At 42.4% G+C, this 60116-nt stretch overlaps 1 protein-coding gene across 1 annotated transcript; it reads left to right on the forward strand.

Annotated features, from left to right (window-relative positions):
* The first annotated feature begins 43420 nt into the window (after window positions 1-43420).
* On the forward strand, window positions 43421-54319 carry LOC131918068 (patched domain-containing protein 3). The gene is made up of 4 exons (XM_059272350.1): window positions 43421-44422; window positions 45963-46084; window positions 50149-50294; window positions 52385-54319. Exons 1-4 carry the CDS (start codon window positions 43511-43513, stop codon window positions 53878-53880), a joined length of 2676 nt encoding a protein of 891 aa, XP_059128333.1. The 5' UTR covers window positions 43421-43510; the 3' UTR covers window positions 53881-54319.
* Window positions 54320-60116: the final 5797 nt, after the last annotated feature.

A 60116-nucleotide genomic window follows, 5' to 3' on the forward strand; every position in this document is an offset into this window, starting at 1 on the left:
AGCTTAGGATTTTAAACCTATAGGTATGAGTCTGCTGCTGCTTTTGAGATGTCCCATCCCTGCTCCAGTTCAGGAGTCTTTCTCACATGTCTGTTCCTGAGGATGGCATTTTTCTCTCCTGATTTCCAATTACCAAAACTATAGGCCTGAAGGCTCCAAATAAATTCATAAAATTTGACTTTCCTCTAGTCTATATTTTAGCAAGCTGGCAGAAACATTGAAGCAGCAGTTGTGGACCACAACCAAACATAATTGTTCCCTGACCCTACAGCCAGGTCAGACAACCACATGCTTCTGACAAATGCCCCATTGCCCAGCCTTTGACTAAGCCTTTCAGCCTTTTGGGGGACCCTGACAACAGCACCCCAATGCCAGCTTGAAGCAGTTCCAGAAGAGAATACATTGTCCCATGTTCCTTGTCCAGTATAGGCTGAAATGCTGGGTCAAAAGGACACCCCCTGGCATAGAGAACTGATTGGCTATCTAATGCCCATTGATATTTATTAATTAAAATGGTTATGCAATAAGACAAGACACTTGACCTTCTTTATGCAGAACCAGGGAGATATTATATGACCTTGAGAAATTATTATTTCTATATAAATCATTCAGGATGGAGTTTCTGATCCACCAAGAGGGTCCTTTTCTCAGAGTTGGGCTGCACCCTGACTTTCATAAGCCCTTTTTCTCTTGTTCTCATTCGGCCTTGGGATCTTTTCCTGTCACTCTTCTTTGCCTTCTTAGGAGACAGCTTAAGAAATAATTATTTCTATATAAGTCACTCAGGATTATAATCTGGCTATACTCGAAGATCAGCCCCCCATCCTTGTTAACTTCATTAAGCTGTAACTAACTGGGAAACCTGTATCTTCAAATTTAAGTCATATATATATATATATATATATATATATATATATATATATATATTCTCCAAGTTATAAATATATCTAACAGATTTTGTTCCCCCAGTCCTCAAACACCTGTAGAGATATGAGAATATGACATTTAATAGAAAAGCTTTTTATGATGAGGAGACATGTCAGCTCCTGGCAGCATCCTGTATCTTTTCCAAGAAGACAGATGGCTGCAGAAGAATTTGGAAGCTTATGGCAAGGCTGGCCATGTAGCAAAAAGCTGAGATCCTGTCTAGACTGTGAATTATTGGAGCGATGGGGATCAATTGTCCCCCATGCCAAAACAGGTAGGTTTATCTCTCCAAGTTTCTACTCCACAGAAAAAATCTGTCCGATTTTCTGGGCCTGTCAGCTGAACAAATGCTACCTTTGGGGCCTCTGTCCCTCAGCAACCATGGAGAGACTTGGAATTGCTGCCTAGGTAACTGGAAAGCTGTCTTACTTCTTAAAATTTATCCTTCTCAGATCTAATCATGTTTGATGACTAGGGTGTATCAGTTTGACAGCCCCAATTTGAAGATTATTGACAGTTCATTAATAAGTTTCCTATTAAAATTACAAACAGCTATGCCTGATTCACAGACTTCATGATACAGGATAGACTGGTTTCAGATATAACTCCAGAGGTTCAAAATTTTAATGTTGGTAAATGGAGCTTTGATAAACTGATACAACATTGACTACAAACAGTTCTTAAGAGTCCTTTTGGATTTTTTAACCCTTTTGCTATGATGTAAATCTATTCCAGAGTTCTGCTACTGCATAAAAAAATCTGGTCTGATGAAACCTAGCAGTTTTCAGAGCCCATTTTAACCTCACCCATTTTCGAGCATATCTTGCAGTTTCCCTCCAATACCTGGAACAAGGGGCTCTCCAGATATGCCAGCCCCTGCACAAGTTGGCACCAGCTCCAAGGATGCCAACCCCCAACTGAGGATGCCAACTGGGATGAATATACCCCCACCTCTAGATAAATGACAGATATGATGGCTCCTATAATCCTGAAGCACACATCCTTCAATTCACTGCTGGTATCACTCTCCAGGCTCAGGTGGGCACCTGCCCAGCAACTGGAACCTGTTCACCCTTGCCTTTTCTGTACAACCAGGGCACTTCTCTGTTCCATTCTTTCTGTCAGTTATCACTCTACCCATGGCTAGCACAACTCATAAGGCCAATGATAACAATCTACTTTTTCTCCTAGCAACCTCTATGCCAGAGATTTCCATGATGACAGCTAACAATGCTTCTTCACTCATGCCTCCCACCATGTGTGACTCCCGGCTTTTCCCCTCCCCACTTTGCCCCTTGCCAGCTTGAAGTGGCCTCGAGAATTCAGCACCCTTGTTTCCCCACTTGCTCCCATAACCTACCTCTTCTTATAATAATCAAAACGGAGGAATGTTAATATTCTGACCTGTCCCTTGGGGCCACCCTGCATCCTGACTTAGGAGCCTCCTCTTAAGAAAAAACTCCACCTCTTCCATTCTCTTCTACTTTTCTTCTCACAAGGTGTGCACCCCCTTCCCCCTCTCTCTGTCTCCCTCTTTCTGTCTTTCTGCCTCTTCATCTCTCTATTATAATAAACTCTCCACATGGATGCAGCAACTGGGTTGTGTATTACTGGCTGCCGCCACCACTGCCATGCCCACCTGGTGTGTATATGCCCAGTCCGCCATTGGATCTGCCCAGCATGTTTCCCTGCATGCACAGGATACTTTTGGGGGGTTTCCCCCACATAATAATTCATAACATCTGGTCTCTGTGTAGTGTGCTTCTGGTAGATCTGGTCCATGGAGTACTTTTCAGGAGTAGGGCCAGTACTAGAGACATTATTGCAGATCCCCAGGAGATAAGATTTCATACCCTTTCAGACACATATATCTGTCTCTATCCTTAACTACCTGCTGATCAAGTTATATGTTTAGGATTTCTCTGTGATGCTCAGATCCTGACCCCGGCATCTTGGTATCTAGACACAGTCTAACATGCTCTGCAGTTGGGGATAAAGGCCAGTATTTTATCAGCCCCCAAAGTGGGACTAATTCATAGTCTTCTCTTTCTTTTATCATCAGCCCTGGCTCTGCAGATGAGTATGGAGTAAGAAGCTAGAAGTCATGCATTATTGGTAAACGAACACATGCTTGCATATGTGTATATGTTCTCCTTAAACAGCTTCAGAGAAAAAGCAGCCTAGACTTGGAGGCAGAGGAATGAAGTACAAGGTGCCTGGAGGCTCCCTCCTAGAGCTGTGTGGGAGCACATAGGACCTAAGGCCAGAGAAAGAGCCACCTACCCCAGGAGTATGTTGGGATGCTATTTCTCACATAACTCACATATCTACTTTAACTTACGTGGGTGTCCTGAAATGAAAAACCATGAGGCTTCTCATATGTCAACCAGGTTTGACTAAAGTCAGAACTCTACCCCACTGCCTATTCTGGGAGATATGGAACCTTTCCCCATAGTTGCCTTTTCTACATGGTGAGGAGTCTGGAGCCCCAGGTGCTCAGGTTCTGGTCCCAGGAAGCAGAGAAAGACACTGAGTACTCACAGTGTCTCTTTAGATTACACCAGATAATCTGACAAGCTGTTTACCCTATGCTTTGCCATTTCTTCCCAGATAGGTAGACCCTTGATCACAGCAAGGTAGGAGCAGAGGTCAGGCTTGTCTGTCCCTCACAAGGCTTCTAGTGTACAGTCACTTTTTCTTAGGCTTGCGAGCACGCACACACACACATACAGAAGCTGCCCCTTTAAGGACAGTGAATGTCCTTGTAGTGCTCCCATCAAACAGACCCATTCCTGTGCCCATGTTAGAGGGTGAAGGGCTCACTGAGGTGGCTCAAATGCCTCATACAGATACCATACACTCTCTGTCCATTCTTTACTGTTATTGTCCACTGACTATACTGTCCACTGACCCCTAGGAACACAGAGCCAGGGGGCCTACACACCTTTGAGCTCTGAGTTGCTAGCATAGCAGATTTGTTGGCAGAGGCCTGGGTGTGTCAGGAGCCCTTACAACTAGAGTGGGTATTCTATGGCTGATGACTGGGCCAAGGTCCAGATCTAGAGAGTCTTGCCAGGATCCATTTCCTGGTAAGGATCAAGGTCTTTGAATTAGAAGGGGACCTGCCTCCAGGGTTGGGTATGACTATGTGGAGACACACAGTCCCAATGTAAGCTGTCTGGGTATTTGAACAACTATTTAAGTGTGGTTCACCAAGCCCCAGGATCCAGGAAGCATATTCAGGCCATTTAAGGAGGAAGAGGTGGAGGCCAGAGTGGGTCACTCGTTAACTCTGTTGAGTTTTCCTCACTCAGTATATGTGTGCCATGGTTGAGAGAAGCTACTGCTTCACTTTGTCCACAGGGCAGAAGTTAGCATTCTCTGGGACAGTGAACCTGAGATGTGCTCCAGGTGGAAACATGGAGAGATTTGGAAGCACTTGGAAATTTTAGTTTGTTGGAATTCAGCACTGTGGGTGTGAGCTGGCCATACCACACAGAGGCTTGGTTCAGGGTAAGGATGCTAGCAAACTCCTCATGAGAAGCAGTAGAGGGTACAGTCTACACAGGTCTAGCCCACCTAGACCTGGGAGGATCCAGGATGACTCCTCTACCTGGCACAAGATGGAGGCTGTCATACTGTAGATGCCTAGAAACAGAATCAGGAGCCTGGCATCCATGCTTCTCTCCTAGCAAATTTTCCTTTCAGGGAGTGTGGCCTAAGTGCTCTACCCAACTTTATCTTGGGGCCTTCCTAGCTTTATTAGCCAACCACCTCAGTCTTGGCCCATTTGGGAAGCTGGAGAGCATGTCCTTTGGAAATGACCCCAGTTTGTGGTTGTTCTTGGTATACACGACCTCTGCTGGGGATGAAGTGTCTCCCTCAGCCTTGGTTTGGGATGAGAAATATGCTCTGTCCTACATTCACCAAGTAATATTTTGCTCTTTAACTTTCAGAGTCATATTTGAGGCTAGGCCTGGGTCCTGCATGCCTCTGGTGACCCTGGAATTCAGGGCTGGCTTCTCTTAGGACACTCCAGTGAGTGCCTTATGGTGTTCAGATCTGAGGTGGTAGAGCTGGAAGCCCTTACTGTTCCCTACTGAGCCTTCAGCAGAGGAGCTATGTGAGCCTGTGTAAAGGAGCACATTTTTTTCTACATTGGCCTGAGAGTCAATCCCTGTTCCATACAGTACTTCCACTCCTCTGGCAGTCCCTGCTTAGCCTGGCTCTAAACACTAATATCATCCCAGGGCAACCACAGTTTACTGACATGTTTGCTTGTTCTCTGCAGGGTTCCTACAGGTGGGTTGTCTTCCTCTGTATGCTGAGGTACTGTGGCTGATGTTAGGCAAATATTTGCTACAGCCTGGTTAGAGGCATTTGTGGACCAGGACGGATCCCTACCCACTCCAATACTTGCCTGCAGCTTCTAACCAGGCTGTAGCAAATATTTGCCTAACATCAGTAAATTGCGTCTTGTCTGAGGAGTAAAAAAGAAATGCTCTGTAAGAAAATAGAATCAAATGAGCAAAGACTGGGTAGAGGAGGGTACAGCCTTCATGGGGTGGGTTTGGTACAAAGACTTTTATGTGGTCCTTGGGCCTTTGTACCTAAGCCTTGGCCTAGAGCTGCAGGTGGTTATGGTAGGTAGGTGCTGTGGAGGCATATGGATCTGAGTTAGAAGGAGACTTCTAAGGAGTGCTCCAAGCTCAAGTGGGAACAAGGGGAGGGGAGGATGATGATCCAATGTCATGGTGTGATCAGCAGAGCCCAGGGTCCTTCTTTGCAGTGAAAATATGCAGCAACTAGTGATACAGTGAGGAAGGGCAGTGGCCCCAAGGAGGGAGATGGCTTTAATGTGAGACCTGTCCCCAAATCACTCTTCCCTCCTCCTTTGAGATGGCACAGCATGGGTGTTGATCCAGCATGAGGTCTCTGTGGCAAAAGGGTGGGATCCTGGAATGATCCATATTGTTCCCAAGGGACAGACCCTTTAAACCTCACTCCTGGTTCATATGATAGGAACCCATTGTGGCCACCCACCATCCACCACCATGTATCCGGCTGTGAGTTTCACAGGCATCTATATCAAATTACTGGCTCATATCATGTATAAAATTAGAGACAGGAACTCTCTGAAAGGCAAAAGCTACCACTATTCATTCCAATGTGATCCATGTACCCCCCCCCCACTCACTGGGGTGCAAAGGGAAGGGGAAGACGCCACTGCCTATACAAGTAGAAGAAACCCCAGGGTGTGTGGGTCTAGCCTGAAGTGGATGTGGTGGGAGACCCTGAAAGACTAGAAATGAGTTGGATGGGGTGTGGGAGGCTGATGCCTGGAGAGTGCTGTAGCCATACAACATCCTAAACCCAGCCGTCATCCCCCAAGTTTGAGTTGATCAGCCTTTGTCTGCAGTAGGCTGACAGGGCTCCTTGGTGTTTAGAGAAAATTGTCTCATCAAACTTCCTGTCCACATCCCCTAGGGTATCTAGACAAAGGACTTGCAGACCGAGATGGCCACCCCAGAATCATGTACTACCACTATCCTCTTCACCCAAATTACCCAAGGCCCTGGTTTCCCTGGAAAAGAAAGCACTTCAGAAATGGTTTCTCAAGTCTTCATGTAAAACACAACCTCTGCACAGAGCTGGCTGGGGGTCTCCAGATCCCTGATGAGACTTGTTTGCCTCTCCAGGGCCATTTGTATTCATCTCGGCATTTGTCATTAAACATTTCCCCATTTTTCTATGATTAATAGAGAAGTTTTATATTTTTCCTATTCATTCTATTATTTTGTATTTTTAATCCTTCACTGTTTCTGTTGGCTATCTGCTTTTTTATATTGCTTTTTGGGAGCTCTATGTATACACTGAGCATCAAGACTGTGTTTATAGTGCTGACATTGCCATTTTACCTTTCTAATGGTGCTACTTTTGTCACATAGAAGTTTAATTTTTTTTTTACAAAGCCAAATCTGTCAGTTGTTTCCTGCAGCTTGCCTTTTGTCTGCTTTCCTGAGAGGGTGAAGACTTCATTTTTGTTGTCTTCCAAAACTTTTATAATTATGCTTTTTGTCCCTAATCTAAGTTTATTTTGGGGTATGGGGTGAGACAGAGTGGAACCATTTTTCCACATTAAACCTTAGATATATTGAGCCCTGGAGGACACAAATTATAGCCTAGAGGGCTGGAGAGACTGGGGCCAGCTTCCTGGGCTGGAGTCTAGCCTGCATTAAGGCTGGCTGGTGGCTGAGCCTCCAGTTCTCCAAGTGGTTGTACAGAACAAAACAATACCCTCCTGCGAATACTTCAGATGGTTCTCAGCTTCAGAGCACAGCAACAGCCTCAGGTCCTGCCTCCAACCATTTGTCGTCTTACCTTTTCCAGCAGAGAGGAAAGCAAGGGAAGAAACCAGATTCTCAAAATCTCTAGGTAACTTGATGCGTGAGAACACTGAACTGACAGTTTGGCCTCTGCCCTACCTGTGGCCTTCCCATCCTGGTGCCTTGTGACAGAGACAAGCCTTAGGCTGCCCAGGACTTTAGGAGACTCAGCCAGACTTTGGCTGGCTTAGGGGCTTCCAAGATGGAAGTTACTACATTTTCTTGGGGGGCAGGCTTGGAGTTATGCAGGCTAGAGTCTCAGCTTTCTCATTTGCTAAGCAGAGGCCACAAGATACCCCTTTGTTACTCTGTTATATATAAATATCACTCAGTTGGGAAGGAAACTGTGCCCACCTTCCACAGGCCTTTCTAGTCCTGTGACTACCTCTGGGCTCTGGAGGCACATAATGGTCTCCTTTGTTGACTGGGTATTGAGGGACACCATGCTGACGATAGACTCTCATCTTGCTGGACTCCTGCTCTGCAGCATGTTTTCTTGCTTTCATTCATTCCTGTCAGGGCTATCTCAACTTGCACTATCTCAAGCCCAACTTTACAAAGCCTTAGGAGGCATCTGTGATTCTCTGGGTCTTAGCCTTTTGCCCTCCTTTGTCTTCTTTCCCTCGCTTGTGGCTGCTTGTTCAGAAGTTGGTAGGCAGCCTCCTGCTGAGAGTGTGTGTGAAGAGGTAAGAAAATAGAAGTCTGTCTGGAGCTGGCTTAGAGTTGGTGCTAAAGAGTACAGGCACCGACAGTGGGACAGTCCTGAGGCCCCCAGGCCACTGCCATGCAGGGCACTGACAGATACTTTCTACAACTCCCCCAGGCTTGACTTGGGCCTAAATGTTCATGCAGGCCTGAGTGCACATTTGTCTGAAGGCAGATGCTGCCTCAAGACATTCTGGCCTCAAGAAAGCTCAAGGGGCCCAGAAAGTTAAGCCTTAGGTCCTTTCTTTCCTAGAAGCCTTGTCCACCCATATAAGGTCATCAGCAGTTGGTGGACAGTAGCAATGGCCCACCGGAGGACACAGAGGAACCAGTGCCCAGCCATAAATCCTGTCTTCCATGGCACTTCTGAAAGGATTTAAAGAAACAGTGTGTTCTTTCTCAAAATGTATCTTTTAATTAGTCAGAAGGACCTGATAACTGAGTTTCCTCTTTTTCAAAATGAGTGGTCTGCAAGCCTGACTCACACTTCTAACTTCGTAAGTTTTGCAAGGCTTTCAAAGGCCTGGCTGGCTCTGTCCTGGCCTATGGTGTCAGTACTGCTGACATGAGCACATTGCAAAAGTCTTGCAGAAAGGAGCTGATATCTTCCTCCTATAAGAAATACATAAATCAGTTAAAAATAGTTCTCAGGGCGGATGTGATGCTGCTGTGGCTGTTGCAGGAAACACATGAATCAGCCATCTTCAGTCACAGGATGATGAGGACAGTCCTTGGGTTTTGGGCCCCTCCCAGGCTGTTTGGAAGTCCTTCTCCTTACCCTACACCCACCCAGGCCAGGAAGGCTGTCCAAGGAAGCAACTAACATTGTGGCTTCCGTACCTTTTGAAGGCTGGGGTTACTTCTTGAATTCAGACTAACCAGAGCTGGCCTAGGAAGGGGGACATTTATGTGTGGGTACACCACAGTCTTCAAGCTTCCTATGGGCCCATGTCCACCCTTACCTGGGAAGTTGTGGGTGTTGCCTGCATAACTTAGATAATTTATGGTCTGGTTTCTGTTTTACTTGTGAAGAAGCAAGACTTATGTGGTCACCAATGTTTCACAATGTCCTATACATTCACCCAAGACAGTTGGCACATTTTATTTTGTCATAAGTTTATGTAGTTTGTACTAACTCAGCAGAACAGGTGTTGAGGCCCTAGTAACCCTTAGAGGTTTGGACTTCTAAATTACTGTATGCCCTGAGGGAAGTGGGTCTGTGGCTTCTAGTAATTTCTGGGTTTGGGTACTGTGGGCAGAGCCAGCTCATTTATCTACCTGGAACCTGAGGGCCCTAAGAACTCACTGATTTCAGTTTCCCATTTCTAGGATGGGTAGAAGGGTCAGCAAAAAACCTAGGGAAGGATAGTCCAAGACAGCCAGTTTGTCAGAAAACTGGCTTGAATATGAAGTGTTAGAAAAACTGTTGTGATGTCCCTAAGAGGACATGTAAAACTGCCAGCAGCTGCTGAGGTAGTCTGGGGCTGGAAGTTGCTCACCCTGGACTGGCCCTTCTTTCCTTGCTCTCTTGGATTGATGAGTGCTGATGTAAAAAGAAGTTAGTAAACTGAGGAGGGACTTGTTTGGAAATGCATACTTTATAGTGAATCCCCCAAATGAAAACTCAGTGTGATCTTAGAGATCAAAATCAATGTTCTTTTATATTTCAGAACTAGTGGAAGCTATTTCTCTCTAGGTTCAATATTTTTGACCCTATGCCCTGAGCTTTATGTTCTGAATGCAAAAAGAACCAAGGTTCTAGACCTTCTAATGGGCCGGTATTCTCAGAAGGACAGAGAATTACTTGCTTACCCAGCCTAACCTGACAGTAAACCAGGAACACCAAGAGCTTGCCCCCATGTACACATGTGTTCATGTATTCATATAGCCTATACATATGTACACCTGCTTATGCCTCTGTGCATATATACTTGTACATGCATACATGCTCAGACAGGAGCATGCATTTGACTATACATGATCTCATACACGCTCATATCCATACACGACTAGATAATACAAGGAGGTTGTTTTATTCATTCTCTTCCAACCTCTTTAACCTGGATTTAGGCACCAGTAGATGTGCATGGGCTACTGGCCATGACTGTGAATTCAGAGCACAGCTTGAGGCCAGGTCCCAGATCTGTACTTGGTAGTGTGAGGACTAAATCAGCATGGCTGTGGCTGGAGGTTGGGCTTGGGATTGGTGACGGATTCTGAGTCCCTTCTTTGTGCTAGAGATTTCATTACACATTTTCCTAACAAGGCTATGGGGTGCACATTATTGCCCCTAATCCTTAGGTGAGATTAAGAGATGAGGCCCCTGGCACTTCTTTCCATTGCAGCTTGTTCTATGGCTCCACCTCACTGCTCTACCCACCCCTGCATTTTTCCTGCTCTGTGGTTCTACCCACCAATGGTCCCTTGTGGTGGTATTGTATTCCCCAAAATATTGTGCACCCTAATAAACTTATCTGGGGTCAAAGAACAGAACAGCCACTAGATACAGAGGCTAGAAAATGGTGGCACTCACACCTTTAATCCTAGCATTCCAGAGGCAGAAATCCCTCTGGATATCTGTGAGTTCAAGGCCACACTGGAAACAGCCGGGCATGGTGACACACGCCTTTAATCCCAAGAAGTGAGCCTTTAATCCCAGGGAGTGATGGCAGATAGTATAAAAGTATATAAGGCATGAGGACCAGAAGCTTTTGGCTGGTTAAGCTTTTAGGCTTTGGAGCAGCACAGGATCAGCTGAGGAATTGGTGAGGTGAGGTGGCTGTGGCTTGTTCTGCTACTCTGATCTTCCAGAATTAACCCCTATACCTGGCCCAGGTTTGTTTTTATTAATAAGACCCTCTAAGACTCCTGCTACAGTCCCTCCTACCCACTATGGTCCCTACCCCTCACCTTCTGCTCCTCTTTCTGCTCCATGGATCTTCTTGCCACTTTAGATCCTCCTAGATCCTTTCTCTACTCTCCTTCAAGCCTGCCTAAGCACTGTCTCTCTACCGTGGCCTCCAGGTACAATCCTAGGCTCTTGCCTTTTCTGTGCCCCTTTTGCTATGACATATGGTAAACATATATTTGGTCTTTGTTCCCAATTCTTGGCACACAGCAATCAAATTTCTTGAACTTTACAGTGACTAGTGTCTTTTGGATACTAATGAGATAGTCAACTGGGTCTTAGACTCTAGACAGCTTAGAATGGGTCCGTTAGAAAAGACCAAGCCTTTCTTAGAGGGTTAGTCTCAATTCTATCTTTGAGGAGGGAAAAAAAAGCTTGAAACTGAGTTGATCACTGCAACCAGGTAGTTTAGCTGGTACAGATCATGCTTACTTCAGATAGCCCTCAAAATACCCCTGAACAGGGTGATTGGGTATGTTTTAAGGAGTATGTCCTACCTCCCAAATACCAGCCCAAGAATCTTGTCAGATCCCAATAAGTAGAAAGCCCTGAGTATGGAGCCAAGATCACCTGCATCATTTGAGTCTTCATCATAGAGGCTGTACTGCAACCTCAGCATGGCTGATCTCTGAGGAACTGAGTGGGTAGAGTGCAGCTGGGGTCTTTCTTGTGATGAGTCACCTTTGGGCTCCAGGAAACCTGGCCACATGACTTCCACTAAGGAATTTTCTGCTGAGGGTGAGCCATCACTGCTGTTGTGGAAGCAGAGGAACATTTGGATCTCAGAATCTGTAGGTGAGCATGGATGACATTGAAGGCCTGGGGTGTGAAGTCATAGGATAGAGGGGCTTCAAGAAATGAGGGTACAGAGGCACCATCTCAGCCCTGATCAGGCCTAGGACTCTTCTCTGCCTTGTTTGGCCTGCTCTGGGGCCTGTGAGCCAGCTTTTTGTCCAGTCCACTCTCATTTACAGTCCTTGGAGAGTCTCTGAAGTACACACCAGCCTTGCAAACACTAAGATACAGGCTCTAGATCATCACCTTCATCCTCATGAAGACTCAGGAAGCAAAAGACAAATGAGTGGCTCCTTTTTCCTCTTTGGGGCCTTTCGGACTGAGCCTTGCTTGGACTGGAACTTTTGGGCATAATAGTTTCCAGGTGAATATGAGATGGGGAGGGTACTTCATCCAAGTTGTCAGCAAGCAACTGTCTCCGGAAACCACTTAAGTTATTATTTTTCCCCCTAATTTCTCATGGGGATTCTTGACAGCATCTAGGCTTACTGTCAGGCTGGGGTGCAACTGAGGAATGAACGAGAAAGGTGAAGGAAGGAGATGGGTGGGCTAGGAGCACGGTTGAGTGGGTAAATACATTTACTTAACGCCAAGCCCAACAACATGGATTGATCCCTGGAACCACATGGTAAAAGGGAAAAACAGATTCCCACAAGTTGTCCTCTGACTTCAACCTGCATACTCTGATGTATGCATATGCATGACACATAATGAATAAATGTTAAAAAACATAAGTTGGGGGAAGGGTTAGGTGCCAGCTAGGACACTAGCTCTGGCACCCAGATACTGTTGTATCGTCACTCTCTAGCACCATTTAATGGAACCTTGACTGAGAGCAGCTCTGCAGACATATCAGGATTTTGGCCACTTCAATAAGCAGACAGTGTTGCTCTCCACAAACAGAGAAAATGGCTTGCAGCCACATTGTACAGATGAGAGGAAGTTTGTCTAAATATCAAAGAATACAGGAGTGATGGAATACACACAATCATAGGACATAGACTAGATCTGACACATACATGCCAAGAAATACATGTAAACAAACCAGGCACATGTGTTATACACAGAACATATCACATCATGTACACATGCTCACACATTGAAGACATACCACATCATCCATACATATGGATGACACACCACATCACATGTACTTGCTCACCACAGAAGACACACCATGTGCAAATACTCATATACACAAAGAACATAGCACATCACACATACACACACACATATTTCTTCATGAAAAATATACTTTTTCATACATGAAACACACACATTACACATTTTCATGTTTATAGTTGTGCACACATCCACATTCTACACACAGGCATGGCCTGTTAGGCAGACTGAAGGTCTGAAGACTGAAGGTCTAACACACTAGAGATGATCCAAGACTATGGGTCTAGCAGTAGAACTAGCAGGAAGGTCACTGATGTAGGCCCGGTGGACACTGACCCCACTTATGGCTTCCAGCAGCAATTGGAGTGCCCTGGGTCAACTCCTACCCTCCACTCCTGCCTTTATGAAGCAGGCACTAGAGGTTGATCAGACTGCTTAGTGCCTCTCCTACTCCAAGCACTGATCTAATATGCACAAAGGAAAAGAAAATGTATCATGGACATGCAATGGAGGGTAACTGAAGTTCTAGCATACCATGACACTCTCCATGGCCACAGACTTTCTCTGACCCTGACCCCTGTCCAAACTTTCCAGCTATGAGGGAGATTAAAGGGCAACCTGGGCAGGGGCCAGTTGTGCAGGAAGAGAAAGAAAATCATTTGGTGAGAGCCTGAGCAGTCTTTCAGGCTTCTGTAGTGCCACCTGCTGGCTGTTAGTCCTTGACCCATCTGTTATTTCTCCAGGCAAACCACATGGATAGCCACACATCAACAGGAGGAACCATGCATCTGGGTTCATGCTGCAGGAACTGCTGTCACTCTTTCTCTCATTAGAGAGTTGTCAGACAGACTGGTAAGAGAGAGCTTTTCATAGACGTCCCATTGAAATGGCCAGAAAGACTCTTTAGAATGATTGCAATAGGAATAGAAAACTGAGCACAGAAAAGTTAGGTGTGGGTTTACAGCTGACCAGGAAAGTTGAAGGGGAGGATGGAAAATTACAAAGAACTGGGTTAGTAAGGCACGGGGTAGGACAAGAACTCCACTAGACATCTGAATGGGATTCAGGCTTAGCAGGTCCAGAAGAGGGCACTGAGAAGTCTGGGAAGAATAGGCAGGGAGGGAGTGTTTGTCATCCACCATTGACTCTTTTATAGGCAATTAAGAAGGTAGTTCAGACCAGACAAGGACTTGTAGAAAAGGGGAAATACTGTCCATGTGGCAGCAGGTTGCCTACAGATTTAAAGCCAGCAGTGATCATGATCAGAGTAGATCCTGGGTTCTATGCCTATACATTCACTTCCATGGTGACTCCTCTTTCTCCTTTTAACCTCCTCCCCCATCTGCTTTGTGAGTATCCTACCCATCAGCATCTGCTCTGTTGTCTTAGCGATGTGACTGTTCTGATTTTCCCTCAGCTCCGCCATCTGGCTCTTCTTTCTACTCTGCCAGCACTGGCCACAGCTCCCAGCACATCTGTGCTGGGTTTGATTGTACTTGGGACATACTTTTGTTCTATGTATATGCTTTTATAGATGAGCCCAATATTTTTTTCTTAAAAGAAATAAAAATGCAAATAACAAAATTAACTAGCTCTTCATGGATTGGGCCCTGCAAGGCTTTTAACAGATGGAGGGTTGTCTTTATTTCAGACTAAGCTCAAAGAACAGGTATGGAAGTTTCCTTACTGAGAAACCCTGATGGATGGCTGTGGTGATATTTTATTTGTGCATCCCAATAAAGCTTATCTGAGGATCAGAGGAAAAAGCCAGCCACTATGTTAAATATAGAAGTTAGGCAGTGGTAGCACACACCTTTAATCCTAGCATTCAGGAGGCAGAGATTCATCCAGATCTCTGTGAGTTCAAGGCCACACTGGGAACAGAGACAGACATGGTGGCACACACCTTTAATCCCAGCACTACCTAACCATAGAGGCCTGGAGGTCTGTACAGACAGACAGGAAGCTGGGCAGAAAGAGGAAGTTATGTAGCTGGGCAGAGAGAGGAAGTGTAGATGAATTTCTAAATTGTCTCATTAAATAAAAAACACAGAGCCAAATATAGGGGTGAAAGCCTTAGAGAGATCAGGGAAATAGCCTTACCTCACCAACTCTGCAGCTTCCAAGTGCAAATTGGAACATCTATATGCCTTGCTGTTCTACCATCTGATTTGCTCTCTCTGTTCAGTTATGCCACTTCCTCTTTCTACAGCTCTGTCACTTCCTGTGTGTCTGTACAGACCTCCAGACCTCCATGGTTAACTAGTTTTTGGAATTTAAGGCATGAGCCACCACACCTGACTCTGTTTCCAGTGTGGCCTTGAACACACAGAGATCCTGCCTGCCAAGTGATAGGATTAAAGGTGTGTGCTAACATTGCATGACTTTTTGTTGTGGCTGGCTTTTTACTCTGATCTCCAGGTAAACTTTATTTATTAAAGCACAAATAAAATATCACCACATTTCAGCAAGGAAGTAAGATAGCAAGGCACAGAAAGTTATATAGGCGTGAGTATACAGGAAGTAGCTCTCTCTAAAGGCTGAGGAGTTGGTAAGGTGAGGTTGGCTGTGGCTTGTCCTATTCCTTTGATCTTTCAGTTTTTACCCCAATATCTGGCTCTGGTTTTTTGTTTTGTTTTGTTTTGTTTTGTTTTTGTTTGTTTGTTTGTTTGTTTGTTTGTTTTTTACTTAATAAGACTGTTTAGTAATTTGTCTTATAGATGGCCAGTGAATTTCTCCTGAAATGCAGAAACTAAAACTGCCTCATCATAATTGGGTCAGTTTTCCCTGCCTGTCTTGTTGTGCCAGCCAAGAGAGGGAGTCAGAGATATAACAGGTAGGAGAGGAAAAGTAGCAGGAAGGGAGGAAGAACTGGGACAGGGAAGACTATGTGAGGAAGAGGTCATTAGCAGGAAGGTCTGACAAAGGGAGGAAGGATGGCAGAAGGACATAGGAGACCCAGGTTTGAGCTGTGACAGGGCCATCATTGCTCTCTCAGGCATGGGGAACAGAGATACAGCCAGGAGGAGCAGACAGATGAAGCAGAAGCAGAGATATAGCTCTGGTACTTGGAGCTGAATCCAGCCTAGTCCCTAGAGGCTTCCTCATGATTTCTGGTGCTGAATATTCCCACAGCACCAGAAATTGGAAGGTTTGTCCTTACAACATGAACTTCTTTCCTGGTTCTGATCTGTCTCCACCTGGATGTCTAATGTAACCTCACATGTGTTATGTCCAAAGTGAAACACCCCCTCCCCCCAAACCCCTCAGTCTTCCTGTCTAAGTTATGCCTTGCTCAACTTGGCTGTTCTCATAAGCCCCACATCCATCCTTTATTTCCCAAGGCCCTTTATTTCCCTAATTCCTCAGGCCCTCAGCCCCACACCATTTCTTGAGCATCTTACCTGGTTTAGACTCTGTGAAGCCTTCCAGTGTTTTGCTGCCTTTCCTCCTGCCCACCCAGTAGCCAAAGGATTACTTTAAAAAGAATTAAAAACTGACACTCTTCCCTCATTTCATTTTTAAAGAAACCTGTAGCTAGAGTTTTCCTGCCTTGCCCACAGTCAGGACAAATTTCTGTCACCCGCCAGTTCCACAGCCGCTCAGACCCAACTAAGTAAACACAGAGTCTTATATCGGTTACAAACTGTATGGCCATGGCAGGCTTCTTGCTAACTGTTCTTATATCTTAAATTAATCCATTTCTATAAATTTATACCTTGCCACATGGCTTGTGGCTTACCAGCATCTTCACATGCTGTTTGTCATGGTGGCGGCTGGCAGTGACTCCCTTTCCCTTCCTGTTCCTTTAATTCTCCTCTCTGTTAGTCCCGCCTATACTTCCTGCCTGGCCACTAGCCAATCAGTATTTTATTTATTGACCAATCAGAGCAATTTGACATATAGACCATCCCACAGCAGAAACCCATTGTCTTCATCACACCAGAAGGCATTTAATGGGGGCTCCTGCTGACCCATTGACACCTTGGCCTTCAGCCTCCCTCAATAATAAACTTCTATTCTAGGCCTGACCATTCTGCTCACCCACTAGAAAGTTCTTCCTACAGGTTCGTGCAAGCCCAGCCTCCTCATAAAATGAAGGCATCCAGGAAAATAAGATCTCATTCTGTCTCCCCACTTCTTAGAGTAGAATGGTCATGAACAAACAGCAGAGGCTCAGTAAGTAGGAGTGGTTAAAATTTCAGTAGGATATTGATGACCCCAACATCAGAAGCCCACATTGCAATTGAAGGGCCTGTCCTGAGATCATATTATTTGGGCAGATCCCTCTCCCAGACCCATCCCTGCTTTTCTGACTGCAGGGACCAGATTCTGGCATGCGAAGCACCACCAGACCTCTCATAGACACTGTTTTCTTACCTTCTATCCACCTTTTATCTCCTGGTAAAACCATCAATAAAACCATCAGAAGATGTTGGGGTAGCTTTTCCAAAGGGTCTTGGAGAAGCAGGAGCCAAACTTTAGATTCAGTTCAGTAAGAATCTCAGTGTTATACCTCTTTCTTTAATGTTAGTGTTGATAGTGTCTCTATCTCCAGCCTGATAGGGCTGATATGTGCTGAAGGGAGACAATGATAAGGCAGCATCAAAGTGTACCATCCCATACCTCACTAAGAGAGTGTATATCTATTCCTCCAGCTATTCAATGCCCCCACCCTGGCATCCTCCTGCTTGTTTCCTTGTGACATGCTCAGGCTGCAGGAACTTAGAGGGGCAGGCAGATCTGTGTTCTTCTTCTCTAGACAACTGAGAATCCAAGTATGACAGGGGTCTTATTTAGCACTAAGAGTGTCACTAGATCCCAGCACAGTTGGGCACATCACTGTTTTGCAATATGTGTTTTGGGAGCTCTTGCTCCACTGTGTACTAGAGCTTGTTTTTCCTGCTGTGTGCCTGGTGCAGAGTGAAGGAAAGAGCAGGTGCAGCCAGGGATAGGGTATGGTTCCTGGCTCAATTGTTTACTGCCCAGAAGCTCTCAATTCTTGGGGATTACAATTTCAGTTAAACATCTTGGGGATGTTTGGTAGCTCACTAAGAATCTCCCAGCTAGCAGTTACACTTTTTAGATTATCTATGTCTAGATTACTCCCTCAGAGCACCAAATACAGCTGCCAAGAATGGTCAAAGCTTTTCCCAATGAAGCATACAGCTGGAGAATCAATCCAAACCAAACACACCACTCAAGCAAAAGGAAAAATGAACTTGTTTACATTGGTAGTTGGGAGTCAGAGCCCAACCTTGCTCTTTACTCTGCTGACACCAAGTGCTTGTGCAGAGGAACTGACCCAGACTATAATTTCCTTCAGCACATATTAGTAGTCATTTCAGAATTTGCTTAATGTGAGAAAAATTTTCCTTTCAGGAAAATAAACACACTTTGTGAAGATACCCTGAAGATGCTGCAATGATCCTAGACAAATAATCTACTTTCCAGAAGATTAAAAAAATCATATTTTCAGGTCTGAAATTTCAAGTCAAAGTTTGGATTGTCCCAGGAGAGTGAAGGCAGAGAGGGGAGAGATGAATTGCATAAGAATAAGCCAGGAGTACCCCTGTGTTGAGAGAAATTAATCTCTAGCCATGCAGGACCAGAGTTACTGTAGGTGGGCTCCTTCTAACACAGGCCTGCTTTCCAGAACTATTTTATCTCTTTCCTTGATGTCCAGGGCTAATTCTTACTTTACTATTTAAACAGGACAGCTCTTATTTTTTATAACTTGCTGTTTCTGAAACAGGAATGAATTAAGAGAGTGAGGTACCAGGATGGTGGACAGATCTGAATGGAGTATGGAATTCTCTCCTATGGGATTCCTTCCCACAGGCTCATGACTTTGCCCTAGCACACTTCCTGTTCTTCCCCCAGGGCCCACATAAAGCTAGATTTAGTGCACAAGGCTTTGAATGGAGAGTCAGAGGCTGGGTCCTCTCTCCTGGGCTTGAAGTTTCCTGGTCCTTCACCTACTAAGTGGCTTCAGAGAACTGAGTGGAGTCCTGAAGGGGCCTCTTATCATGATAGGTTTACATGGTAATGGTTCTTACACTCTTTCTAGAAGAGGATCCAAGTTTGAAAAGAGTTACAAATGGCCATAGATATATCCCAGAAGTAGAAAACCAACATTCAAATGTAATTTAAAGCTAATAATAAAAATCAAAGTAGTTTTTCAACCCCTTCTGTGTCCTTGCTGCATGGTGAGTAGGAACCATGTAGTGCAGAACAGATTTCCAGGAGTTCATCTGGGTGGAGGATGTGTTGGTATCAGGGACTCTACCTGGGAGAAGCTGCCAATAGGGTCAGAGATTACAGAGGAATTGGGTGCACAGCTAGCCACAGGCTCAGGTCCTTGATTGGGGAGGTATATGGACAAGCAATAATGTGGAGGAGTGGTTCTTGGTGTAATGTTATTTAGACAGGGAAGCCTGCTTGTTTTGGAGTTGCAGGGACTCAAATAATCCCATTTGGAAAAGAATGGCCAAAGATGTCAAGAGTCCTTGAATCTTCTGTTTGCTTCTCTGCTATTGGGATGGGGAAGCCACCATTATTGTCAGAGTCTATAATGTTGGTGGCCATGTCAGAGGAGCTGCAGTCAGCAATGGAGCTTATGAAATACAACCCACAAGAAAGCAAAGTTATGGTAGGTACCTCCTTGCTGCAGGATATTCTATCACACTGTGAACCTCGAGTTTGTGTTTGCATTAATTAAATAAAATCAACCTTGGGTCAGGAAGTGGAGCCAGCAACTAGTTGACAGAAAGTAATCATAGAGAGTCACAGGGAGTCTGGAAGATGGATAGAGAGACACACAGGAAATAGTAGGGAGGGACTTTGAATGTGACTGTCTTTTTTGGTTTGGTGGAGTGGAAAGATGTGCTATTTCTGAGACACTGGCAAATAGGGAAGGTCAGCTAGTTGCTTCTCAACCTCTCTGAGCTAGCAAGTTTTTACCCCAGCCTCTGACTACCCAGTCTTATTGAAGCTTTCACTGATTTTTTTTTACAAAGATTGACTTGTAAATAGAATAGTATCAGATCCAGAAGTCAGATGAATATTAATTGAATCTTTGGCTTTTGAAAATGCTAGTTCAGAATACAAAAGAGTGACTAGGCCCTTAAAGGCACGATCAGCACCAATAGATGAATGGTTTAGAAATATGGCTGATATTGGATCTCACACTAATAATGCTGCTTTGATAGGAGAAGTAATTTCTAGAAATTTTAAGAAAAATAAAAATGTCAGATGTTTTATATGGTGATATTTTGCTGTACCCTAATAAAATTTGCCTGAAGATTAGAGGACAGAACAAGCCACTAGATTAAACATAGAAGCTGGCCAGTGGTGGCGCATGCCTTTAATTCCAGCACTTGGGAGGTAGAGGCAGGCAGATCTCTGTGAATTTGAGGCCAGCCTGGTCTACAGAGTGAGTTCCAAGACAGCCAAGGCTACACAGAGAAGCCATACCTTGAATAAAAAAAGATTAAAAGATAAAAAATAAAATAAAAAATAAAAAAACAAAACAAAAAAGACAAAAGAGAAAAAAACAAAACAAAAAAGAAAAAGAAGATTGATTCAGTCTAGGAGAGAAATAGAGCAGGCAGTGGTGGCACACACCTTTAATCCCAGCACTTGAGATCTCATGCCTTTACTACCAGTATTTGGGAGGCACACACACCTTTAATCCCAGCACTAGGAAGGAAGTGATACGGCTGGGTGGAGAAAGGTATATAAGGCATGAGGAGACAGGAACTTGTAGCATGAATCTTAAAGAGTCTTATTAATAAAATCAAACCTGTGGCCAGTTATTGGGGTGAATACTGGAAGATCAGAGAGACAGAACAAGCCACAGCTAACCTCACCTGGCCAACTTCTCAGCTGATCCTGTTTCCTCAGACTGGAAGACTCTGTGTCCTCATATCCGAATGGCTCTCAGTTGAACTGTGCTGCTCAAAACCTAAAAGCTTAATCAGCCAAATTGCTGCTAGTTTCTGGTCCTCACGCCTTATATACCTTTCTGCTTTCTACCACTACTCCCTGGGATTAAAGGCTTGCTTTCTGGGATTAAAGGTGTGAGTCACCATGCTTGGCTGTCCTTGAACACATGGATTTCTTCCTCTGGAATGCTAGGATTAAAGGCGTGTGCTACCACAGCCTATCCTTTATGTTTAATATTGTGGCTGTTCTGTCTCTGCCCCCAGATAAGTTTATTAGCATGCACAATATTTTGGGGAACACAGTACTACCACATTAACTGAAGGCCTTTTTGGCTTGACCCCTTTCAGCTGAAGACTCAGAGACATTCAGTCAGAGGATTTGTGAAGTTGGCTGCTGTGAGTTGTCTTTCTGTATGCTGTGAATACACGTTGCTCTGATTGGTTGATAAATAAAACTCTGGTTGGCCAGTAGCCAAGCAGGAAGTATAGGTGGGATAAACAGACAAGGAGAATTCTGGGAAGTGGAAGGCTGAGTCAGGAGACGCCAGCCCACCGCTGCCCCGGCCAGCAGGACTTCAATGGGTTCTTGACCACCCTAAGGACGGAATGATAGGGACAGGAGACACAAAGGAAATACACCAAGACAAGATTCTGATCAAGGTGCAACTTTATTTTTCTCCAGGAGGGTTTATATAATTCCTGCAGGATGGGGGGAGCAAGAAGCTGTTATCTGCATAGGGTGGGGCAAGCTAACAGGATGTTTGTGTAGGATGTTTATGTGGGATGTTGACAGGGTGAAAAGGTCAAGGGCTCTGACTCAATGTCCTGTCACTAGGCAACCTGACCGTAAGATGTTCTAGTTTCCTGTCTTATCGGGGGTCTGTATTTTTCCATTTACTAGAGATTCTGTCCTTGTCCCTGACATCTCCCCCTTCTTAGTAATAAATCTAAGGGCCAACATAAACCAGGTTCGAATGGTCTAAAAGGAGGGCTCTGAAAGAGGCTTTACATGGAGGATTACAGAGGCCCTGTCCCTTTAAAGGTTGTGAAAAAAGGTTCGAGAGGGAATGTCTCTCCAGACTCAAGCACCACGGGCATCCCCATAGTGCGGAAATCAATGGATTGTGCAGTTTTTTGAGGGAGTGAAAATGGGTAAGCTCAAGGCTGCTACTGCATAACTGCTATGCAACAGGGCATGTAATCCAGGCTCTTGGGATTTTGGGGTACCATGGTCCCCAGCCTGTGCAGTCCCAGCTGCACTCCAATCATGCCTTGAGCGAGCCTTTTCCCCACACACAGGTGCAGCCTCCCCTGAGTGAAAGGGTCTGTGTGGGGCATCTCTCGTCAGGGGAAATTTCAACCCTGGAGTCCTGCATATCAAGGCGGTGGTAATGAACCTGGATCTGCCTGGCCTGCAGGTCTGTTATTTGGCTTCAGATGAACCAAGTGAGCCGGGAAAGTGCCCATGGCCCAAAGGCAAGGACCAGGAGCAGGCCTACAACAGATCCTAGGAGGGAGGGAAGAAGGGTTGTTAGCCAAGGGGAGGTGGAAAACCAATTCTAGAACCACCCAAGCTCTTGTTCTCCTTTTCTTTTTCTCTTTTTCAAGTCCTTTTTTAACCTTAGCCATACTGTCCCTGACTACCCTGGTGTGGTCTGTAAAGAAGCAACATTCCTCTTTGAGCGCAGTACAAAGGCAACCCTGTTGTAGAAAGAGGAGATCCAGGCCTCTCCTGTTCTGTAAAACTACCTCAGCTAGGGAGGAAAGGGATGACTCAAGGGCAGAAATTCCCTGTTCAAATTGGGCAATATCCTCATCTATGGACAGTCAAAGTTCAGAGTAATGTTGGTTGGACAGGACCAGAGAGGCAATCCCTGTGCCTGCTCCCGCTGCTCCAACTCCCAAAAGGACTGCTAAGGTGATGGCAGTAACAGGCTCCTGTCAAGGCAGTCATCTCAGCGTGGCTTCTCTTCCTAGAGATCTAGGAATTGATCTGAGGAATAACAGGTTAGTCTAGGTAGAAGGAACCTGAGTGCCCTGAGTGGCAACACAGCGACCCGACCCAGTGATCTGCAGGTGCACTACATATGATGGGATCAGTGGGCTTCCTCTGCCATCAGTGTTACAGTATTTTTTTTAAAGATTATCTTTATAAGCAGAAGGTTAGAATCAACTGAGCAAGGAAGATTTGGGTCTATGGCACATGCATGTGCCTAGTACAAGGCATCTTCTACCATTGCACCAAGGAGGATGATGAGGGCTCCTGTGCTGATCATCCCTGCTCCTACTCCCGCTCCAACTGCTGTATCCGCTGGTCCTTCATGAGTGCCCTCTCTCTGGTGCTACCCTGTTTGCTGTGCTACCTGCCAGCCACAGGCTGCGTCAAGCTGGCCCAACATGACTATGACCGCCTGTGACACCAAGGCCAGCAAGTCCGACAAGCGTTTCTGACACTTTGGATGAAAATTCAGCACTGCCCTTGGAAACATGGTCCCTGCTGTCAGACTGGATTTGTGACAAGCAGTGTCCCTGCTCAGCCCAGAATGTGATTGACTATGGGACTTGTATGCTGTGTGAAAGGTCTCAAACACAGTTTGCTGTAAAGTTCCCACTGGCCCCCCACAGGAACTCTGAAAAGCCAACATAGCATTATTAATCAGTAATAAAGATCGTTTCCCCGTCTTTTTTTTTTTCACGTGCCATTCTAACTGACACGCTTGCTAGAGCTCAACCAATGGAACTCCAAGGAAAGGGAACGGAAGTTGGTGACCCACATACTGCATAAGCTAAATCAACAGCCATTTTTTTCATAAAAGGGTGGAGCAGAGTGATAACAGAGCTAAAGGGCTGGTGGGGGTTGCTGTGGGTGAGGACAACAGCCTGGAGGGCTTGCCGGAGGGACAGCATTTGAAACAGAAGAAGTTTCCTCAGGAGAGGGGCTATCTTTCCTGGGCAGATCAGGTATATTTACAGCTCTAACCAGGCATTCCAGCAACCATCTGGGAGCAGAGTGTATCTCTTCTATGGCACCATTAACAGGATTTAGTCTTTCTGTGGTGATCAGCAATGGTGTTAATGATGAATGTTCTCCTACCTCACATCATGAGAAACAGAAGGCTGCTGGCCTTCTCAGACTTTCCTTCTTTCTGTTGGCCTTTCTGACTCTCTCTTCATGATGAAGGAGTTGGCAGGTGCCAAGGTGGAAAGGCCTTCCTCTCCATTCTCCATGGCCCCACAAGCTTCCCTCCCTCCAGTGCCACCAAGACTTGACCTTCTACAACAGCAAGCATCTGGTCCTGCCAGCACTTCAGTTTTGGGAACTATTTCCAAGGCTGATTCTGGCTCCCTTCATAAAGACAAACCATTGCCAATACCTCCTATACTTCAAGATCTTCCACCACCACCCCCTCCAGACCAGCCTTACTCTGTTGGAGCAGAAACACGATCTCAGAGACAGACCCTGCCTTGTACACCAGGTGATTGCCTATCTAGAGACAAAGTGCACCCTGTCCCCTCTAGCTGCCCAAGGGACTCATGGTTGCCTCGGCTAATCCCAAAAGTACCAGTAGCTACCCCAAGCCCTAGTGATCCTTGGAATGGAAGATAACTGACCAATTGGCCCTCACTTCCATTCTCATTGCCTTCACAAATGGAACCTAGAGGAGATGTTTCTAGACTTGGAAGCACATTTAGTCTGGATACTTCCATGACTATGAATAGCAGTCCAATAGCAGGTCCAGAGAGTGAGCACCCAAAAATCAAGCCTTCTTCATCTGCCAATGCCATTTACTCTCTGGCTGCCAGGCCTCTTCCTGTGCCAAAACTTCAAAATAGGTACCCTTGTTACCTACATTCTCTAGCCCAGTGACGGCCCTTGTTGCAGCGGGGGGTGCTGTGGGATGTTCTGTATGGCAAATGTGTTGCTAATTAGTCAATAAATAAAACACTGATTGGCCATTGGCTAGGCAGGAAGTGTAGGTGGGACAAGGAGGAGAATAAAGCTGGGAAGTGGAAGGCTGAGTCAGAGAGACACTGCCAGCTGCCACAATGACAAACAGCATGTGAAGATGCCGGTAAGCCACAAGCCATGTGGCAAGGTATAGATTTATAGAAATGGATTAATTTAAGCTGTAAGAACAGTTAGCTAGAAGCCTGCCACGGCCATACAGTTTGTAACCAATATAAGTCTCTGTGTTTACTTGGTCGGGTCTGAGTGGCTGTGGGACTGGCAGGTGAAAGAGATTTGTCCTGACTGTGGGTCAGGCAGAAAACTCTAGCTACAAATGGCATCCAACGTGGGGCAAGAGTTTCCACCTAAAAACTGAGAAAAAAGATTCTAAAATGGAGCTAAAAACAGTTCCTAATTGTCTCTCTCAAATGAGCGGCAGCTGCTGGTTTGAGCTCCTTGTGGGTTTCTGGTGTGCGCGCTCGACCTCCAGTTTGGTGGGAATGAGGCCTCTGCAAGTGGCACATTAAGCTGCATGGTGGATTTAGCTTTTGCTAGTACAAAACAAAAAAAGAGGTTTCTGGACTACATGCTGCTTGGATAAAAGCACAGACCCATGATAGCTCCCAGAGCTGGTGGTACCACCGCCATGTTGGGAAGCTGGGGTGGGTGGAGCCAGCAGCCACAGCTGCTGCAGTTTAAAGCAGTAGATTCACAATAAGACAGATTCAGATGTAATAGTTTACAATGTGTGTAAAATATACATAGGCTTGAAAGAGACAAAAAACAATGTGTGTAAAATATATGTAGGCTTGAAAGAGACAAAAAAGGTGATATATACAATTATATAAACAAATACATAGTTTTAAAAAATAAAGTCTTTAAAGAGACAATAAAATTAATATAAAAAATAAGCCACATAAAGATGAATATTACACAGAGAATCTGGATTGTGTTGTCTTTGGGATTTTTAACTGCAGAAAAACATTTGATTGTAAAAGCTGTTGACTTATGCCAAAATGTATATTTTAAAGGTACCTTGACTTCAAAATTTGGATATAAGGATGTGTTGCTTTGGAAAGGAGAATCTGCTTTTGTTTCCACAGAAAGCCAAAGGTTATGGATTTGTTCCAGATTAAGATACATCAGGTTTGACCAGCCAAGACCCCCTGAAAGGTCTCCGATGACAACATGGCCCAGATGATCCAACATCCAGAATGGTTTGAAGGCAACTGCCTCAGACAATACAGCCTCATGGACTATTCCATAATCCTAAAATTTTCTTTGTGTCCCCATAAGATACAGCGCCCCCCTCCAGCAGGAAGTAGTAAGAGAAGCTATGCCCAAATTCCCAAATTATATGTAATTTTACTTTGTTAAGGTTAAAACCTTCCTTTTTGAAAAAAAGAAAAAGAAAAGGGGAAGTGCTGTGGGATGTTCTGTATGGCAAATGTGTTGCTAATTAGTCAATAAATAAAACACTGATTGGCTATTGGCTAGGCAGGAAGTGTAGGCGGGACAAGGAGGAGAATAAAGCTGGGAAGTGGAAGGCTGAGTCAGAGAGACACTGCCAGCCACCACGATGAGAAACAGCATGTGAAGATGCCGGTAAGCCACAAGCCATGTGGCAAGGTATAGATTAATGGAAATGGATTAATTTAAGCTGTAAGAACAGTTAGCAAGAAGCCTGCCATGGCCATACAGTTTGTAAGCAATATAAGTCTCTGTGTTTACTTGGTTGAGTCTGAGTGGCTGTGGGACTGACAGGTGAAAGAGATTTGTCCTGACTGTGGGCCAGGCAGGAAAACTCTAGCTACAGGGGGGCATAGAGTGGAAGGCAGGGTTTGCATTTTCAAAGGCTAAGTGTTTAACAAAGGTACTTTTGTTTTCGCTTAGCCCGAACAGTCTCTCAGCTGCAGCATTTAAGCGAGAGACAAAATTGCTAAAAGGTTCATCAGGGCCCTGACGAATCTTTGCCAATGAGGTGGTAGCCGAACCCTTTTGGGGCAGGCATTTTTAGGCCTGGATCCCAGAGTTTTGAATCTGGGCCAGGAGGCCAGGAGAGAATTTTGCCTGTGCTGTGTTTGTATCATAAGGGGAGTTGACGAGGAGTTTCTTTAGCATCCAAGTTTTTGAGGACGGCTGTTTAATATTTTTTTTGAGCAACTTCTTGACAATTTTCTGTGAATTCTGTTTTTCAGAGGACAAAGTCACCCCCAGAAAGAGCCACACAGGCAAGGAAATACCAGTCATTAGGGGTCAACCAATGTTCACTCTGGTTTTCCACCAAGGCTAATGTAAAAGGAGCCGTAGGACCATACTGAGCACAGGTGGATTTCAGCTTTTCAATAAAGCGGAAATCTAATTTGTGATAAGTCTGTCCTGGCATGGGGTCCTCTGATGACGGCTCCTCCTCCTCTTCCCCCTCCTCATTTTGGTCTTCCAAACTGTCTGAGGGGCCACTCTGGGCCACCTCAGATGAGTCCCCAGAGGTCTGGCTCTGGGTAATGGGAAATGCCAGGACAGGCTGAGGCTTAATTTTTGATTTAATAGATTTTTGAGATGGTTTTAGCAAGCTGGGAGCCACCACATCAAGGGCAAGATCTTTAAGTTCTTTGTCAAGAGTTTTCAATTCCCTTAAAAGCTCAATATGTTCCCTGCGAGCCTGGAGGGCCCATCGCAGTGAGCCGAGATCTGGGACATGGGGAGCCAATTCATCAAGAATGGGCCACAAAAGTGGGAAGATGGAGAAACATAGGGAGGGGGCATTGCAGAATGGGGAACCGCTGGAGATTTTTGAAGTGGTATAAAAGGGCCCAAGGACTCCTGTTTTAAGGGGAGATTTTTGCAGGGGGGCCAGTCTGGATTATGGTATCAGGCCACCCCTTTCTCTAGGGAAGCCTCCTCAGTGGGGTCTAGAGGGGAGTTAGAGGTAAAATTGTTAAGAGAGGGATAAAGATGGGCAGGAGTGGACTCCTGGCGATTCCTAGATTTAAAAGTCATGAGCGTCCCCTCTTCCATAGAGCACAGGTCGTGATCTGAGGGACAGACTGAAGGTGGATGAGAAAGCACTCAGAGGGTCTTACGGCAGGTAGAGAGGGAGTGGAAGGCTTCTTTTAAGATTTTTTTCTCCTATATTAATAACCTCTTGTATGTCAGGGGAATGTTTATAGACCCTAAGAATGTCATTAATAATCAAAAAAGGCTTTAAGGTCTTTTTTCTTTACCCTAGTTCCTTGTGTCTTGAGGGACTCTTTTAGGCCAGAAATGAATAAATCTTGTGACGAAGTTGCCTGTCCCATGGCTCGTCACTTTCTTACCTGCATCGCCTCTGCTATCCTCCGGTATTGTGTCCTGAACCGGGCGATTTCAGGGTGATCCAACAACTTCACCAAGGCCTTGGTCTTTCCTCTGGGAGATGACGTTCCAAATCCTCAAGAGGTGGTTTCATCCACGTTGGGCACCAGTTGCCCCAGCCAGCAGGGCTTCAACGGGTTCTCAACCACCCTAAGGACGGAATGATAGGGACAGGAGACACAAAGGAAATACACCAAGACAAGATTCTGATCAAGGTGCAACTTTATTTTTCTCCAGGAGGGTTTATATAGTTCCTGCAGGGTGGGGGGAGCAAGAAGCTGTTATCTGCATAGGGTGGGGCAAGCTAACAGGATGTTTGTATAGGATGTTTATGCAGGATGTTGACAGGGTGAAAAGGTCAAGGGCTCTGACTCAATGTCCTGTCACTAGGCAACCTGACCGTAAGATGTTCTAGTTCCCTGTCTTATTGGGGGTCTGTATTTTTCCATTAACTAGAGATTCTGTCCTTGTCCCTGATACACTGCCCATTGTAGCAGCATGTAATGGCACACAGGTAAAGCCACAGAAAATGTGGCGACATATAGATTAACAGAAATGGGTTAGTTTAAGTGTAAGAGCTAGTCAGTAGTTAGCCCTTGAGCTAATGGCCGAGCAGTTTTAATCAATATAAACCTCTGTATGTTTAGTTGGATCTGAACAGCAGTGGGACCATGGGGCCACCAGGTGGGAACACAGAAAAACTTTCAGCTACAGTTGGTGAGGTGAGAAGTATCTGTGGCTTGTTCCTTTGTCTCTTTGATCTTTCAGCATTTACCCTAATATCTGGCTCTGGGTTTTTTTTATTGTTAGGCCATTTAGGATTTGTGCAACAGTTTTAATTGTGATAAACGAGGCCATTTGAAAAGGGATTGTAGATAAGGTGTTCCTAGAAATAATGTTGTTTTGTTTTTTTTAGAGATAATCCAGATAGAAGGCCCCAGCCTTCTGGAATATGCAGAAGATGTGGCAAAGGCTAGCATTGGACTAATGAATGCAGACCAGCAAGGGACAGGCAAGGTAACCTTTTGCCATCAGGAAATGTCCTAGGGGGCCTCCCACATACCCCAATATAAAACTTAGTTCAATTGTTCCCTGACATCATCAGAGAAACTCATCCACAAAGCGATTAAAAGACTTAATGCCTATTGTTAAAAACTACACTGTTCTGGATGTCATCAAGGACAGAATAGCTTCAGTTGATACAACAAAAATTTCAGGACAGACCAGAAAACAAATTTGGCAAACTACTATAAATAATCAGAGACCAAAGCTAAAAATACATGTAAATGGTATTAAAATTGAGGGTTTGGTAGACACAGGAACAGATGTAACAATGATTTCACCAAAATTTTGGCATCCAGATTGACCTCTTCAGGAGGTAAATTTTCAGCTTCTTGGGATTGGAACATTATCTCATGTAAAACAAAGTGCAAGATAGCTTGAGTGTATAGGGCCAGAAGGACAGATAGGAAAATTAAAGCTATATGTGGGTAAAATAGCAATGAATTTATGGGGATGTGATTTGTTGCAGCAATAAAAAACAGATTAACACTCCTTCAATCTCAGAGACAAACCATAAAATAAAGAATACTTCTAGAAAATTATTAAAAGATACAAGAACAGTCATAGACTGTTCAGATTGTACATAAGCATGGCACAACAGCTGTTGGTCTTTCAAAGATACCAACAGCTCTACCTTTTAAAATGGTTAACTGACAAACCTGTGTGGGTGGAACAATGGCCTTTGACATCAGAAAAATTACAGGTACTAGAACAACTGGTACAGGAGAAGCTAAATTCTCAACATATTGAAGGATTAACCAGTCCTTGGAATCCTCCTAAATTTGTTATTAAAAACAAATCTAGAAAATGGAGAATGGTAACAGATCTGAAAACTATAAATAAGATGATTCATTCACTGGGTTATATAGATGTAAACAACCTTCTTATTAAATAAGAAACACAGAACCAATGCAAAGAAGAAAGCCAAGAGGTCAGAGCTAAGAGCTAAAACCTTACCCTTCCTCCTGCAGTGGTCCTACCTCTCCGAACCAGAGCTACCCCTGTGTTAAAGTCTTTATATAGAGTTCCTGTTCTGCCTTCTCATTGGTTGTAAACCCAACCACATGACCACCTCGTCACGGCCTGTCTGTAAAGGCCTCCAGGTTTTCCATGATTGGTATTGAGATTAAAGGCATGTGTATCCAATAATGGCTGTATCCCTGAACCCACAGAGACTTACCCAGCTCTGCCTACCAAGTGCTGGGATTACACGCGTATGCCACCACTGCCCTGCTTTCCTATGGCTTGCTAATAGCTCTGACCCCTGGGCAACTTTATTTACTAACATACAAATAATATTTTAATACAAATAAAATATCACCATAGGGTTCTTTACAGCTTGAAATTCCCTTGCCTTCTTTATTACATAAAGGATGGTCTATTATAGTGATTGACTTAAAAGACTGCTTTTTTTACTATACCTTTACAAGAACAGGATGGAGAAAAATTTGCTTTCATGGCACCCACTTTTAATAATTCCCAGCCTGTTAAAAGGTACCATTAGAAAATTCTTCCACAAGGAACGCTAAACAGCCCTACCTTGTGTCAATATTTTGTACAACAGCCATTAGAAATAATTCACAAACAGTGAATTGAGTTTCCTCAATCTATAATTTATTACTATATGGGTGATATCTTACTGACTGATTCCATCTTCTATTTATTTTCCTACAGGAATTCCTAGAATGGATATTTTTACCACACAACAGAGTGAAAAATTAAAGACCTATGTAGTTGATTCTAAAAGGAGCATTAAGACTTTGTCAATTGGAAGGAATAGACCTAGCAGAAATTGTTGTACCTTTTACTAATGCTGAAATTGCCTCATTATCAATAGAAAATGAACATTGATGTAGCTAGAGTTTTCCTGCCTGGCCCACAGTCAGGACAAATCTCTCTCACCTTCCAGTCCCACAGCTACTCAGACCCAACCAAGTAAACACAGAGACTTATATTGGTTACAAACTGTATGGCCGTGGCAAGCTTCTTGCTAACTGTTCTTACAGCTTAAATTAATCCATTTCTATAAATCTATACCTTGCCACATGGCTCGTGGCTTACTGACATCTTCACATGCTGTTTGTCATTGTGGTGGCTGGCAGGGTCTCTCTGACTCAGCCTTCCACTTCCTAGCTTTATTCCCCTCCTTGTCCCACCTATACTTCCTGCCTGGCCACTGGCCAATCAGTGATTTATTTATTGACCAATCAGCAACACACTTGACATACAGACCATCCCACAGCACATTGACAAAGAGTTTGCAGTAATTTTTTTGGGAGAGATGAGCAACAAATATTCCAAAAGCAAGAGACTTCAGTTTATAATAAGAACAAATGGGTTCTCTCTCTTATAATAAAATGAACACCAATTTCTGGAGCTCCTACATTCTAAAATTATGCAAATAAATTAGGAAAGGCAGGTTGTAAGTCAGTAAAAATAAGTAACATGGCTCAAAGCACTTATGATTCAGTTAAAAAAATCAGAATTATATGCTATTTTCATGTTATTGTTAGATTTTTCAGAACCTCTTAATATAGTTACTGACTCTCAATATGCAGAAAGAGTTGCTTTACATATTGAACTGCTAAACTTATTCCAGATGATTCAGAATTAACTTTATTATTTATTCAATTACAATAAGTAATCAGAAATAAAATCATCCATTGTATATAACACATATTAGATCCCATATGGGTCTACCAGGCCCTCTGGCACAAGATAATGATGAAATTGATAATAGGAAATGTGCTACAAACATCAGAATTTCATAAGAAATACCATGTTAATAGCAAAAGTTTGAAAAATGATTTTTCCATCACTTGTCAACAAGCCAAGGAAGTTATAAGGAAATTTCCTATTTGTTCTTTTGTAGCTGATGATTTTTGGGTCCTACCTGGCCCATGGTCAGGACAAATCTTTCTCACCCACCAGGCCTGCAGTCACTTGGACCCAAGTAAACACACAGAGGCTCATATTAATTAAAACTTTTTGGCTCTTAGCTCAGGCCTACCATTGACTAGCTTTTATATTTAAACTAACCCATAATTTTTATTTATGTCTAACCACATGGCTTGGTACCTTTTTCAGTTTTGTGTTTACATCTTGTTTTTCCTGTGTCTGGCTGGTGACTCCTGACTCAACCTTTTCTTTTTAGAACTTTTTTTTGCTTGTCCCACCTATACTTCCTATCTGGCTACTGGCCTCTCAAAAAAAAAGGGAGGGGGAAATATAGATATGATAAAATAAGAAGATAGATTAATAAACTTACTTTTAAAGGACAACACATTCACAACACACAGAGCAATATCCACAACATTCTTTGTATAATCAAACTCCATTATTTGCAGCAAGTAACCCAAAAGATACACAAAGAAATAAAATTTGGCAAATGGATGTGTAGAGTTTGAAAAATTAAAATATGTGCATCATATTTTATGCATATTCAGGATTTCAATGGGCAACTACTTTGAGTTCTGAAAAGAATGACTCTGTAATTACACATTTATTAGATGTCATGGCCATGATGGGAATATTTGTACAAATTAAGACTGACAATGCTACAGCATATGTCTCTAGTAAAATGAAACAGTTTTTTGCATGTTATGACATAAAGCATATTATAGGTATACCACGCAATCCTACAGGACAAGCCAGTTAGAAAGATCTAATTGCACTTTAAAAGATATGTTTAATAAACAGAAAGGGGTAAATAAAGACGTCAGAGATAGATTACATAGTGCTTTATTAGCTTTACATTTTTAAATGCTAGTGAAAAAGGAACAATGGCTGTGGAGAGACATTGCATAATAGAAAAAACTACTGTATATTTTAAAGACATGTTGACCTCAGAATGGAAACCAGGATATGTGTTACACTGGGGAAGAGGTTTTGTTTTTGTTTCTACAAGAGAAGAAAAGCTATGGATACCATCAAGATTGATAAAGATTAGATTCAAACAGGAGAGACCTCTTGATTAGGAGAGGTGATAGTTCATCAAACAGCTTGGTCATTCAATCCAAACTAACTTATAAGACTAATAAATGCCTTTTGTTTGATCAGGTATGAAAAAAAAAGAAAAAGTCATTTTTGAATGATGATTTATCAAAGCTACAATTGCCTTTCTGGCATGAGAGGAGCAATGGAGTTTCTTAAATCACATGTCTTAATTCCATATTAGAATGTTAGACTATAGATTGCTATGTGGCCCATACCATCTTGGACATCAGCTTTTGAGTTTTCTTAAACAAAAAGGATTTTTTGTTGTTTAGTATTAAAAATCCAGTTACAGCTAGGCGTTGGTGGCGCATGCCTTTAATCCCAGCACTCGGGAGGCAGAGCCAGGCGGATCTCTGTGAGTTCGAGGCCAGCCTGGGCTACCAAGTGAGTTTCAGGAAAAGGCGCAAAGCTACACAGAGAAACCCTGTCTCAAAAAACCAAAAAAACCAAAAAAAAAAAAACAAAAAAAACAAAAATCCAGTTACAAGATATAAAATGTTTTAAATAAATTCAAAGAGTTAATACAGTTCAAGCTTGTTTTCTAAATATCTAAGAGTTAGTATGACTTGGAGTTGAGATAAAATATTTGAGCATGACAATGATAGCCCATGCCTTTAATCACAGTAAAGACAAATGCATCTCTATAAGTTAGTTGTTTTCTAAATGATACAGTTATAGTAAATAAGGTAGTAGTACCATACACCTTTAATCCCACAACTCAGAGACAAAATTCAGATTCAGCTCCTAATTGGTATGTTTGCATTCTAGAAAAAAATCACATACCATATTTATAGATTATTATAAAAACACACTGAAGGGTGTACTGGGTGGTTTTGTGTGTCAACTTGAGGCAAGATAGAGTCCTCAGAGGAAGGAGCCACAGCTGATAAAATGCCTCCTTGAGATCCAGCTGTAAGGCATATACTTATTTTGTGATAACTAGGGGAAAATCCAGCCCATGGTGGGTGGTGCCATCCCTGAGCTTCTGATCATGAGTTCTATAAGAAGGTAGACTAAGAAAGCCATGGCAAGCAAGCCAGTAAGCAGCACCCCACCATGGCCTCTGCATCAGCTCCTGCCTCTGGGATCCTGCCCTGTTTGAGTTCCTATCCTGACTTTCTTCAGTGATGAACAATAATGCTGAAGTGAAGCCAAATAAACCCTTTCCTCCACATCTTTCTTTTTGGTTATGGTACTTTATCACAGCAATAGAAACCCTCAAACACAGGTTACTAGAAAGACAGGTTAAAATTCAAAATAAATGTCCTTTGTGATCTACAAATAAATACACTTTAACCTTGAATTTACATATATATATATATATATATATATATATATATGTAAAGAGAAAGGGGAATATAGGTATATTTATCCACATATATCAATGTATATTTAATTTCAAATTTTCAAAAAAATTTAAATTAAAAGATAATACTTCTTTTGTTGCCAAAAATAATTTTGCCTTAACAAAGATATAACCTGTCAAAAAAGAAACTCCCAAAAGTTAGGGTTGTAAAAGGGTTTTGTTGTTGCCTTTTCAGTAGAATAAAAGTATTCAACTAAGGAATCTAAGGACCATTGGACAAATGAGACATCTGAAGAGGGATGAATCATCAAGAGAAAATGTGCCAAGAAAAAGACTAAATTGGCCTAATATAGCACACTTCCAACAGGGTAGAATTTCATAAATCTTTCCAAATGCTTGTCTTTGCTGCTCTGTACAAAGATAAAAGGCAAATAGTCTTTTTGTGGTCCTAATTCAACTAAAAACCAAAGCTGGCTTTGGAGTTGGAGCACGGCTCTTTCCTTCTCTAAACCCTTGCATACTTGTTAAAGGAAAATCTACAATCTCTGCGTTGTGTCAGAAGAGCCACCTAGTATGGGGACAGAATAAAACCAAAATTGAGGGACTAGTCTATTGACATTAATTTCATAATCTTTTGGTTTTATTTTGACTCTTTAAAATGTTTCTTAAGATATAGATATTATCTCAAAATCTATAAGATTATATATATATATATATATATATATATATATATATATATATATACTCTCTGTTGAGATATTAGTAGTCATACAGAGTACTGACTAAATTTAGAAAAAAGATTCATCTAGCTTCCTGTATGTATTTTTGGGTTTGAGTCAGAAAAAGGTAACTAGGAATTAAGTTTGTGTACCCCAGATGTATTTAACAGATTGTGGTCCTTTAACCTCTTGGAGACATATTGCATATGACATTTAACATGTTTAAGTTTTCTGCAGTGAACTGTGACCATTTCCAGCAGTGACCTTTGAAGTCTCCAAGAGGATGATGGGGCCTTGTAACAGTGAATTCACCTGGATTGTGGTAATGCCACTAAGCTGACAAACACCACTCAAAGATCAGCATTGGACTACAAACTGCTCAGGACAACTTCAAAGCAGTTAGCTAAGATGGTCCAGTCTCATAGACTACTCCAGCCAGGACTTCAGATAAACCCTGCATTTTCCTATCACACAGAAACTGGACAACAAATGATACAGCTAGCTCTCCCAGTACTTGAACATTATCACAAATTTTTCAGGGTCCCCTAAAGATGCAGTCACCCCCAGACAACAGGAAGTAATTTTAAGAACATGATGCCCACATTCCCGAGAGGTGGAGTGGGTGGGTTTTGGTCATTTGGTGCATTATAGATGTTTGTCATTGTTTGGGAGGGTTAGTTGCAAGTTGTTACTGTTCATGGTCAGGGTAGAAACTAAGCAAAGGAGATTAAATTCAGGAATCTCTTTCTGAAAAGAAAAAAAGGGATATAGGAATGATTGGATAAAAGGGTAGATTATTGAATCTACTTTTAGACTAAAAAGCAACTACTAGTCTCACATATTTTATATTTTTATGGATTTTTGTATATTGATACAAGTTTAAAGTTATTTTTCTTACAACATACTGTAAGGTATTATACCTATGCAACTCATTTAAAATTGTACTGTAAAGTTCTAGTCCTTGAAAGCTACTATTACAAACTGTTTAGGATAATTAAGATAACAATCAAACTTGTAGTAAGAGTTTGGATGTAGACAGAAATAAGCTTTATTTAGTCTCATGTATATTAGGTAGATAGGTGGTCTTCAAACACTTCAGAGATCTACAGAATATGGCAATTAAGATGTTTTAATAACACAAGGCTTTTCATGACAGTGAGATACATCTGCTCCTGGCAGTATCAATCTACTTCAAAAAAGGATGACGGGCTTCAAAGAGCCTCAATATGGAGTTTGCTTTCAATGTGGCAAAGTTAGCCATTGGACAAGAAACTTTCCTTGCCTCAACTACTGACAGTATGCTGACCAAATTAGACAAGCAGGAACCAAAGGAAGTTTACTGCTGAACTTTGCCAAGACAAGGCAGGCCAATCTGTTGCCATTTTTTTCTTTGGGCCATCAGCTCACAAAAAATGACACAGAGACTTATTATTAATTGTTAAATCTTGACCTACAGCTTAGGCTTGTACCACTAGCTCTCATAACTTAAATTAACCCATTTCTATTCATCTACATGGTGCAGTGTGGCTTGTGGCTTTTACCTCTCCTCCTGTATGTCTTGCTCCCTCTGTGTCCAGCTGGCAACTCTACCTTTCTTCTTCCCTGAGCCTTCTCTGTCCAGAAGTCCTGCCTGTAACTCCTGCCTAGCTATTGGTCATTTAGCTTTTTATTAAACCAATTACAGTGACACATCTTCACACAACATAAAGGAATATTCCACAACATTTCCCCCTTTTTGTCTAAATAAAAAAAGAAAGGCTTTAACTCTAACACAGTAAAACTATATACAATAAGAGCAATTATCAGGTAAAAATTACATTTACAATGTTGGATCTATTTGCATTTGGAAAATTTAGAGAAAATATGCTATTATCTATCCTCAGTCCAAAGTTTTATACATAAATCATATTTTGTCATAACTTGTATTACCATCCTAAAAATCTTTTTAGACCTTAAAACATCTTTTTTGATAAACAACTTAAGCTTTTATGTTTCTCAACCTTATAAACTTTACATCTTTTATGTAAGTTTCTTTTCTGAATTTGGTAACAAGTAAAACTGTAAAACTATAACTATCTAGTCTTTAATCCCCATCAAATATCCAAGGATAAAATATTTCTTGAGTAAACAGGAAGTGCAGAGAAAGCAGCTTCTAAAACTATAGGAATGACAGAGACATCTGGCTGCCTGGACAGTTACCCAAGGTTCCTCTGCAATATTGGGGCATCCACTTTCAGCCTATGGGCCTAGAATATCTGACAGGCTTTTCTGTAAAGCAGGAATTTTGAAGGACTGTCTTATCTTTTCTTGGCAAAGTTTGGCAGTCACTTTCTTTTGTGTCCTGTTTATCCAGTTTGGACAGCATACTGTCAACAGTCAAGGCAACAGCAGTTTTTTGCTCAAACGGTTAGCTTTTGACATTAAAAAAAAAAAAAGCAAACTCCATATGGAGGCTCTTTGATGCCCTCCATCCTTTTTTGAAGTAGATTGATGCTGTCAGGAGCAGATGTGTCTCATTGTCATGAAAAGCCTTATGTTATTATAACATTTTAAATGCCATATTCTATAGGTCTTTGAAGTGTTTGAAGATCATCTATCTATCTAAAATATATCTCTGTATGACCTTGAAAACATACTTAACACGACTATATGTTTGATTGTTATAGATGACTATTAACCTGTATTTCTTTATTATTGTAAATAGCTTTCAAGGACTAAAATTTACATTACATTTTTAAATGAGCTGTATAGGTTCAATACCTTAAACAAGAATAGAAACATATTGTGGTGATATTTTATTGGTGCTCTAACAAATAAAACTTATCTGGGGATCAGAGGACAGAGCCAGCCACTAAATTAAACATAGAGGCCAGACAGTGGTGGCACACACCTTTAATCCTATCACTCAGGAGACAGAGATCTGTCTGGATCTCTGTGAGTTCAAGGCCACACTGGAAACAGAGCAGGGCAGTGGTGGCACACACCTTTAATCCCAGGGCTTGAGATTTCGTGTCTTTGCTTGGGAAGGACACACGCCTTTAATCCCAGGAAATGATGGCAGGAAGCAGAAAGGTATATAAAGGGTGAGGACCAGGCACTAGAAGCTTTTAAGCAATTCAGCTAAGACTCTTCTGGTTGAGGACTCAGAGGCTTTCAGTCTGAGGAAACAGGAACTCACTCTCTCTTGGTCTGAGGATTCCCTAGCAGTAAGAACTTGTAGCTTGGTTTGTTCTATTCCTCTGATCTCTTGGTTTTCACCCCAATATCTGGCTCCAGGGTTTTTTTTTTTTATTAATAAGACCTTTTAAAATTTGTGTTACAACATATATAAAATATAACAAAAATAACCTTAAATTTGTATCAATATCCAAAAATGCATATCAATGTAAAATATTTGAGACTAGTGGTTGTTCAAAAGTAGACTCAACAACCCACCCTCTCATCCCATCATTTCTATACTATATCCCCCTTTTCTCTCCAGAAAGAGATCTCTGACTCTAATCTTCTTTGTTCAGCTTTTTTTTCCTGACCATGACCAATAACAACTTGTAACCAACCCTCCTAAACAAGGACAAACCTCCATAACCCACCGAATGACCAAAAACCAACCACTTCACCTTCTAGAAATGTAGGCATTGTGTTCTCTAGGCTGCTTCCTGTTGTCTGGGGGCTATGACATCTTTGGGGGGCCCTGAGAAAATTAGGGTAATGGTCAAGTCCTGGGAGAGTGAGCCGTAATTTGTTGTCCAGTCTCTGTGCAATGGGAAAGTGCAAGGTTTATCTGAAGTCCTGTCTAGAACAGTCTGAGGCTGGACCATCTCAGCCAGTAGCCTTGAAGCTGTTTTGGATGCAGAACTCTGAGGAAACTTCAACAGAGGCACTCTGAGAGGCTGGATCACTTGGACCACTCATTTTCATTGGTATCTGGTCCTCTTGCTCTTTTTTGTTTTGTTTTGTTTGGGTTTTTTCTTCTTGTTGTTGTTGTTGTTGTTTTGTTTGTTTTTGTTTTTGTTTTTGTTTTTGTTTTTGTTTTTGTTTTTGTAGACAGGGTTTCTCTGTGTAGTTCTGGTGCCTGTCCTGGATCTCACTCAAACTCAACAGAGATCCACCTGGCTCTCATCTTTCTGTAAGGGCCCAGGGTGGACCTTTTCCTTAGGTTTGTTTCTGGGAGATTTGCTTCTTATCTCAGAATTCTTTTTCCTGGCTTGTTTCTTATCCATTAAAAAAGATTTGTGGTGTGATCTTTCAGGCTGCAGCTGGGTCTTGGTTCAAAATATTACTGCAGTCTACCAATGATGATCTCCAGTATCCTTGCACTTCTTTGTAAAACTATTTGTAACTCAGAAATATCTTAGAGAGCCGCAGCCCCTTGGGTGTGTGATACTAAATCTCTGGGGCTTGTTGAGTCTGGGTCAGCAATTCTTCCCAGGAATCCTGGAGAGCATCCTCATTGTGTAAAGGCCTCAAGAAGTAAATAAAACAAGGTTCAGGAAGTTTTGAAGTTAAAGAAATTTACAAGACCTCTGTCCACAAGGTTATATCTATCTATCTATCTATCTATCTATCTATCTATCTATCTATCTATCTATCTATCTATATCTATCTATCTATCTATCATCTATCGATCGATCGATAGATGATAGTGATGTTGCTAGGGATAGGAGACTGATTAGCTAAACTGTTTGCAAGTTGTTCAGGTAGCTTCAGGGATGCAGCTTTTATCTCAGTTGTCATAGATGCTGGATTGTAATTTCTGGTGAAATAGTTACCCCAAAATTGCCCATGCTTCTGTAACTACCCCACCACCAGTCATACTCCTGTAATTAACTCCTCATTCATGCTCCTATAAGTAGCCACATGGTATCTTCTCCACCTGGCTCATCCTTTGCTTGTTCTGCAATCTATTTCTTTTCTACGACACTAGGAATTCAACTTCAGTCTCCTTTAGGGAAGTTTTTGTCTTTTGGTCTTCCTGTAGCCTATCAGTATAGGCTTTAAAAAGAGGTCTTTTTTTACCATGGTCTCCTATTCCTTGTTCTCCCTCTCTGTTGTTGATCCAGCTGGGATCTTCCACTCACCCAAGCTCTCTTTCCCTCAACCCTCGCCCTTCACTACCCCCACTCTTGTCCAGGCTGTTCATGTAGATCTCATTCCATTTCTCTGTCATTGGGCGATCCCTGTGTCTTTCTTGGGGTCTTGTTTTCCAGGTAGCCTCCCTGGTGATGTGAGTAGCAGTCCAGTCATCCTTGTTCCACATCTAGTATCCTGCTATGAGTGAGTACATACCATGTTTGTCTTTCTGAGTCTGGGATACCTCACTCAGGATGATTTTTTCTAGATCCATCCATTTGTCTGCAAACCTCATGATGTCATTGTTTTTCTCTGCTGAGTAGTATTCCATTGTGTATATGTACCACATTTTGTTTATCCAGTCTTCAGTTGAAGGGCATCTAGGTTGTTTCGATGTTCTGGCTGTTACAAACAATGCTGATATGAACATAGCTGAACAAGTGCTCTTGTGGTGTGGTTGAGCATTCCTTGGGTATATGTCCAAGAGTGGTATAGCTGGATCTTGGGGAGATGGATTCCCAATTTTCTAAGAAAGCGCCATATTGATTTCCAAAGTGGTTGTACAAGCTTGCATTCCCACCAGCAGTGGAGGAGAGTTCCCCTAGCTCCACATCCTCTCCAGCATAAGGTATCTTCAGTGTTTTTGATCTTAGCCATTCTGACAGGCGTAAGGTGGTTTCTCAGAGTTGTTTTGATTTGCATTTCCCTGATGATTAGGGATGTTGAGCAATTCCTTAAATGTCTTTCAGCCATTTGAGTTTCCTCTGTTGAGAATTCTCTGTTTAGTTCTATAGCCCATTTCTTAATTGGACTGCTGGGTATTTTGATGTCTAATTTCTTGAGTTGCTTATATATTCTGGATATCAGTCCTCTGTCAGATGTGGGGTTGGTGAAGATCTTTTCCCATTCTGTAGGCTGTCGCTTTGCTTTGTTGACCGTATCCTTTGCCCTACAAAAGCTTCTCAGTTCCCTGGAGGAGATTGGAATGGGGGGCGGGCTGGGGGGGGAAGGTGAGGGGGGCGGGAGGGGGGAGAACAAGGGAATCTGTGGCTGATATGTAGAACTGAATTGTATTGCAAAATAAAAATTTTAAAAAAAAAAAAGCTCACCTACACTGCCTCCTTCAGGTTTTATAGCCCAAGGTCAGAGCAAATGCCACTACACCTGTCCCTAAAGCTTTGTCTGGCTTTTAGGAACCTGTTACTAATGCTGGTTTGCCTTGTCCAGGCTTAATAAAAGGAGAGGAGCTCAGCCCTACCTCAAGTTGATATGCCAGGCTTTGTTAGTACCTATTGGAGTCCTGCCCTTTTCTGACCAGAGGTAAAGGAGGGGTTGATTGGGAAGCAGGGACAGAGGAGACGTGGGGAGAAGAAATGAGAGAAGCAGGGTGGAGGGAGGAGGGAAGCTGCAGTCTGAATGTATAATAAATGAATAAAGTAATTAATAAAAATAAATAAATAAAAACTTTAAAAAAAGAGGTCTTTTAAAAACAAAACAAAAGGACAAAAAAGGCCTGATGCCCTCTTTTCCATTTCTACCCTAAATGAGCAAATATTACCTAAGTCTGAACTGTTGTACTTATTAAATTTATTCATTTTACTCTTTGAGCTGATTTACTTTGGATGTAACTGTTAGGTGTGTTTCCCTGAACATTACTTGCATTCTATTACTAAGCATGACAGGATAGATCAACAGTCCATATACTATTAGAATTTTTCCAGGTGAATTTGTGTGTGTGTGTGTGTGTGTGTGTGTGTGTGTGTGTGTGTGTGTGTGTGATCCTGGGGATTAGGTCTCAGATCTTTTACATGCTAGGCAAACACTTTAACAATGAGCTACAGCCATGTTCCTCAGCTTCAATATTTTGTTCTAAGATAAGGTCCTGCTATGTTGCTCAGACTGGCCTTGAACTTACAATCTTTCTGTCTCAACCATCCCGAATAGTCAGGGCTACTGGGGCAGACCACTGCATTTGGTTTCAGTTATAAGTTTTGACCAACCATAAATTGACCAGTTTAAACAAAAGTGATGGATTACTCCTCTTAGCACATTCACTGCCACCATGTGGCAGAACAGCTGTGATGAGCTATAGGAGCCCTTAGCCTGAAGCTATGGCAACAAAACCAACAGAAATATACAGCAGATAGCTAGACCTGTAGTAATTGGGTTGTTAGCAGGATCTCTTTGAGGGAAGTTCCTCTGACTTTTCCCTGATATTTCAACTTCCGTTCCATCCTTTCCCAGCTTTAGGTAGGCAAGAGCTGACTGTGAGAAGTAAAATGTTGACTGAGGGTGGTTCTTTTTGGTGGTGCAACTGTCTGTGGGTTGCCCCTACTCTTGTAAGTAATCATAACACTCATTGATTTGTTTAAAAAGGGGGGGCAGAGTCTTTCTTTAATTTGTTAGGCTCTTTCTTCTTTGAGGTAAATAAACATTTGGAAATTCACACAACTGCATACCATAATTCCAGGATGAGCACAATAACTCAGCAAACCATCTAAGAATCTATCTCCTGCCGTGGTGACAGCAATTTTTATTGCTTTATAGTCTTGCAAAGCACACAAAGATGCAACAAATTTAGGGGGAATTTTATTGAATGATCTTAACCAATCTCCAACAAACGCTATCTGGTTGCAGACTTTTTAGTTGAATATAGAGGAAATAACCAGGAATCTGCTACACTTCCTACACTTTGGGATATATATAATTCTGCGAATTTATAATGATTTGCAAGTCTGGCTGTCTCAGTACAGTTTTCATTTAGATTGGAAACTGTAAACTTCAGATTGATAGATAACTTTGTAATTAGTATACCCAGTCTTCCCTTTAAAAAATACTTAACGTTCCTCTGGTTGGCATTCATGTTTGTCAACAAACCTAGATACAATAATCGTCAATCTCAGAGATTTGACAATCTAGTAGGGAAAAGAGATAAACCCATGAAAACAAAGCAAGTGTGAATTTGTCCCTGCCACTGGGACGCCAAGCTGGCGGGGGTAAGCTTATGCATCCAGAAAGGAATTTGATAAGTCCTGGCGTGGAGAGGTGCTCCACAGGGCTCTGGCTTGAGGAGATGCTCTGTGACAAGGAGAATGGCACTAACCCTAACCCTGGGACAGATCCAGACCAGGAAGGTCACCTCGGCCACGTGCTCCTAACCGTTGCCTCCAGCATCCGGGCACCGGAGCAGCCAACGGCCCCTGGGTCCCAGACCGTTGGGGTGCAAGCAGATCAGCAGCAGCTCCTGTGAGCAGCTGTGGGCAACATGATCTCCTCCAAAGTGGCACCTGGAGAGGAATCGCTGCGAGAGGCACCGTCTGAAGGTGAGCTGGAGTCAGTGCCATCTGACGAGGCAGGCCCTAGCTGGGCCTCAGGGCCGCCATTGGAGCGCCCGCCGCCCCTGGGTCAGGAGGCACCTCTGCCACGTCGCTGCCACACCGACTGCTTAGAAGCGCCCCTGTCGCGCAGCTTTCAGCGCCTTGGCTACGCGGTGGGTATGCACCCCTGGCTGTTTTTACTTGGGCCGGTGCTGCTGACAGTCGCGCTGGGCACCGGCCTCATCTTCCTGCCCAAGGAGAAGGAGAACCTGGAGGAGCAGTACACGCCGATTGGCAGTCCTGCCAAGGCCGAGCGGCGCTTCGTGCAGGGTCATTTCAGCACCAATGACACGTACCGCTTCTCCGCCTCCAGAACCAGCTCCGAGGCCAACTTTGCGTCCATCCTGGTGGTGTCCTTTACCGCCTCGCTGCTGGAGCCGGGGGTATTCACAGAGGTGAGCAAGCTGGACCAAGCGGTGCAGGCGCTGAAGGTGGTACAGGAAAATGGAACACAGATCCTGTACAAAGAGGTATGCGCCAAGTACAAGACTCTGTGTGTGCCACCCAACCCTCTGCTGTATGCCTGGCAGCGTAACTCGTCATTGGACCTGTCAAACCTCACCTTCCCTCTCCATGACATGAACAACCACCTCATCTATTTGGCGGGCTTCTTTGGGGGAAATGTCTTAGGTCAATCGATAGGAAGAAGTCAACGACTTGTGGAGTCCCGAGCAATGAGGCTGCTGTACTACCTCAAGACCGAGGACCCCGAGAGCAGTGAGCGTAGCAAAGCATGGCTCACTCACTTTCTTAACCATTTTAACGACATGAAGAGCAGTCTGACTTTGGAAGAGACAGAGGTATTCTGGAGGTTAGGGTTGGCAAGGGAGGCCAGTAAGGGTGGGAGGTCTGGAGATGAGGTGGCCCTTGAATTAAAGCTGGGTGTGCTCTCTTGTGCTTGTTATAAAAACCCATTATAACATGGATGGATGACGCCACCGATCATAAAGTATTGACATCATTCTGGTCTGTACATAAATCCTGTATCTGTAAGTCTGTTTAGTATAGAAACTGATTTTCACACTTGATGTGTGGGGTTTAGTTTTCTAATTAAGTCACTTGGAATTTATTTCTTTTATTGAGCTCCCTCTTGTTCCTAGGAGTCCCTAAAGCCCGTTTGTGCCCAATGGAATTAAAAAACAGAACCTTCAAGTTCTGTAGTGGTATTTAAGAAGATAGATAACTTGTTCAGCCCTTTTCAGGTTAGTATTGAGGTACATGTTATCTGTTAAAATTCTGGGCAAGTAATTCCAATAACCCTCGTGAAAGCAAATGCCTACTGGGAAGCCAAGTGTTTCTTAAAGTGCTACTGACGAGATTAAAATATGAAAAAATACCAATCTAATAAGATTTAGAAAATGTCACAATTTCCACAGTTGTTAGTGAGAATAAAGTTTCACAGTTATGCATAAAATTCAGTTTTGGCTTGTTTATATTTTGGGTTAGGGTTTTTTTTTTTAACCTGATCTTAGCCAAAATGCAGAGAAATTATTAAACTTTGCATTTTGAGGGAAAACACATTGCAGATTTTATGTGAAGAAGCAAATCATTCACTTTTTGCAGCATGCCCATCAAGAAGCTGAAGTGTCCAGTAACTTTTTTTATTTTATTTTATAATTTAATTTAATTTTACATATCAGCCACGGATTCCCTTGTTCTCCCCCCTCCCGCCCCCCTTCCCCCCAGCCCACCCCTCATTCCCATCTCCTCCAGGGCAAAGACTCCCCTGGGGATTGAGTTCAACCTGGTAGATTCAGTCCAGGCAGGTCCAGTCCCCTCCTTCCAGGCTGAGCCAAGCAACCCTGCATAAGTCCCAGGTTCCAAACAGCCAGCTCATGCACTGAGCACAGGACCCGGTCCCACTGCCTGGATGCCTCCCAAACAGATCAAGCTAATCAACTGTCTCACTTATCCAGAGGGCCTGATCCAGTTGGGGGCTCCTCAGCTATTGGTTCATAGCTCATGTGTTTCCGTTCGTTTGGCCATTTGTCCCTGTGCTTTTTCCAATCTTGGTCTCAACAATTCTCGCTCATACAAACCCTCCTCTTTCTCGCCAATTGGACTCCTGGAGCTCCACCTGGGGCCTGGCCGTGGATCTCTGCATCCGGTTCCCTCAGTCATTGGATGAGGTTTCTAGCTGGCCATCCTATCACCAGAGTAGGTCAGTTCGGGCTGTCTCTCGACCATTGCCAGTAGTCTATTGTGGAGGTATCGTTGTGTATTTCTGTGTGTTTGTAACTTTTGACAGACTCTGGAATCTGGATTTACTTCCTGAGTATGTTATTATTTATTTATTTATTTATCTATCTATCTATTTATTTATTTATTTATTTATTGCAGGTAGTCTACTTTACATCCCTTTCAAGACAGCTGGAGTTTGAGGCAACCTCTAAGACTGTGATCCCTCTGTTCCACTTGGCATACATTTTAATCATACTGTTTGCAGTTGTATCATGCTTCAGGTAAAACTCTCACTCATTTTTTTACCTCTCGCCTTGTAATATATTGTGATAAAACATACATGATTTACAATATTCCATTTGTAACAATTTAAGTGAACAATTTAGTGATATTAATTATATCCATACTGTTTATTCACCACAACTATCTGCTTCCCAAGGTTTTTGATCAGTACTAGCAGATACTCTATGTTCATTATACAGTAACCCCCTAAACCCCTCTCCCATGGTCCCAGAAAACTTTAATCTACTTTCTATTTCTGAATTTGCCTATTCTAGACTTTTCCTTTCTGCTCTTTATAGGTTACTCAGTCTAAAACCAGAATAGACTAAGATACTTCTGTCATCTTTGATGTTATTTTCCCCTAGTTTTACAGATTTCAAATTATTTGACTTTTTCTTTTTTAACGCAGGTATCTATTGTCATAGATTTGCCTTGCCACTTCATTCCACAAATTACAATATTGTTTTACTTTTCTGTCACTTGATGGAAAACCATGACCAAAAGAAAGAGTTCCCTGTCTCAAAAAACAAAAACAAAAACAAAAAAAAAAAAAAAAAAAGAAGAAGAAAGAGTTCATTTTGGCTTATGTTTCTCAAGGGATGTAGTTTATCAAGGAGCAGGGAGCTGGCTGATCACATTTCATCCACACATAGGAAACAGAAAGACAACAGTAAGTGGGTGAGGCTATAATCCCTCAAAGTTAGTCCCCAGTGGTGTGCTTTCTCTAGAAAAGCTCTACCTCCTAAAGGTTCCATAACTTCCTCAAACAGCACCTCCAAATGGGAACCAAGTGTTCACAAAGGTAAGCCTAGGGCCTGGTCCCCATAAGCTCACCAGTTCTAGTTGGTCTGACCCTCTCTTCTCATCACTGCAACTGTGGTGCAAGACATACACACATAAAATAAAAAAATACAAATTTTTAAAAAGATTTTAGCACTGCTCAAAAGTCCAAATCCTCTTCTGAGATTCTAGGCAATTTCTTTTTTCTTTTCTTTTTTTTTTTTTTTTTGGTTTTTCGAGACAGGGTTTCTCTGTGTAGCTTTGCGCCTTTCCTGGAATTCACTTGGTAGCCCAGGCTGGCCTCGAACTGACAGAGATCCACCTGGCTCTGCCTCCCGAGTGCTGGGATTAAAGGCGTGCGCCACCACCGCCTGGCTCTAGGCAATTTCTTAACTGCGATTTCCTGTTTAAAAACAAACAAACAAATTATGTATCCCTTAGAAAATGGTACATAGTATATATTACCCTTCCAAAATGAAAGTGTGGGGGCATAGTAAGGAAATATTAGAGGAAATCCAGACTGAAATCCAACAGGGCAAATACAAAATTTTGTAGCTCCGTGTCTGATATCTGGGACTTCAGTTTCAAAGGGCTTAGATGGTTGAGTCCTTCCAGCTTTGTTGCCAGCAATTTCTCTCTCTTGGGCTGGTTCCATTCCCTGTATTCAGTTCTCCTTGATACATGTCTCACAGTTTTGACATCTCCAACATCTTGAGGTCTCAACTACAATCTAGGCTTCACTTTTACAAGCTTCACACAATGACCTTTCAGGGCCTCTGACATTGGCATACATTGCTTGGCCTCAGTGGCTCTTTGACACTGTGGAGGAAGAATCAATGACTTCCTCAATTTTGCATCTTTCTTGTCTTCAAAACTAGTACCATGTGGACAACAACACTGTGAAGTTGAGCTGCCAACCTGAGATGGGCCCATGCATGCTTGCTCTGTTTCTTTTTCTAATTGCTGAGTTGCTTGCCACGAACCTTACACTCTGTTGATGAAAACTTTTTAGGTTTCATCTAAAATTTTCCTTTGAATATCATTGTTTTATTTCATATATATGTGTGTGCTTTTTGCCTGCATGTATGTATGTGTGCTGTATACATGCTTGGTACCTATGGAGGACAGAAGACATTGGCAGATCCCCTGGAACTAGAGTTATGGATGGTTGTGAGCTACTATGTGGGTTCTGGAAGCCAAACTCTGGTCCCCTGGAAGAACAGTCAGTGTTCTTAAATGCTGAACTATTTCTCCAGCAACCCTTTAAGGAGTTTGTTGAGGTCTAAACAGTTAAATCCTTCACTATGACTTTTCTTGAAGATTATTCTGTGGCATTTTCCATTTTCCTGCATATTTAGTTGTACACTCAGTAGGTGACATGAAGTTTTCAGCCCTGTTTTAATTTTCTGGAACCACTATGATTATACATTTTCCACTGCCTCCAAACAACATTGTCAACTGAAACATCATTTGTTGCTATTATATGACATACTTTTCTTGGGAAGAACACACACACACATACACACACACACACACACACACACACACACACACACACACACGTCTACTCACCCCTCATCCCAGAAAGGGAGTTCATGATAGATCAAAGTAATGACTGAAGCAGAGTTAAATTTGAGGAACCAATGAGTTTTTAATGAGGTTACTAAGAGGAGTATGGGTAAGCGGCTAATTAAAGGACTAGGGGTGACTTAAAAAGAGAAGCTGGATCATCAGAAAGCACAAGTCAATAAGGGTGATGACTCATGAAAACAGCATCCCTAGAACTCTGAACAATTCGCCAGGATCCCTCTGTGGCTTTCTGTGGTCAGTTTCCTCTCCTAGCAGGTCTATGAGATTTTTTTTTTTTTTTTGGAGCTGAGGATCAAACCCAATTTTACAAGCTTTTGCTTTCCCAGAAATCTTTGTATATTTGAATGTGATCTTCTGTCTTAGAATCATTGGTTTGTGTTCTTAGTCATCATCCTCACATGTAGGGTCTTAACTTGTTTTCTTTTTCCTATAATGTATTTGGAAGTATAAGATATCAGGCATTGTTTTGAAGAAGTTTCTAGCAAGTAAATTAAAAAATCTGTAGTATATTGCCAAAATTTTAAAATGTACTGTTGGGGGCAGAGAGATGATTTAAGAGAATTTTTTTGTTCTTTCAGAGAACCCAGGTTCAGTTCCCAGAACTCACTTGGTGGCTTATAATAAGACATCTTCTTCTGACTTCTATGGGAGCCAGGCATAGACATTATGCATATATAGATATGCAGGCAAAACAAACATACACACAGAAGAAAATAAATCTAAAAATTTTTTAAATGTACTGTGGCCAGTGGGGTGATAAAGTGTTGTATCATATTTTAAACATGTAATAATGAAAATGATTTAAAACAATGTTTCCATACTTTGAGCCCAGTATTCACTGGACTAATTTGAAATTGCAGACTACTTAGTTGTAGTTGGGTTGGATGGACACAGAATTGAATACATGCTCCATTTTATTCACAGCTTGCCCTTGGCCGTGCTTTGGATGTTGTTTTAGTGAGTCCTGGTTCATGTATTAGAAACTTGATTTTCAGCATTGTGATATTGGGAGATAGTGAGACCTTTAAGAAGCAGAGACTATGGACAGGGATAGGTCACTAGGGATGCCGTCCGCAGAAAGCACTGTAACAGAAAGTTATGAGAACAGTAGGTCTTGCTCCTAATTCTACCTATTTTCCCATCTTTCCTTTTGTTTTTTCTCTCTCTCTCTTACGCATTCCCACCACAATGACATATCCTATGTTATAACACAGTGAGAGGAGGCCTTGCAAAGATGATGCATCATCCTCTTGGACCTTTAGAATTGTGAACTAAATCAATGTTTTTCTTTTTATAAAGTATAAAGCCTCCAGTATTTTGCCATAGCAACAGATGAACCAAGCCACCATCTATTGCCTGCTGTATTTCATTCATACCCTTATGAAAGTCAGAGCAGAGTTAACTATTTGCAGTGATTAGCAAATTTCTATTCTGAAATGCTAGCCAGTGGATTGGTGTTGGGTAGTTACATAAGAATCACCCAGAGATGTTTATAGATTCCCAACTTTATTGTCTCCTCTATTTTTTGTAAGCTGTTAATGTGATAGTGCCTGTTTAAGGTCTCTAGCAGACAGATATGGAAATTATCATCCCAGAGGCTTCTGCCTTGGTGTCTAAGTCAACAACCAATTAGCAGAACTTCAGTATGGAAGTTATCATTACAGGTTCTTATTTTTTCCCTCTAAATTTACAGGTTGGACTGTGTAAGAAACAAAATGTGGGTAGCAGTCTTTGGAGTGTTTTGTGTTGCCATGTCAGTGGTGAGTGGCTTTGGCCTGATGCTTCACATTGGGGTCCCATTTGTGATCATAGTTGCAAATTCACCATTTCTTATTCTTGGTGAGTAAAACAAAATATAAAGTTGTGTTGAGTCTGTAGGTGTGTGCAGTGTGCAAGGGAATGCATTTGTGTAGGAGGCTTAGACAAGAAGAACAAGTTGAATTATCTATCTTCATAGTTGGAAAAATATAGTATCCCAGACAAATAAAAGAAAGGAACATGGACTTCAATTCATACTGAAAATACAACAATAAATATACTGTATCAAGGGATACACACTAAACTAAATTTTTTTTCTAGATTAATCAGTACTGGCAAGACCATTTTGGAATGTTGTATATAAATGAGCACTCAAGATTCTGCTGTAGGAAAAGTATAAATTGGTTTGCATTCCCCAAGTTCATAGCAAAGAACTATAGACCAGCAATTTCACTTCTATAATATCTGATAAATGTAATTGATCATAAGTAGGACAAATGGGTTTATTTTGGTGTGTTTTAGAATAAGAAAATATTGAAAGCAACCTGATCTCCTATCAATATGGCATTTGTCAAATCAAACATAATAAAAAATTGAAGCCATATTTGGCCTTTTAAAAAAGACATATAATGAATTAAATGAAAATTTCTTGTTATAAGTCAAGATATATGCAATGGATAATTACATGGGTATAGTTGCATAGAACAAATTCTAGATGAATTTTTTAAATGTGTTTTCAGGGTTATCCTTGAGAGGGTGATTATAGTTTTTTTGTATTGCTGTTTTTAGAATTTATTTTACAGTAAGTATATATGTCAAACTATGCAATTTGAGAGAAATCAGTTTTTTTTCCCTGTAGATAGTAGATGGGTTTATATTGCACATCAGTTTAGCCTCGCTCTTCGGAGTATACCCTTATGTTCGTACACTCGGTCACTGAGCCCACGGTCATTAATAACTATAGGGGGACATATTTATTGTAAGCCAGTTTGTATTCACTGTATTTATACAGTCTGTATCCACAGGAGTGTATGTATAGATTTGTATATGCAATTCCAGCAACTTAAGAACTATGAGGAGAATTTCTGAACAAATTCTACAAGTAATAAAAATCAGTTTTTAAGCACCTAAGAGGTACCAGTGCATTCTATTCTTGGTTCTCAGTGCCTCTGATTATTTTCTTTGTTCAGATAGAGTCTTCAGCTGCTAGTCATGGGGTGCTACCATACAGTCTATGACAGTCCCTCTAGCTTTGTGCAAGTTTTGGATCTTTCTACCTCAATCATGTCCATGAATATTCAAACTACAGGCCAACTTGTAATCCTAGTATTCTCTTAACCTTAACTTGTAACCTATGAAAAAGAAGTTTACAGCATTGCATTCCCAAGAGCTGCTGTTAAATACACATGGAAACAAAAGCACATATGAATGCAAGCAATCTCAACTGCAGTCTAATGTTGGAGGGAAGTGGAATTCATTGGCAGCAGGCTCACACTGTCTAGTTTCCTTGCTTTGATGGCCTAATTTTTTTACATTGTTAATGTGAAAGCTCTCAAACATTCTTCAGTTCTGTTTCAAGCCAATCATGAAATGACACTATAGAAAGAATTCCAAAGATTCACTTCTGCACACCTTTCTCATATCAAGACCAAGGAAACATTCTGTCTATTACATGCTATGTGTCAAATAGAAACTACCAGGGACACTAGATTTGTGTGTTTGCCTGGAAGTAAATCTATAAAGTGGGTGATATAATAAAAATGGCACAACTTGGATTGCCTTATGCTACCTGTAAACACACTTGCTAACTCCTATTTCAAGCATCAGAATGTTTGATGGATGTGTTTGTATATTAATTGAAATGGTTCATGGGATCAAAGATAGATTGCTGATGCTGTTTCAGTTGGCATGCTGTCAGGTAGATGTCCTCATTTTATCACGAAGACACCATGGGCAAACACTAGAGAGTATGCTGTGTATTAACAATATAGGTATATGCGAAGCTAACACTTATAACAGAGGAAGGAGTGACAAATTCTGTTATAAATTAAGAGAAAGACTGAGAAGATGGTGTTTAAGCAGAGATTTGCGAGACAAGCAACAGAAAATGCTCAGTTGTTTTGATATTTAATGTTTATTAATATATAGGAAGATCTGTTCTTTTGTTACAGGTGTTGGGGTTGATGACATGTTTATCATGATTTCTGCCTGGCAGAAGACTAGCCTCACAGAAAGCATAAGAGATCGACTCTCTAGTTCATATTCAAAGGTGGCAGTGTCCATTACAATCACCACTATCACCAATGTCCTTGCTTTCTATACAGGAATCACCAGCTCTTTTAGATCTGTACAGTATTTTTGCATCTATACAGGAACAACCCTACTCTTTTGTTATTTTTTTAGTATTACCTGTTTTGGAGCAATTATGGCTCTGGATGGTAAAAGAGAAGTTGTGTGCTACAACTGGCTGGAAAAGCCAGACCAAAAATATGCCTCATTGAAAAAATCCTGCTGTCTCCCATTTGGTTTATCCCCAGATGAACATGGAGAAGATAAGCATCCAATGAATTTGTTCTTTAGAGACTATTTTGGTCCTTTCCTCACAACTGCCAAAGCCAAGTTTTTTGTAGTGCTGATATACATTTTCTACATCATAAGCAGTATATATGGATGCTTCCAAGTGCAGGAAGGGTTAGATCTTCGGAACCTGGCAAGTGATGATTCCTACATCACACCATATTTTAATGTTGAGGAAGATTATTTTTCAGATTATGGTCCAAGGGTTATGGTCATTGTTACTGAAAGTGTTAACTACTGGGATGGTGATGTAAGACAGAAACTGGACAAATGTATGATAAAATTTGAAGAAAATGCATATGTAGATAAAAATCTCACAGAATTTTGGTTGGGAGCATATATTCAATATATGAATAACAGTGGAAATGATCCCAATGACAAGAACACCTTTATGAATAATATTTCAGGTTTTTTAAAAATTTCCCCTATTTTTACATATGATATTAATATTTCCTCATCAAATGAGATCACTTCTTCTCGAGGCTTCATCCAGACTATAGGGGTTTCTTCCTCAACCAATAAGAAGAGAATGTTACTACAGTTACGAGGCATAGCTGAAAACTGTGAAGTTCCCTTAATGGTGTATAACCAGGCATTCATATATTTTGATCAGTATGCTGCAATAATAGAAAACACTGTTCGAAATGTCATGGTTGCATCAACAGCTATGCTCATTGTTTCCTTATTGTTAATTCCTCATCCAGTGTGCTCCTTGTGGGTTACTTTTGCTATTGCTTCTGTGATTGTGGGAGTTACTGGTTTCATGGCATTCTGGAATGTTAATCTTGATTCCATATCCATGATTAATCTTGTTATTTGTATAGGGTTTTCTTTTGATTTTTCTGCACACATCTCCTATGCATTTGTTTCCAGTTCTGAGACCTCAGTAAACAAAAAATCAATTGAGGCCTTATATATGTTAGGCTATCCAGTGTTGCAAAGTGCAATTTCAACAATAATAGGGGTGTGTGTTTTATCTGCAGCTAAAGCTTACATATTCAGGACATTTTTTAAGATTATGTTTCTTGTTATGTTTTTTGGGGCTGCTCATGGCCTAATTTTTATTCCAGTATTCTTAACCTTTTTTTGAAAGTTTGTTTGAATACACAGTAACAAATAACCCTAACCATTTATAGAATTCCTGATTACCTAAATCCAGTCTGATTGCAAAACATACCAATTAAGACTAGTCAATAGAAAAAGAGAGAGATGAAATTAGAAGGGGCCAATATTGTGGGGTAAGAAGGACCAGGGGTAGGGGTGGGAGGGAAGGAAGGGTAATGTGGGATATAAACAAATATAAAGCACATTGTATGCATGTATGAAAATGTCTCAAGAGAAACCATTAGTTTGTTCAATTGGTATACACTAATAAAATATGAATTATTAATGTATAACTGAAAACAGATATAAAGTGTTAAAAATAGTCATTCCACGTTAGAGATGTTTCCTTGGCTTTGAAGTCCCATATTAAATTGTTCTTTAACATATTCTGAGAAAAATAAAATATCTTTACCAAATTAAGAAAAGTGTTATCATCTTTATTCTATTGTCTACAATAAGTCTTAGTTATTTTTCTATTGCTGTGATAAAGACCATGACCAAAATAAACTTTGGAAGGAAAGGATTTCTTTCCATTTATAGCTTACAGTCCATCATGAAGGGAAATCAGGACAGGAACTGGGAGACAGGAACTGAGGCAGAGACTGTTGGAAAAAATGCAGCTTACTAGATTGCTCCTCATGGCTTGCTCAGGGACACCTTCCAGGGATGGCACTACCTACAATTAACTGGGCCCGTGAAGGAACGATAGGTGCTGAGGATACTGAGCTATCAAATACAAGACATTTCTCTCTCTCTCTCTCTCTCTCTCTCTCTCTCTCTCTCTCTCTCTCTCTTTCTCTCTCTCTCTCTCTCAAGACAGGGTTTTTTTGAGTAGTTCTGGCTGTCATAGAACTCACTCTGTACAACAGACTGACCTTGAGAGATTTGACTGCCTTTGCCTCCTGAGTACTAGTATTAAATGTGTGTGCCAACCCTGCCACCTCTATTGTAACACTATTTAGAAACAGATACAGTTTTTTGAAGGAGATAGTATTCAACTAAGGATATGGTGAAGTTAAATCAAGTAAAGCATTTATCCAACCCTAAATTTAAGATGTCCATGTTGAGACTCAGACCTACCTGATTTGAAATACCTTTCCTTTTAGTGCTGTCCATCTGATTTGCTTGTCTTTGTGTTTCTAGTGCAGATAAAGGATGTGCTTAAGGGACTGTTAAAGTATCTGGCCAGAAATCATACGACTAGTTGTAGTGAAAATGGGCGAATGTCTTAGTAAGAAACAATGAGTGCAGGAGGTAAATGTGATAATGAGATAGGAAAGGCCCTGTTGTGCCAAGCCAAATTGGGAAGAACACAGATGGTTCTAGAAACTAGACATTTGATTCAGGAAGGCCATCACCGCCCATTATTACCACCTCAGCAACTCCTTTTATCCAGCTGTTGATCTCCATTTTGAGTTGAGGTGCAGAGGCCAGGGAACTCTTCGATTACACTCTGGGAACAGTGAATAAAGGTATCTAGAAGAGAAAGAAGACATCCAGCATACAAAACTCCATAGAACATCCCCTTAAAATGGTTTGTATTAGTTGGAAATATAGCTTAGTGTTCCAGTTTTTGCCCGACATGTACAGATCCCTGGGTTCAATCCCCAGTACTGTAAAAGTAATTTCTAACACAATAAAGTGTTTTGTATTAATTTTTACATTTTACAGTTAGATCTTTCCATTTTGGCAAATAAAAATAGTTGTGTAACCACTACCTCCTTCAAGCTGTAGAACTAGCTGAGACACCTGTTACACCAGCACTTTGGAGAGAGAAACAGGAGCTACATAAGACTTTGTAGTTAAAAAACAAAAAACTAAAAACAGAGAACAGACCCAGCACCCCCAAACACAGTGATGTGCTAGCCAGTACTTCCTTGTCTCCCATAGCCCCTGATGAGGTGGTCATTTATGTATAACCATTTGTCTTTTGTTTGTGAGGCTCCTTTATTCAGGAGTTTGTCCCTCTCCTCTGGTTGGTAACAGAGCTGATTGGAGGGTGTCAAAAACAAAGTATGTCCTGTAGATCCAATGGAGCTGGAGGCTCCGGGCTACTGAGTCAGCCCTGTCATTGCCTCTATTCATAAAGTTTGCTTGTTTTAAATGTTACATGGATGGAATTATGTGTAATGTTGGATATAGCTTCTTTGGCAATGCATAGTAAACTTGAGATTTGTCAGATACATAAGTTAGAGGTTTAATTGTTGAGTGTACTTCCATCATATGGATATATCATATACCTTGTTTTTGCATTCTCTGTTAGAAGATATTTGAGCAGTTATAAATAAAGCCCCTTGCCAATTTTATACATTTGCATATGGTTTTTTTTGTTAACGTATTACTGTACTCTCAGATATGTGTGAAAAGAATGATCTTATGCATCCCCTGATAATCCATGTATTAAAGACTTATATCCAGCCTTGGGAGGTAGTGGGAACTTCTGAGAAGTAGAGCCTAGGAAGAATGCCTTAGATTATTGGATATACACTTTTTAAGGGCATTATGAGGCTTTGATCTCTTTTTATTGTTCCTGACCATGACGTTAACAGGTCTCCTCTGCCAGACATGCCTGCCATGATGTGCTGTGCTGACCCAGGCCCCAAAACAATAGGGCCAAATGAATCTCTTAGCTAGGTGTTCTAGTGCTGTGAAAAACAAGTTGGGGGAGCAAAGGATTTATTTCAGCTTATAGTTCCATGTCACAGATGGTAGTCAGGGCAGGAACTCAAACAGGGCAGGAACCTAGAGGCAGGAGCTGCTTACTGGCTTGTTTGCCGTGGCTTGTTCAGACTGCTTTCTATGTCAGCCAAGACCACCTGCTCAGGGGTGTCAACACGTACAATGGGGTGGCCCCTTCCCCATCAATCACTAATTAAGAAAATTAATAGGTTTTCTGTAGCCCGATAATAGGCTTCTCTACCAATGCGGTAAGCCAGACCAAGCCGGATTGAAAAAGTGAAACAACAGGTCTGTTTTTGTTTGTTTGTTTTGAGCAAAGCAACTCCCAGGTGAGTTCTCCAGTCCCAGAGATCAAGGCTGGAGAAGTCACATGCATGAATTGAAGCAGGGAGGTTATATAGGTTGTAGGTGAGGGGTGATGACATGTCTGCCACAAGCTAGGCTTATACCCAAGTATGGTCAAAAGCTGAATGCTTTAGGTGGGGACTTGGGCAGCTGGTAACTTCTAGGGAGGAAGCTGCAGTAGCTGCCAAGAATGTGGAACTGGGCTTTTTGGTCCTTTCCCTTTGTTCAGAGATTCTCTGAGTGGGTGGGGTTTGGAGAGAGAGAGAAATGGGGCTTTCCAGATCATTCAGGGGTGAGCTGGAGGATCCAACTGAACATCCTGACATTTTTGGGTACATGGGTGCTGGTTCAAATCTGGCTACTTTCTGTTGGCATGGGACCATGTGGGAAAGGGGAGTTAGGAGTCAGTGGGCTTGTGCTCAGTGGGAGGTATGGGTGAAGAAGGATTTGGTTAATTGCCACCCTGGAGACCTCATGAATCTATTCCTGGAGGAAACAGAGAAGGCAAGTTGCTAGGAGAAAAAAATAGATTATTATCACCAGCCCTAATAATGGGGCTAGCCTTGGGAAGAGTGAAGACTGACATAAAGAATGGGACAGAGATGTGCTCTGGTTCTATTGGCAAAGTCCTTTAGACAATTTGTGGAGTGACCCAATATTAGTTTCCAGCAGGCCTGATTTATTGACATGGTAGCAGCACTCTTTCCCCAGGAACATGCAGGTGTCTGTAAAACAGCTAAAACATATTTACACCTTGGTGTCATAGCAAAGCCTATGGCCTTGGGTTAAATGGCATGAACATTTTGAGGAAAAAATATAGCCCAGAAGACAAAGGTGAAAGAACAAGACACAAGAGCAGATAGGCTTGATCATCATGGCCCCTCATTGGGACATCCTGGAAAACTCAAGGGTGGAGGGCTCCAGTTGCTGAACAGATCATTCATCCTATGTAGGTGCCTACTTGATCCTGGAGAGGTGGTATCAGCACTGATGTCCCAGGATCTTGGTAGCTGAAGGGGTGGTGAGGATTACAGTGTAGGGTCTTGTCCACTGGGGCTCTAGAGACCTAGGAGATAACTGCTTGAGGAGTACCCAGTTCCCTGGGGAGAGTGGGGCAGGCTCAGGAGCAGTTGGTCTATTGGCATGGGGGTTGATGGGGAGATAGCTGTCAGCATGTGAACTGAGAAGGGACCTTAGGAGGGAAAAGTAGGGTATGTACCTGGCCAGTGGAGGGGTCTGGGTCAGGAGGCAGTGTTTGAGGAGGAATGGCCTTCCATAAAGGACCTCAAAAGGGTGTAGGCCTACAGGAGAGCATGGGGTGGCCTGGAGGTAATGGGCAATGGGGATGAGGGAGGGCCAAGACAACCTGAGTTCAATAAAGAGCTTCTTTGATGAGTCTGTTGGCCCTCTCAACCTTTCCTGAGGATTGTGTGTGGTAGGAGACATGGAATTTCCAGGAGATTTTGAGGGCTTCAGACATGAGCTTGATGACTCTAGAAGTGAAATCTGGGCCAATGTCCATTTGGATGGTCTATGGTATGCCAAACTAAAGGATGACGTGTTCAAGGAGTACCTGAGCCACATTTTCTGTTTCCCTGGAGATGAAGAATGCCTCTATCTATCCTGTAAGGGTGTCAATAAGAATTTGGAGATAGCAGAGCTTTTTATGAATAGGCATGTGGGTGAAGACAACCTGTCAGTCCTCACTCAGTTGGTGTCCTTGGGGCTGGTGCAAGGGTTAGCATATCTGAAGGGGCCTTGTGGGTTTGCCTTGGCACACATCTGGCAGGAGGAGTGGACCTGTAAAACGCAGGCTCGAAGATGGATGGGATCAAAGAAGGGTTCTAAGAAGAGAAACGAAATCTTGGGGCCTATATGTAAGGTTTGGTGGATGTCTGAAATGATGGAGAGTACTTGATCCAGGAGGAGGATGAGGTGGTCATTTAAGTATAACCATCTCTCTTTTGTATGTGAGGCCCCTTTATTCAGGAGTTTGTCCCTCTCCTGTGGTTGGTAACAGGGCTGATAGGAGAATGTCAAAAACAAAATATGTCCTGTAGATCCAGTGGAGCTGGAGGCCAGTCTCCAGGCTACTGAGTCAGCCCTTGCATTGCCTAAGGTCACTGGGTCCTTGGAGGACTGATGTCCCTGGCAGTTAATTATGGCTACCTCTGCAGGGAGCTGGAGGGCTTCCAAGAGCTTGGCTGTAAGGGGTCCATTGACAATGGGAGTGCCCTTGGTATTGAGAAAGCACCTTTCCTTCCAAAGGACAGAATGGGTATGAGCTATTAAAAAGGCATATTTAGGTGTAGATGTTAGCCCATTGATCCTTAGCTATTTGGAGCATGCTACTCAAGGCAATTAATTCAGTCTTTTGTGAAGAGGTCCCCACTGGCAGATGGGTTGCTTCAACCATCTTAGTGATTGAACTGCCTAAGCTGCCTGGCAGTTTCCCGATCTGTCTATAAGAGATCTTACATCAACAAAGAGGGTGAGTTGGGGATCTGTGAGGGGTTGGTCTAGTAGACCAGGCCTCCACAGCCTCTGGGTAGGAGTGGGAGGGGCTATCAAAAGGGGCAGGGACAGGGAGGAGAGTTGCAGGGTTTAGGGCAGGGCTGGAGACTAAGGTGATTGGGGGATTTTCTAGAAACAGTAAATGAAAGACCTGAACTGTGAGAACCCAAAGAGGGAAAGAGAAGAATGACTCAGAAGGTCCAAAAGGCAGTGGGTGGAGTATACAGAAGTTGGCTGAAACAGGGTGATCTTGAAAGCCTCCAGGGTAAGTTCAGCTGCCACTGCTAGGGATCTCAGATATGGCTGCCATCCACATACACTGGGATTTTGGGAGGAAAAGAAGGGGTCCCATCCACCACTGTGACACAAATTGGCGAGGGAACTATGGGACCCAAGTGAGAGGTCAAGACAGAAAAGGTAGCCCCCATGTCCACCAGGAAGGTAATGGACTTACCTGCTACCTGAAGCATTACCCTGGGCTTGGCGAGGGTGATGGGAGTCTCCAAGTCTGGGTGCCATCAGTCCTGTGCCAGGCTAAGGAGCTCAAAGGCTGAAAGACTCTCAGATGCCTGTGCTGGTGGGGCTGGACCTCCATGGCATGGAATAGAAGACAAGCCTTCATGGGGGCAGACTGCCAGCAGACAGGGCATGGCCTTTGTTGGTGGTTGAGGGTTGGGGTACCAT

Source organism: Peromyscus eremicus, chromosome 8a, assembly GCF_949786415.1.
Source record: "Peromyscus eremicus chromosome 8a, PerEre_H2_v1, whole genome shotgun sequence".
Taxonomy (NCBI): Eukaryota; Metazoa; Chordata; class Mammalia; order Rodentia; family Cricetidae; genus Peromyscus; species Peromyscus eremicus.

Coding starts and splice junctions, on each gene's coding strand:
- LOC131918068 (XM_059272350.1), top strand. CDS start 43,511: ATGATCTCCTCCAAAGTGGCACCTGGAGAGGAATCGCTGCGAGAGGCA. Junction 44,423..45,962: donor TGACTTTGGAAGAGACAGAG/GTATTCTGGAGG, acceptor TATTTATTGCAG/GTAGTCTACTTTACATCCCT. Junction 50,295..52,384: donor TTCACCATTTCTTATTCTTG/GTGAGTAAAACA, acceptor CTTTTGTTACAG/GTGTTGGGGTTGATGACATG.